Genomic DNA, 72,089 nt, shown 5'->3' on the forward strand with positions numbered 1-72,089 from the left:
AAATGTTCTTTCTCTCTGGCGACTGATATGCATGTAGATCAGGCTATTTGTTTGTTATTTCGAAGGCATGTATGATAAAGCAAATTCTTCGTGTCTTTTCTAAATTGTTTGATGTGAAGATGGGGATCGGGACTACATGTATCTTTATAACGTCTACCTACAAATAAAGTTGGAACTTTAACTAGAAAATACATGTACAGTGTATTTTGAAAATAAAGTTATAATTTATCGAATTAATTTCAGCATAAATTTGATCTGAATGCCCCAAAATCAGAATGAAATAAATACACCTAACTGAATACCTGGTAGCTTTTTTAACATGATTTACTAAGATAATACCGAGCTCCTTGTGGGAGTTCGCTGTAATAATTTAGCTAGCCCAGTTTAGCTTATATATTGAGTGTGGCACTTTATCGCCAATACATTAAAAGTCTTACTGTACATAAATAAGTATGTGACGCACGGTCAAGCGGGTTATGGAAGGTTTATTTAACGGTCAAACGCATATACATATATATCCGGGCATACCGACATTGGGTAATTAATTTGTCGCTCGTTGTTCACTGCTTGTTGAGGCGACTCGGTCGTGCACCGTCGCGTGACCCCTGAGTGAGGCTTTTCCGGAAACATACACTGGCGAAGCTGGTCAGATTTTACTTTTGTTTGTGTACTTATGTAAAGACTTATGGAATTATAATTCATGTTTATTTTCATCAGGATTCTGGTAGGTAGAAAATTACACGAGAAACTGTATCATTCGCTGGTCAAATAATATTTTAAATGTTGTTGAAACAATTTCTGTTTGAATCTAGGCAGAATCCAATTTTTTTTAAAAGGTAAAAAATACTGTTCTGTATAGCTTTTAAGGTAATAAAATATCATAAGCAGATTTTATATATTTCTAGATGTTCCGTAATAATAAACGTACATTTACTTACATAAGATACTAACAAATTACATTATAAAAATTTGTAAAACGGTCTGTACAGCCTTAATGATTACTAAAACAAATATTTTTCACAAGTTCCTGCCCAACAAACCAGATTAAAAGTTTCACTCTGTTAACTCTGTTTAATTTATATTTACATATATATTGAAATTCCATGCAATAATTAACTTGAACAACTGGTAATTCTCAAAAATAAACAAATTTAACATGTAAGAAATGATTTTAATCCAAAATATCCCCGAATCTTAATTTCGTAAAATATTTGATTTTTAAAAATGAGAATTTTACTTAGGGTTAGGTTTTCGATTGAAATAAACCACATTACTTTGAGTATATTGTGTTGGAACAAAAAGGAGTTAGAATATTCCATACATAAGGTAGATATCATAAAGTATAATACTTCTGATCAATTGTATATTGTAATGCCTCGAAATGCTGTTTCAACACACTTTGTACATGTGAAGTATTGACTTTATCAACATGAGAAATGTATTCACACACCGTCTTGAAATAGTATCATGTTCTAAGCGAGATAACTCGTGTTTGTACACATGATAACTTGGTTGCAGGTGACAAGAGGAATGTTGAGTAGAGAACACGTTATTACTGCACTATAATCTGTGTTCCTTCGATCAATATATGGTGTAAAAATTGTCGAACTTTTTATTTATTTAAATCAAGATGCAAAATTATAGCGAGTACAGATTAGAAAAAAAAACCCATTTCTTATAATTACAATGATATAAGTACAAATTCGATGCTTGCTTGTAATTTATTTGTACTTAATTGTTTAATTTATTAAATGATTTTACCTAAACATTCCAATTTTTTTTAAAATTTCAGTTGAGGTTGAGCACTTTGACGTAGCATCGAAGTGTTGACTTGCAAGTAGCCAATATGCCTCCACCCAAAAAGCCTAAAAGTGGTCCCACATCAATAGAGCAATTCATGTCTACTGAGGAAATCCGAACACCAAGCGATGACGAGGATATGCGGGAGAGGACCGGATCCTGCTCATCAGACGTGTCCGTGATTTGCGAAAAAACGGAGAGTGACAAGGAATCGCAGATCTTCGAGGACGAGAAAAGTCCGTCTGGACTAAAACTGTTGAGAGACTTGATCACGAAGAAAGTGAACGATGAACAACGGGTTCCTGGGTCGTGTTCGAGTGGTAGAAGTTCATGTCAGAGTCTGTCTCCAAGCAACGAGTCGGAGGACGCTTCGCGTGAAAATTCTCGAGCTAGCACGACGGCCAGTCTCACGAGCGAGGAGCGAAAGAAACATCCCCCAAGCGCGTCCTCGCCAATTTCCCCAATGGCGGGAAGCGTGTTACCTCCTTTTGGAAACAGTGCAAATCCCCAAACTGCAGCTACATCGGTACGGGGAAGCGAGCGCTTAATTAACAGTATGGTGGCTTCGAGTTTCATGTCGGGAGCTTTTCCCACCAGCCCCACAACGACGTCCTACTCTGCCTATTTCCCCTCCTACTTGTACGGGCAATCCTTGCAAAGTTCATACTATCTCAACAACTTTGATTCGGAACCAAGAGATCTGTCTACCAAAATTCAGAAGGAAAATCAAAATCGCGAAAGACTTTTTGATCGAAGTTCCGTTGACTCACAAGTTCACAGGGATATTGAGCAGCGACTCTCCGCCCATTTTGGACTCGGGTCTTATGACTCCCTGACGGATCGTAAGGATTTGGATTCACGGAAGAATTTGGTTGGAATTCTGACGGAACCCAGATATAACCACTTACGGTTCCCAGTCAGTCCTGTGGACAGAGATGCTGCGTCGTTCCCGTTCTTTGTCAATGGATACGAGTCAAGGAGGTACGTTACAGCATGCTCACCTTAAATGTATTTATTACATTGGTACACTGATTGAGAGAAGAATATGTATTTTTAATGAATATGCATGAAGGAAGTTCTGTTTATTATTAAGATTGTCATTTTTAAATTGGAATTTCTAAATCTCTGTTTCCTTACACTAATTTATTCATCTTCGGTGATGATGTTAACACTTGCAATTTTGACCTATATGGGAATAACAAATTTTGCATTTAATTTTGATCATATATTCTGCTACTAGAAGTTATAGTTTGGAGTAGAAATATAAGATAACTTGATTCATCTGCAGTATTATAAAGGTTGAAGTTGTTAGATAAGTAGTTGGCCCACGTGGCGTAGTGGTTATAGCGCCTGCTCTACAGTCGCGAAGTAATGAGTTGATCCTTACGTCGCGGTTTCGAATCCCATTGTGGGAGACCGCGATCCTTCGCATGAGGCCATATGCTAGTATATAAACCGAGCCGAGGTCCCGTGTCGCAGTAGCTGCTGGCACGAAAAAAGTTCCCCCACTGCTGAATGGCTGTAAGTGCCGAGTAAGGGCAAGATTTGCAGTTCTCCACCTGCATGTGGTGGCGTCTCTATAGGAGTAAAAAATTATCGAGAGGGAGTCGCATGAACGTTAAAGCAATATGAGCTGCATCTTTGATGTAAGAATATTTTGTTGCAAAATTGTAAATAACTATTTCAAATGACAGAAAAAAAAACGCTAATAAACATTTGTTGTTCATATGTGCGATGGAAGTTCTATTTATAAGCTTCGAATGAATCAAAATTACATTATTGTCCTGTACAGTAATTATTTCTTATATAAAACTGTACATTGTACTGTATATAAAGTCTTTCTTCTGAGATCATAAAGGTTTAAGTTACACACAAAGTTATCATAATAACACTTTTTAACAGCAAAATAAAATTTTTACCAATGTAGCTCATATTGCTTTAAACAACTTACAAACAAACAAACAAACAAAAATCGCCATACAATCCAACATAAGAGATGAAAGAAGGAAAAGAAAGATAACTCTAATAATATACAGTATGTAGTATTTTCTTGACAGAACGATAAGATATAAGAGTTATCTATCTTGATCCTTGAAACCTTTTCATTTGGGACTTTGACGACCTTACACTTAATTTTTTCAGGAAAAGTAAATTATGAAAAAAAATGTAAATTAATAGATAAGATAAATGACTAAATATTGATTTCATCATTGATATGAATCAGTGTATAAATTCCGATCAAACTGTGCAAAGAAATATTAATATTCACATATAATACCCTGCCATGGTGCAGTATTTGGATAAATGCCGGTCTGACAAATCAAAATTTTATTGGTTTTGACGAATGCATGAAACATTGGAAATTAAATGTGTCAATTTCAAGACTTTTAAAATTCTTGGAGATTTTAATTTTGTTTTCCTGAAAATTATAAACATTCCTACATGTAACTAAAGACCTTTGGTAAAAAAAAATATGTTGCAATTCACTTTTTTTTTTAAAAAGCTTTTCCAATTACAAAATTTTATTTTAAAAGAGTTCAAGAATTTTAAATGCCCATGAAATCCATTATCTGTTTGGGGCTTAGCCTATCTAAACCCATGTCATGGTACTGCCCTGGACCCGCTTGGGGTTTGGTCGGCCCGAAACTCCATCGCCGTTCTAGCCCGCCCCCTCCTCCTGGAAAATTTGAACTGAAATTATCTGATTATGGGTGCTACAAAGAACAAGTTTTAATATTTTTATTAACCAGGTTAGATATAAGGATTTTATGCAGTACTATCTTATACGAGATGTACATTAAAAATGAAATTGGGAAAACGGTCATCATGTAGGCTTTGTACATATAACTAATCTATATGTATATAGAGCTCAGTTATATATTAAAGACTCTGGACCACATTTAATTTTATTAAATCTTTTTCTATTCTATATAAAGCTTTTATTAATTGTTTAAAATGAAGTATTTTCATTTTGATTAAAAAATATGTGTTTAAAAGCAGACGCGCTTTGGTCGACGAGACGTCCATTTAAACCGCTGGTTTATGAAGGCCACTGCGTGTATAATGTTTGACCATCGGTCGAAAAGTGCACATGTGTTATTCAGGTCATGCGGGCGGCTAGTCAGCGGTCAGCTAGGTGGCTGTGTATATCGATCAGACATTAGATGAACAAATGAGTGAATTATGGGCCGGGTAGGGCGAGGGAGAAAACCGCATTTGAACCCTCTCGAATAGTAGTCCTAGTAACCTCAGGAAAAAAGTACCTTTTGATGTAACCAACACAGCTCACCAATGTCGTATCTCAGGGATTTTTTACTGTTTCACGTTTCAATGTCTTTGTGTGTTTCAATGGTGCTATGGAGGCAAAATACCACGATCAACAATTTGAGGATGCTTTGAACGTTATACAAGACTTATCGGACCCCGGTGGCACTGTTTATAGGATACTCAGGGAATCGGCGGGGAACAGCGCGACTATGTCTGGGTACGTTCACCTGTTACCAGTCGGTAATAGGATTATTGTACAAGGCGCGGATCTAAGAATTTTGATGGAGTTAGGACTGAAGTTATATTACCTTAATTTATGGGATCAAAGTGAAATTGAATGAAAAAAGACGTGAATGTTTGCGTGTATGATTTTTTAGAGGTTGAAGCGAATAATACCGCGGTAGTGATGGGGTGTGTGTGTTGGGTGTGATATTAAGTTATTTATATATTATCAAAGCAGCAAAGTGCATTGTAAGCTATATGGACATAGCACTGAACCTATTTTAAACATGCATCAAAATTCCAATTTTAATTTAAAGATTAATTCAGTTCTTAAATTTTGTTACGTTTGCAACAACCTTGTAATTAAAGTTCCAATCTAAAACAGTTAAAAGCATGAAGCATAAAATGATTGTTAAGAATTGCCAAACAATATATAAAGAAAGTTCAGTTTCCTCCCCCTTAAAAACAGGAAAAGAAGTTCTATTAACTTTCACAAATCAGTTCTCTTTCTTTTCTGCCTTTCCTTTACATCATACTCAGCATAAGTGACAGAAACAGGTCTCTTAACATCAGGTGAATTAAAATCTAAATACTCCATGCTCTGGATTTAATTGTCAGGGATATAACATATTTTTTAAAGTAGGGGGTATTTGAGAAAAGAAAATGATAAAACTTGAGAAACAAAAATAAATAAATAATTTAATCAATAGAAAATAAATAAAATTAATTAAAAAAGGAAAATTGAAAAATGTCCAAACTTTAACGACCAATTTTTCATGGGTGGGGGGGGGGGGGCAAATTTTATTCATAAACTACTACTGAACCCTATATACTGCAATGAAAGATAAGGGTCAAACGGCCTTTCAATGAGCATTTCTGATTTGAAAGTTATATTTGGAAAGGGGGCGGGGCTGTTGCTACATGTCTGATTGTTTTTTTAAATGAATTAAAAAAAAAATACAATATTATCTTATATAATACGATCTGTGGGAAATTATAGAAAGGAATATCTTATGTGTATATGTGTTGGTGAATTATAAACCATGTATCGATCTTAAGCTTCATTTATATTCTGATAAAAGAGGTTACTCGATAACAGCTTAATGACATGAATGATTTTTTTTCCTTGAACAAAGAAATTGTAACATTGAAATGACTTTTTTCCAATTAAGTCCCAAGTTATGCTTTTTTTTTTTTTTTTTTTTTTTTTTATTATGAAATAGATTTCCTTTAAAAAATGAGTTGCTTCATTTTACATTTGCATAGCAAATGTTGTCATGGTAAATTAACTAGTATTTAATAATTTTAATTCAAAACTTTTTTTTTTGTATATATGTTTTTAAATTTTATTTAGTTTACCTTGGTGGCATTTGAAGATTATTAATATATTTAAATTATTAAATAATTTCAATTAAAAAAAATATTAAAATGATATAAAGAAAAAATACAAATTCAAAAGTTATAAGAAAGATATTGAGAAATTAACTGTGAAACAATTTGTTTTCTAAAAGTGAAAAAATGCCCATTACATGTATTTAAGCTCAAAAGTGGCTTTGAATTAAATCTTCACTTTAAAATTAAAAAAAAATTATCTGTAGAGATGTTTGATAATGGAAGGCTCAAAAAAGCATTTGATTGCACATGTAATATATGGCTTCCTTGTACAGGGGACAACTTCACAATAAGCTCCGATCAGTGGGAAAAACTCTCTCTCATCATCCAAAGGTCGAAATGACCCAGCGAAGAAAAGCAATTTTACAGAATTTGCATGCTACACATGCTCCACACTGGTCACTGACTGAATGACCCCATCCCGTAATCATCATCGCCATGGTAACACATTAAGAAATATGGCTCAAATTTTTCTATCAATTACAAACACAAAGCACAGTTGTTGCAAGGCTGAATTTGAACTGATTGGCTGTTCTGATGGGTTTTGACATCTCTTGCTGGTAGTTTATGAGCAGATTAAAGACTTTGATGACCCCAGGGTTGAAAACATGCGAGTCAAGTCAGAACACACTAAAGAGATTGAATGTCACTCATTATTACGATTTATGGCTGGGAAACCTACAGTGCATTTTTATTTAAATGGCTGCAATGTGTTAAATTGGGCATTCTTTGTGATTATGTTGATGTTACTGGGGTGCTAGTCCATTATCCTCCCTGTTGCATAATGATAGGGCTACCGTTTGAAGTAGGTGCAGTTGATGGATAAAACTGCCAAAAAGTTGCACAGAAGCCAGCATGACTTGATAAAAATACAAAAATATAATTGATGGCATGGAGGGGGATATGTTAGCATCAGAAGGCATATAGTGCAATTCTAAGATAAAAAGACAGACAGTGAGAAAGAGAGAGTGAGAATTTTAGAGAGATAATTTAGATGATACTAATTAACAGCCAATTAATTAAACTAATATTTTATGTGTAATTGCAGAGAGTCCATCGAAAAACTGGTTCCTAAGGAGGAGCATGGATCCCACCACTCTCCCAGCATGGTACCCCAGGGCAGTTTTCTGTCCATGCCCTACATGATGCATAATCAAGTCCCCTCCTCCACCACCCTGGAGTTCCGCGATCATGACGGGCGGATTCTCCCCCTATTAGACCCCTCTCTCTCATTCGCAGATGGAAGAAAACTAAAGCATAGTGCTGTTACAGGTACACACATAATTATAAAAATGGCTTATTTGGGTAATATTCAGATTTCTTTGTCTGTAAATTTAATCTTCATCACTTATAAACTATTAATTTTTGGTAGGTATATCAAAAAGAAAGCTTGATATTTAGTTACAGTGTCAAAAAGTTAACTCTAATTCATGAAATGACATGTATTTGACATATTGACTATGTTCAAGATTCATCATACCAATCATACCAATCAATTTCATGAAATACCAGAAGCATGTAGTTCCATCATGTTTTAGTTATAGACAAATGATCCAATTTGGTGACAATTCTAGTGTAGGTCTTCCAATTAGTTACAGCCCCTGCTATGTCTTACATAAGCGTTAATGTTGGTCTGAACCAATGTCTGACTGACTTTTAGTAATAATCAATAATTGTGGTCCCCACAGACATGAAGACTCTCCCAGGACCAGACTGACACATCAACTTGACCTACATATTATAGATTTATAGGCATGTTCAGTATTGGTAATTAAACAATATCTCAATTCATCGCTCACTGTGTTCCAATATCTAGGTCATGGACCAAACAAGCTATGCCAGGTGTGCAGTGATAATGCCTCGGGGTTCCACTATGGGGTGTGGTCCTGTGAGGGATGCAAAGCCTTCTTCAAAAGAAGCATACAAGGTAAGACTTACCTAAATGAAAATCAGAGATAATTAAGACAGTTATGCATAATTAAGTGTTTAAAATAATCAGATAAGTATAGTCAAAATTCATTATCTTGAACTTGATGGGACTGTCGAGACTCTGTCGAGATATCTGAGGACTCAAGATATCCAGGATCAAATACTCAAATTATGGCCTGGAACTGAAAAATCACTTCAAGATATCTGTGGTGTTTGAGATATCAAGGCTTTCAAATATCCAAGCTCAACTGTATGTGTGCATTAGGAGAAAAGTGATGCAGTGCACAATTTATTGTCCCTCATAATGCTATCAAAGATGCAGGTGCAGCCTTAAGAGATTGCAGGGAGCATACTTCTGGTGACTTGAATCCATTACTACTAATTCTAACACAAGCAGTTCCAGACAAACTGGTGTGCCCCTGTCACATGATGTACTTTTACAATTTTATGGCATTCATGACATTGATGTCTAAAATGTAAATAAGCAATCGTCCTTGACAACATCCAACCAGACAGATGCAAGCATTAATTGAATAGAAAATTCCCATACATTGTATGCGGTTTTTTTTGTAACACACAAAAAAAAATCATTTTCTCTTGAAAACACGTACAGCATAATAATTTTTTTCTTGAAATTCTTAACTTGAACCAATTAAACTTTGTCAATATTATTTTCTCATATCATTGCTTGTGATTTATTTGTTTAATCCTATAATAATCAACACACATTGTGTCCCTTGTGAATGTAAATTGTAGGAGAAATTGATTTTGCACCCTATATTGAAGCCAATAGATTGAACATGATTATCTAAATTTCATGTGGATAAAGTAATTTTTTTTCTATAAATGCAATCAGTCTGTTCTATTTTAATAAAACCTGTCTACACACTGTTGTTGGGTTTTACAATTTGTGGTTTTCCAGCTTTAAACAGACATCAGCATGGTGCAAGTCAATGTCCTCTTTAAATTAAAAAATTTGCAAAGATGTTAGAGACTCAGGTGCATACGAATTAGGAAAGGAAATTTGTGGCGGGGGTGGGTGGGGGGTCTAATTGTCTGATAGTTATAAGCTCCAGGATACATGCATATACAGTTGTCAGATTTTATCATCATATTTATTAAATAATTTATTTGATAATTATTTTCTAGCCGTTGTCCTAGATATATTACAATTCACATTTTTCAGTTTAAAAATTAATGGAACTTTGACATTCAAATACCAACCACGCTCATCATGATCTTGATATTAATTTCAATAATTTGTTTTTTATTATAGCTTTTTATAATCTGAATGCATAAAAAAGTGGATGTTAGATTTAATCATTTTTATATTTGATAAGAATTCTGGGTGAACAAGTACACAATTAATATTTCTTGGAGAGAGCGTACATCAAAGACATATATGATTTACCAGTCCGCATATATAAAGACCATTCCATTTTTAGCCAGGGCTTAAGTGATTGGGCAACATACTTCCACGCTTTGTAATCCAGGTCATTTGGGACAATAAATTGTACAGAGCTTGTGATTTATCTGATAGTGTAAAAAAAAGTCTTTCCATTATTTTTTGCCAATAATGGATTTTGTAGCTTGTAAAATGGTGCAGGCTTTTATGATAATCTTAAAGGATATGGGCTTACAAACAGTAAAATATAGGGCAATGTGTTGTGTAATTTGTAATTGATGTGCCTTTCTGAGATAAACTGTGACAGACAGGGCCATAATAGACTCTCTTTGTTGCACTGCACTTGACTGCCCTGCGGCCGCCCAAACCAAGTTACTAATTTGGAGCTTATTTTTGCACTGTGCTGTATTTTCAAAACTATAAGCCACGGAAGTGAAGATTGTGTTTGTTTATTCATTCAGGATCTGCATTTCCTGTTTTAGATGTAAACAAAATATTTCACGGTGTACAGGATTTAGATATGTATTGTTTTCTGTAACCCTAAAGGTATGCATACAAATTCAATGTTCATTCTGACTTTTTTCTGTACTGCAGATCTTCACTTTTAAAATCTTATTTGCATTGAACTTTTAAAATTATTCCAATTAATTTAATGTTATGTAAGTAACATATATGAACATGATGAACTCAAGGTATTTATCCCATGTCTATAGGTTTCTAGGTGTTATTTTTGTAACATGCATGTTACTGTGTCCTTCAATTCAATTGACTTTAAAAAAAATATGAGAAAACATTTTTAAATTTTCTTTTTTTTTGAAAGATAAGGGAGGAAAAAAAGTGAATTGCACAAGTGACCTAGATAGATAAAGGTCAAAGACCCAGGATATGTGATTCTTTACATGAATTCGACCCACAAATGTTTTTTTAGTTCGCATTTATAGTTTGATCATCACAATTAGTTGTAGTTCAGATTGGAATATTGAAAGTGCAGTTTTTAGGAAGGAGTGGCAATAGGAAATGAGAATTAACTTTTAACATATCCCAGGACAACTGCGTGAGACAGGCGAAATTATCCGCAAGAGGGTTATTGATTCGTGTGATAATTTTAGACTGATTTAGGTCTTCCTCCACAATATTGATAAAATTATTAAAAATTCAGGTTTGTGTAATGCTTTCTCCGCAGAATGGACTGAAAGTTGTATTACAAGGGAGTGCTTAGTTTTCACATGAGTGTGGATTAATTTTTTTTTTATTATTTCTTTTCATGTAAATGTGACAGAAATTAATATGTAACAGTCTGGGTACATGGTAATTATAACATTTACATCAATAAGATGGTGCAAGGACATTAACGAACAAATTGCACTTAATGCAGTATTATTCTACTCTGTGAACCTAGACTGCACCGAAAAGCTACTGGTTCAAATTATTCAACATTTAACTGTTGACCTCAGGGGTCAAGTTATGGATATAATCACAAAGGCATTCATCTCCATACCACCCTCGGTCTTTTGAACTCTGGGTGCAGTTTGTTAGTGATGCACTAGGGAGCTGATACAAAGAGACTTTTCTCTAGTGCTAGGCACCTTATTTATGTGCATCAAGAATAACAGGTGAATTTTCACCTAGAAAGTGCAGTCAACAATTTACTGATTTGTCAGTGTTTCAATTAAATACAAGAATTTGACTCTGTATTTTTTGATCATCTTTTTACAAGATTCTTTGTCTAATGAAATATTCATGTATGACAGATCTCGATTGAGTCAGACATCAAGATTGCTTCATTATTAATTTGTAATTTGTGATATATTTTGCGTATTTTTCTTCAGGGCCAGTCGATTATGTATGCCCAGCTACCAATACCTGCACTATAGACAAACATCGTCGAAAATCCTGTCAGGCATGCAGATTACGCAAGTGCTATGAAGTGGGAATGAATAAAGGTAAGTTTATAGAGAAAAATCTTAAATTTGGAATTTGTTCTTTTTTAGGCTATTAATTATTTTTTGTGTCAGAGTATATGAGGTATGCAGGGGAAGGTTTACAAGTTTTGATAGCAGTTTCTGCCTCTTTGAATCTCACTGTGAAGGGTACCCCCAGTCCTGGGGGCCAGGGAATTTCCTTGCCTATAATGTCGACATAATCCCTTGGTTATTCTGGTATTCTCCCTAAACCTCCTAATAAGAGAGGAACCCCAAACCCCATTTTACTTTTTAATGTCCCCTGCTATTCAAATGCATAGAGTCCAACCCTGCAAAGTAAAAACAAATATTCACTGAGAACAAACACTTAGTTACAAACCAATATTTGATGTATTTCATTTCGCTCTTTAATTAATAATAACTACAAGTGCCTTTTTCTTAGAATGTCATTACAGAGGCTTTTTGATTTGTTGCATGCAAGGTGGCTTATTACAATGTACTAATTTTCTTTTCCTTCTAAGAATAGCTGCCAGTCTGTGGTCATTGCAAATGAGAAATCATGAATTAAGTGTTCTAAATCTGGTTTATATGAATAGTGAGTCTAGCCAAAGGCCAGACATTAGTAAAATCAATGACCAAATTGTCTCCTTTGCAACACCAAGTAATGTAATACTTGATTAGTTGAAAGGAAAGTGCTCTATTATAGAGGTCCTGGACTGATCTAGCAGTTCTACTGATTCATAATTACTGGTTATTGAATGCTGATTGATGTACCTATATCAATGTAATTCACTTGGAGTTTATTTTTTCTTCTAACAAGTTTTTGTATTGGTTTTGGATCTCTTTCTACCACAGATTGCCTGAAAAAGAAATTTTCACCACATTTTATTAAAAGACAAACAACCTGACAGCTAGTTTATAGTTTTCAGAAAATATCATATAAAAAAATCTTAAAATTTCAAAATAACAGTTTTAGGAACAATTAATTTGCCAAAAAAAAAAAAGATAATTGCATAAAGGTAAAATTGCAGGTCATTGATTTTCAATAAATGCTTTGGTTAAAAAAATTTATAGTCCCGTCCAATAATTACAGAATCTCTTGTCTAATGGGAATTGGTGTTTTAATAAGCATTTATCCTGTTGGATGGCTAATAATGTGTGATTAACATTTATTGTTGTATCAGTGGGACTGGATTGACAAGATAGATCATATTCCTGTAGGAAGATGTGGGTTGCTAATGTGTTTCATAATTATAAACAACTGGGTCAAGGTCACATGTGTCTCAAAAAAATCTGTAATGCGCGTCTTGTTGTCTCAGCTTTTTCAAAAACTTTTACTTTTTTCCTCTAAAGTCCTAGAAATTAATTAATAGCCCCGGTATCTATGGCTAAGCAATAAAGAGATCATTAAGCTGTATAAGAAAATATATTTATGCCTTTTTTGATTATTGGGGTACCAAAGACAAGAGGTAATAAATTTTGAGTTGATGATGATTGATTGAACTTTTCTGTAAGACCATTAAAAATTTAATTTTTGTAGAACATGCTAAATGACTTTTTTTTATTACAACTCGTGATGAAAAACATTTTTTTGGTACTTAGGAAGGGAGGAAGGGAATTAGGGCTCAATTTTTGTGCAATAAACTTTCCAAGTATGTTATTCTGGATCTAATAATTATAAAATATCAAATAAACATTGAACTTGGTTTAAATATGTGGCATATTCAACTGGGATAACAAATGTGCTCATCCGAATGATATATTAGGTCAGATCTGATATGTAGATCAATTTAAGGCTATCAAAAAAAGGATCTGTACTTTTAGAGGCAAAACATCACATTTCTGAATTAATAGCTCAGTAAGTCCCATATTAATTATTTTACATGAGACATGAAAGGAAAACTTTTTTGGTTTGCATCCTGGATCTAGTTCATAACTTCAAAGAGAAAAATCTACATGACTTATATAATATTATAGTATTTTACCCTTGGTAATACTCATAATGCGTTTAACTGTGTTGTATATAAAAGTGATGTGTACTCAGTGTCAAGTTTCCGCATGCTGAGTATTCAGCTGTGCAAAATTTCGAAAAAAAAATATATATATAAAAAAAAAGTTGGTCAATAGTCAGGTTTACAAAGTACAAAGCCATCACAGATTTGCGGAACAGATAACTCAGTTGTAAGGTGAGAAATGTCAACACCACTTTTTTTTGGTGCAAAGTCTGCAAATTTGCATTGATGCAACTCCCCGAGTGGTTTAAAACTGGCAAGCAATCTGTTCTGTTATATAGTGTAAAAGTGTGTTAAAAGTGACTTCATTAGGAATAGTTGACGATGGTTTTGGGAAACTAAGAGACAGGTTTCCATTGCAGCCTGGTGTGAACTTTGTTTCCTTATAGATGTATACAATTCATATATACATTTGAAGGATCTTCTGATAACTGTTTATCATGTTCTTTTTTGTACATGTAATATGATTTGATATTTCCTTCCAATATTTTGAAAGTTAACCTTTTGTCAACGAAAAAAGATTTTTTTAAAAATGTCAGCAATTGATCATATTCAGTTTTTTTTTAAAGATTAAATGGAAATCCCTAATTAACTTTTGTTTGAAACAAAGTTATATAACTTCAAAAATTTTTGCATTAATATTGATTTGCACTGATATAGTAGGCAGAGTTATAAGATCTAACTAAATATTATCTTTACAGGGAGTCAGAGAAAGGAGAGGAAAGGTAGCATTTCTATGTCCAAACCAACGGCCACCAAACGGAGTCGTGCAGACTCGTCCGACAACACGGTCAATTCTACCAGCGGCAGCCCCAACCCAGCAAAGGTAAGAGCTACCTTGGAGGTTTGAAGGCTTATCTGATCAGATCAAAGATAGTAATTTCAAATACATTTTATAACCAAAGTATTGTTTAAATAAGATAAGTCAACCTTTTCTTCAGTATAGGGAAATGTAATTATACATGAAGCTCATTTATGATAAAAATTTCGATCCTTATCAATTTTACAAAATAAGTGAAAAGTTTTCAAGTTAAATAACTAATTTATTTTGGAAATTTAATAAGAAATCATCTCTGCAGATATATGCAGAAATGAAGTGCTTCCATGTTTTTGTTTTTTAAAATTTTTGACAAGGCTAAAACTTTCCTTAGGAACAGTTCTATTTTCTTTTTAACAGTCAGCTAGGAAGTCCCAGACTGTGATCATACTTCAGGCCTTGAACAAGGCGGCGCTGCCAGTCCTGGAGAGCCACCACAACCATGGTCAGCCGCCCACCAAGGTCCACCTCCTCAACTCACTGGTCAAGCTGGCAGAGAGGGAGTTAGTGCACCTTATCAACTGGGCCAAAAATGTCCCTGGTAAGAACTGCTTCTTTTTTAACTGGGCTAAAAATATCCCATCTTTCAACTGGGAGAAAATACACCAAATTTTTAAGCAGGCAACTAGTACTTGAAATTCTTTTCAACTTGGCTAAAGATGTCCCTAATTAATGAGCAGCACATCTTTTCAACTGGGCCAAAAAGTCTAAAGTAAGCAGTAAACATCCTTTCAAATGGACTAAAAAAAATGTCCCTTATAAGTGAGCAGTACATCTTTTCAACTGGGCTAAAAATGTCTACAGTAAGCTGTAAACACCCTTTCAACTGGGCTAGAAAATGTCCCTGGCCATGCAGTGGTAAGCAGTATATTTTCTCAACTGGGCTGCAAATGTCCTAGATAACCGGACTGTGAAATGCATTCAGAGTGATTCAGCTGATAGGTGCTTTGCACTGTAATACTGAAGTCCCTAAATAACTTATGTAAATGTTCATTAGGGCCCCGCAAGGATTTGCGGGTGCCCTATAGTAATCACTCTGTCTGTCCGTCTGTCTGTCTGTCTGTCTGTCTGTCCGTCTGTCCGTCTGTCACTCTTCCGTCCACAAATTTTCTGTTTTTTTCTAATAACTTTTTTTATGGTTGCCCAATCAAGTTCAAATTTGGAATGGTAGTTCAAGGCAAAAATACATATTTTGATGCTAAGTTTAGTTCTCTATGTCTTCTGGTTTGGAGTAGAAACTATGCATAAGAATGAATGGGCAACTTTTTTATGGTTGCTCAATCAAGTACAAATTTGGTATGGTAGTTCAGTAGGCAGAAATACATATTTTGGAGCTAAGTTTGTTTCTCTATGTCACCTAGTTTAGAGCTGGGGTGGTGGGGTAGATTCCTTAACTTTATATAAGAATGCATTGGCAAAGAGAGATAACTGCTGAAGATGTTCCCATTGTAAACTGAATGCTGCTATGAGTCCCTTGGGATTAATTAGCTTTCCTCCTGAAGAAAATCCAGAGCATTATCTTTATCTGTCACATTGAGATGAATTACCACCTCTGTCTGCAAATGAAGTTTGTTTTGAAGTTAAGTCAATTTGGAATGCTATGAACACTCTGAAATGTGGATTTAAATATAAATTTTCATAATTTATTTTTGCTTAATAGTTATGATTTTATTGAATTCTAAAAACAAGAAATAGATTAAAGAAGATTTTTTGATTTACTTTTTTTCACTTTATGTAAATTCAAGAATATTATTAATTTTTAAGGTAGTTGTATAAAAACCCCATTCTATCATTAATACTGAAAAAAGTTCTTATTGTAACTTTAGAAGAAAATGATGAGAGAGGTACAATTAATCCCTTGGGATTAATTATCTAGCCTGCTGCAAAAAATTGAGTAGGCTTTTCTTTATCTGTCACTTTAAGATTAATGAAAACCTTTGTCTGCAACTGCTGTTTGTTCAAAGTTAAGGTCAAGCCTTCATGATATTTGCATTCATTGAAGGCTGGATTTTATATAACACAAGCTTCATAATTGTTTAAATATACATTCAATGTTAAGTCGTTCTTTACTGCCTAATGTAAGTACAAGAATATTATTTTCAGATTTTTGAATGTTCAGGAATTATCTTGAAATTTTAAGAATACAGTTGCTGTTGCTTATTCTTCGTACATTTTTTAATCATTCCGTAGGCTGCACCCTTTTAATTTTACCCCATGGCGGGGCCCTTGCTGACTGGTCAGTTTTCTAGTTTATGTAAGCTTGGTGGCAAAATTTATATCTAGAGAAAATCTGATAGAAAATGAGTTCAGAAATATTCATCAGTTAGTCAGCTAAATCTTAATGTAGATCTGATTTTAATTGCATCAATGCATATTGTACTAGGAGTCAAAAAAGTAGAAGAATGACCAATATATTAATATTAGGTGAAAATATTATTTTATGTTAAGTGTTGATTCAAAAGCTAATGCTATTTTACAAAAGACAAGTAATTCATGCATTATTTCATACTGATGTGAAATTTGGAGAATAAATCTCTCTGGCTTACTATGTAATCTTGCAATATGTTTTCCCCTGTTAATTGCCGCAATTTAAAAACCCTATCTGAATTCAGTAAACTGAAATTTCACCAAAGTAATTGTTTTTAAAAAGGAGCATGATTCGACCTGCATAGGAGTTTTATGGCATTGTTTATCTCAACCTTAAAATGTTACTGAAATCATGCAATTTTAATATCGACAGAAATTCAAACAATAAAAAGTGTAAATTGGTTTATCAAACAAAACTCCTGTTTGTATTAAAACAGAGATGATAAAAGAATATTGATGCAGAGTTTCATAAAATTGTATTTTAATGATACAAAAACAGTGTTGAAAAAGGGGAGAAAATAATTTGGATCAAAGTTGAAGAGAGTCAAAACATTAAGTTTTGCATAACTTAACATGAAAATTGTGTGTGGAGAAAATAAACAGAAAGCGGTCACAATCCTCAGGGTACATAATAAATTCAAACAGCTGAACACGATATATGCTGGTAATGGCTTTTTTTTTTCTTTCCAAGAATCGCACATCTCTCAAATCTTGTGTGATCTACAACTAGGATTTTATATATAAAAATTGTCTGATAATCATCAAACACCTAATGAAAGTGAACCAGAAACAATTTTAGCGTATTATGCCCTCAATCGGGAATTCAGCTGTGTCAAAATTGCAGTTAAATATGCATTTAGATCAAGGTGGAGTCTGGGTTAAAAAAAGGAAAGAGGAACATAAACACAGTGATATTTGTTTGTCTTTGGCTTTCTAGATATAGATCGATTGTCTTTAGGTCGTTAGATATAGACTATACTCCCAATCATTGACATCCCGCCAAAGGCGATTAATTTGCAATATATTGCGTAACATCTTGGGGAAAATATACAGGGAAAACTAATCACCATTAAGTTGAATTGAGCATCAAAGTTTCATAAGTGTTGCAGACATCTTTTGTTCTATACGTACCATCAATATGATAGATGGTTTAATTTATAATGGAATGGAAGACGTTCACTGAAAATAGTCAATATAATTAAGCTCAGTGGAGAGAGAGAGGAAAAAAATACATGTTCACAATGAAATTGTTACCCATCTAGCAAATGATTAATTACAACAGGCAATCTAAAACACTTCAAATTGACACAAATAGTATCAGAGCTACGTATCAGGAAATTCTAGCTGATTTTAATCAGCGATTATGATGACACTGGTGTATAAATGAGAAGGCCTTATTTGTGAACTAATTTGATAAGTTGTTGCATTGTAGTCATGCACTGGTGCTTGATATAATGTTAGAAAACTCCCAGTAGTCATGAAAGATGCAAAGACAATCGTTAAAATGTTTATTATGTAACATCTCTTTTGTACCTTATCAAGTTTACACTTGACTTCCGATAAGGGATGTTTTAAGACTAAAAGATATTTGGCATTTCCATTATAATCACAAGGGAGTTAAATTAAAAAAAAGTAGATCAGAGATGCCATAAAATTATTCTTCAGTGAAAGGAAGTCACTGCATTTAAAACTCGGTCACTAATTCGTTTTTTTATGAAATGACTACAGATTCTGCAATTTTATTAAGTATGCATGCTGATTCATCACTTTGTGTTAATTAAGTTATATATGAAGAATAAAATAAAATCAATATACTTTAAATTTTATAAGTCAGTTAACAGATTCATACATGTACACTAAAAGCAACAATAAACAGTAAAATAAAAAAAAAATAGTATAACCAGAATTAATTGCTTACAGGAAGTCAAGAACCATGGTCCTAAGTGCAGGAAAATCAAATATTAATGACAAGTTGTTTCCATTGCAGTTTGTGATTTGTTAATTATGATGTGACCATTAGGATGACCACAGTTTTGTTATTTCTTTTTCTAGGTTACACAGATCTATCTTTGAGTGACCAGGTCCATTTGATTGAATGCTGTTGGATGGAACTCCTCCTATTGAACTGTGCATTTAGATCTATTGAACATGGGGGCAAAAGTCTGGCCTTTGCCCCTGACCTTGTGCTAGACAGGTAATGACACCATTTTTGTCAATATGCTATCAGTCTTTCTCATCAAGTAAGTGGGTGTGGGTGGTGTTTATTTTTCTTTTTCTGAGAAGTCAATTGGAAGGAAAATGGAGTTCTGAACTAATAGTTTCTTTCTTTCATTATTACTTCTTGTGTTATTTTCATACTTGTTGCACAATAATGCATGACTTCTTGTCATGTTTTTGGCCTATTTACTGTATATTAAAAACATATTTTTTCAACATCTAATATGGTATATTTAAATGTCAGAATGGGTTTAGATTAGCATTTGACATGAAAATAAACCCCATTTCTGCACATAATTGGCTGAAGAAGAAATTTGACTTTGGGTTCATGTACAAATGTTGATGTTATCATGTTAACCAATATTTTATAAATTATGAATAGGTCATCTTGGAGTACCATAGAAATGGCGGAGATCTTTGAACAAGTGGCAGCGGTTTCTGAACAGATGATGCAAAACCACCTACACAAAGATGAACTTCTCCTGTTACAGGCCATGGTTCTTGTTAACGCAGGTAATTAAAAAATAACTTCATTAACAACCTAATATAACCCACTTCTTAATGACTGGATGCCTTTACAGCCAAAAATGAAAACGTCTAGGTCAAGTTAGTATTAGACCCAATATTATTAAAATTAGATGTTCCGAATCGACTACAGCTTTGAAAGGCAGTAGTGAATTCGGAACATCTACCCTGGTAATTTTAATTAGATTGAATTAGACCAAATATGTTCACTGTAAGCAGTAAAACACTAAACCATGTTGGCTATACATTTTTATGGGTATGCTGGTATTTAATTGACTGGATGCTCTCTTAAAATTGTGTAAAAGCAGAAATTTTATGTGAATAAGGCCATTCATAGACTAGAGTAGTAGATGTGAAAAGGTCAGTACGTTTATATTTGACTTCTTCACAGTTGTAAATTCATCCCATTCAAAAAAATAAAGGATGTAATTGAAGTCAAAGGTTTCCTGGACTTCTGATGTTAGTTAAGTACAAATGTCTAATAAGAATTACACTTAAACCTAAATTAGCTGTTAAAAGTAATGGTTCTTGATTACAAGTATCATGGAGAAGTCCCATCTGTTAAAATAATTTGATAAAGAACTGTAAACTTTATCTGAAAATCAATGAATTGAAATTTTTTACGCCCACACATTTCATGCATGTGGTTACTGCTGATGAATGTATAATTCTATACCGAACATGTTTGACAAAACTGCTGGAAAAAGTTGGAAACAGATACGAGGAAATTCAGAGAATTGTGTGCTAATCCAGATAAACAGCATGAGGTCATGTAACAGCTTGTTTATTATCAAAGATAAAATGAAATAACCAGCAAGTTTGTTGACTCCTATGCAGCAGATGTTTACAAAAGTTACAATTTTTATTCTTCTCAGTCCCAGTATCAATCAATATATTAGCTGTCATTGAAATATGAAAATCAATGGCTGTATTTGATTTTTCAGCTCATTAACGCTCATTTAAATTGCTGTCATTTTGCCAAAGATGTGTAATTAGTAAACAAGCTTTTAAGACTTGTAAATGCCATATCTGTACCCACCAGCTTGCAAAGTATACTAGGTTTCATATTAAAAATTGTCTTATTTTGTAAGGTTTTCTGATAGACGTACCCATTAGTGTTTTGAAGAGAGATTAGAAATTTATTATATTTATATACATGTATAAGTATTTTGTCTTTGTTGACATTACCGTAATTTCAATTTTCTTTAAAGCTTTATACATGTGTAGCAAATACATGTATATTTTTTCTTGGCTATCAAGCTTTGAAGGTGTAAGTAATATACATTGTATATTAAGGATGTGTTTGACATAAAGATGACTGACTGTGATAATATTATACATTGTAGAAGTACGCCGACTGGCCAGCTGTAACCAGATTTACAATATGCAACAGGCTCTGCTTGATGCCATAGTGGACACTGCACAGAAATATCACCCAGACAATGTACGACATGTACCCTCTGTTCTCTTATTATTGACACATATACGGCAGGCAGGGGAGCGGGGGATCGCATACTTTCAGAGACTCAAGTCCGAGGGAATTGTAACTTTTTGTGATTTGTTGAAAGAAATGTTAGATGCACAGGACTTCTTGGAGAAGAAATCTTCAAATGAAGGAGATTGAAAAAGTATATATATATGTTTTGTCTCAGTCACCATGGTGATCCTGTAACTATAGTGATATACCTAACTTTTTGGCAGATGCAATTTTGAATATTTATGTAGAGAGAGGAGGAGAAAATAAGATTGAAAAAAATTATGCACAGACTTAAGAAACGATACATAAGAAAAACCTTATGAGGTTTGTATATGGATGCTACAAAATGAATTTATTGTGTAATTAATGAGCTCCAATTGTTGTCACTGTGTTACTGTATCAATTATGAATGTTTATCCCATTTTTTTGGACACATTTTCCCCTCTCTTGTTACTAAGATTCAGAATGGTTTCTACACGTCTGTCATTGTCAGGTATTAGATGTTTGAGCAGCTATCCGGTCTGTTGAGGATGTTTTACATTATATTATACCAGCTCACATACTGCTTGTGAAGATATATACATAGGTGTACATGTATGTTGCTCTTTGAACAAAGAAGTATTATGTTAAACTATTGCGAGTTCTTGTTTCGATCATAACACGAGTGAGACACCATATTGTTAATGTTTGCATTTTATCATTTTCATCGTATCAACCTAAACATTACATGTATATATATTATGTGCATCCATTTTTTTTTTTAATTAGAACTTCAGCAAGTGGATTTTATGTTAACTAGTTGTCTTTTTTTTTTTTTTTTAAAAAGCTGGAAATAGAAGTCCAGCTCTAAACTTTTTTTTTTCTTAGATTGTACATTATGTATCAAGGGAAGAACAAATTGTTATTTATCAACAGTGCTTTCTGTAGCAGCTTAAAGCTGCAAGTGAAAAAGAAATTCAAATGTCAAACGGGGGACATTTTGGAGAGATGGAACAATTACCTTTACACACAAAATACATGTACTTGTCGATTTTTTACGACATCCTTATAGAGAGTTTGTGATTGTTGTGTAGAGTTGTCTTCTTCCGTTAAGCTATATCTGCTTTATGTATAATAACCTTTTTGTACATAGTACACATGTATGTGTTCACCTGGCTACATTTAAAATGGAGAAAAAAGCACTGAGTAGTAGTAGCTATAAAAAAAAAATATTTTGAAGTGAAATTACTTTAATGTCATTCATTAAGTGAGTGTGCAAAAAATTTTTGATTGATTCTCGGATCAAGAGATCAAATTTTTTGTGGTAAAAATTTTCTTGTTAATTTCAAAAATGTTTACCCTGTTCCCCAAATGATTTTTAAGAGCAACTGAATGAAGTGGGGGAAAAAAAGTTTTCTTCCTCACATTTTCATCAAGCAATGAAATAAATGTGGAATATATGATGCTAGTTTTAGTATTTTCAAATTTTACTGATAGTGCTGAATTTAACTGATTTTATATGTATATGTTTATGTTTTGACAAAAGTGCTAGTTTAAGTTTTGAAAGCATTTCGTGATTTTTATTGAAAGAATTTTTAATAGGTGTATGAAACCAAGGCTATATATATATTTAAAAGAATGTTTGCTTACTTGTCCTTTCCTGACAAAAGATAAATAAAATGTGTTGGTAGGAAGGGAAATTAATTTTTTCAATTGTTTACATTAGTATTATAATGATCAAGTGCATGCAAAAAAGCTGTTTAAAGGATAAGAAAATTTTAGAATGATAAAAAAAAAAAAGTTGCCTGGAGGTTAAATAAAGGTTTCATTCAGGCCAATTTAGTCATTTGATCTGAAGAGGGCAAATTTTAACAGACAATTTCTAAAATTCTTCACAATTTTGGAAATTAATTCACATTATATATAACATGTAAAATTCCATAGATTTTAATATTTTACTGGAAATTTTATAACTGACATGTGCACAAACTTAATAATATAATTAAAACATTTTTTTTATTATCAAAATAATCCATATTGCACAATGTCATAAAATAATTTATCAGAGAATAGTTATGTATTTTTTGAATGCCTTGTCTTGAATCATTGTAACTCTTATTAGTGTTTACCTTGGTCCAAGCACATTTCTGCCTTTTAGATATTCTGTATAAGCTATATCTGTCTGTACAAAATGTTCACCATGTTTTGTTTTGCTTTTTTGTTCTGTTATATGCATTTAGATAGGGCAAAAATAGAGGGGTTCTGTAAGATAAAATGGTATTGGTTTGCATGAGAAAGCCACTGGAAGAATTGCATTGTAGATAAAAATTTTTTTTGGAAATTGGGAAAATGTTAACAACAAAATGAGAATGATGAAATTATATTGTAAATGTGGTCAATGCAAAAGATATCATCAATTCTTTGATTTAAATTTTTTTTTTTTGCTTGCAGCACATAAATTTTCATTGTAATCATATTCACCTGTGCTGGTGTAAATTTATCCTTATATATTTACCACATAAATGCAAGAGCAAAATGAATAGTACAGTTTCTCCCAGAGACATTTTTTGCCCTCAGTTAGACAAGGAGGTCATGACCTTTTTGATTTGATCAGCAATTCTCCCAAGTTTTCTGTGTGCTGGCCTGTATCCCCCTTTCTCAACATTGGTGCAGATTATATTATTATTATTATTATATACTATGTTGTTTGTTAATAAGGTTGTCAGAAAACCTTACTTTGTATTGTTATATAGGTCAAAGGGTGTCGGAAGTGGCATAAATGTCACGTCTGCAACCTGTCAATTTCATATTGTAGTTTAATATGTATTTTAATAAAAACAGTTTCAATTATAATAATTAATCTTTGTTATTTTTATCATTCGTGCATTCAGAGCAATTGAAGACTACCTCTGTAGGTACTATGATGATCAGTAAAAATTTTTAAAAATTATTTCAAAAGAAGGATAACTCAAAGTAAAAGTCGCTATCAATAAAATAAATGCAGAAGTTGATCATCAGTACGTTTGGAAAAATTATAAGCAAACACAATCCAAGATTATCAACTATAGACCTGACAAATTGAGGTTTACGGAAAGGGGTGGTGGTATTAAAAATAATCTTGGTCTCCTGTCTATTTGAATATGCAATTTTGTCCAGGCTATAATTTGTTAATGGAGAATCATCGGACGCTCAGGCCAGGAGTATAATGGGTAACTAACAGGATTATTCACATTTCTGCTCTCTATGGGAGAAGTTTTAGTCCATTAAAAATGCATTAAATTTTGGAACAATCTATTTGGACAATTGAATAAATGCAGCAGGGGTATAATTTTGTGAGCTCACTAATAGTACCTTTGACGAAACTGTTTCTCTTTGTGGTAATTTTTTTTAAATCCGACTAAAACTACATGTATATGCAGAGTAGCCTTTTAAAAGAATTTTTCAGAACTTTTGATTTTAATTAGAACAGCGATGAAAACGCCGTTCATCGAGACCAGAAACCGATAAAAAAAAAAATATACATGTATAATCTTAGTTTAGTCTACTGAAGTCTTGTGTGCCAAATTATATTGAAATCAAACTAATGGATTTCACAGAACTTTCTGTTTTTATTAACCATGGCTACAGCATTCATCTTAATCAAATGCGATAAATAAATTAAAGACTAGTATCTATTCTTAGTGTTGTGTACTTGTGTGGCCAGTTATATTACATGTAATTGACATCAGACTTTTAGAGAAGTAACATTTTGAAAAAATGCACGACCGATATCTTACAATTGCATAAGCTCTTCTAGTCTCTGACCAATAGAACTAAAAAGAAAACACCTACCACCACAAAACAAAGAAGAAGAGCAAAAAAGAAACAAAATAATTGAAGATCTAGCAGCAGAAAGGTAGCATTTATCAATTCAAAGATACTGTAAAATCACATATTTTCGTGGGGTCAAATTTTCGAGATTTGAGGAAAAAATATTGGTTAGTGGGGATTTGAATTCATGGTTGGAAAATGTTTAGTAGCAATGCATATGAAATTTTACATTTCGTGGTGGTCGTAAAGAACTACGCACGCTAGCTCTTGATTCCCGCCTACATTTTAAAACCATTTAATTTAATATTGATGACAATTTGGCCATACAATTTTTGTTTAATACAAAGATCAGTCCAATGATAATTGATCAATTATTTAATACCAGTGCTAAACAGTAAACTATCCTTAATTCCAGCTCTTGAAATGAGGGGGGTAGACGATATTTTCCACTGAAATTGGGCTTAAAAAAGCATCACCATATTCTTAAATAGTCTTGAAATATTTTCATATGATTTGTGCATACAAAATTAGGCCTGTATATTAGTAAATACAAAGTTCCAGTTGTAAAGCACTTGGAAAATGCTGAAAAAATAAGCATTTTTGTCGTTTTTTGTCTATAAACATGCCTCCCCCCCGTGAAACACAAAAGGCTTGGGTGTGAATTTGTGAAATTCAGTCCATATTACCCGTAAAAAGGAATTTTTGTGTCACGTGGGGTAAAGATGTTTTAAAGATATTTTCAGTTGATTTCTTTAGTAAAAAAAACGAGTTTTACCCAAATTTTAATAATCTCTAGTTGTTTTCCCAAATAAGCAATGTTTAATGAAAATCCATAATTATAAATACCAATAGAAATATAAAAAATCATTCGAATATCCTAACTTTTGAAAATTGACTTGGAGGTAGGCGGGACACTAATACTATCGTTCGCAGTTCTTCGTGTTTTTCTCCATACCTCGAAAACAACGAAAATTAACCCCCCCCCCCCACCCCCGAAAAGTGATTTCACAGTAACAGAAAAGACTTCTTTGTTCTATTAGAGCCGGCCGTTCACGAAACTGGAACTTTTAAGTACATATTACATACATCAACTCAGTCTTGGCATGAAAACATTAATTTCTTTCTTTACCCCAATTCCCATTACTCACATCCCCTTTTTTCATCCCTACTTTTTTTTTCTTGCTTGTCAATTTTTGTTTTGGTAATTAAAAATAATTTTTTTCTTGCCCCCCCCCCCCCCCACCCCCTTTTAGAAAATGTTATGATCCGTTAAAATTCCACTAACGTAGTAGAATCGCCCACCACGTTCGCAATAGTGCTCCCCGATTCTTTTCTGTCGGAGATTTTCTTAACTGTGTAACAAGGTTAATTAGACGACAATTTGTAGAAATTGATTAATGTTTGCACGCAGAAGGAGCGCTAGATGTGGATTTTCATCTCTCTCCGTCAGCAAAATCCGCGTCTTCTGGGACTACTGATGACGTCAGGAAACAATTCTATATTTAGAGTAAAAGAGGACACCGAACTTCCACAAAAACAGGGTATTTTGCTGATGCTGAGTAAAAATCTGTCATTGACAATGAACAATCTACGCATAACTTATTTCCGAGGCGGAATATTTTTAACATCTTTTTATTATCGACCAAGAGCCTTCCAGGGATATATGTGTTACATAAATGTGAAGAAACAGGATGTTGATTGTGAAAGATCCCGAGAAAAAACCCCCAGAAATTGGGCCTACTTACAAATTTTGTTCAAAATATTTTTCCAGTTGCATTTAAAATAAATATATTTTTAAACGTAATAAATATTGTTTGTTCACTATCAAGTGCTATACGTACATGCATGAACTTTTTTTTTCTCTAAATAAAAACAAGTTGTCGTTAACAAAATTTTCACATTCAGTACAATTAAATGGATCACATCTTCTATTATACCATAATTGAATTTATTGCAAAAATAATTCGTTCCTACAAATAATAGAATATGCACAAACTTCAGTCATCAATTTATGATCAAGTTGATATATGGACTTTGTAATTACTAATCAAATCTCCTAAAATCAAAATTCTGTACATTATTCTCAAGACTACGATAAGGTACTGCCTAAATTTCAACCATATGCAATTTTTTGTCAAGGAAGTTGTTTTTTTTTCTGGATGCCCCTCCCTCCCCCACTTTCAAAAACGATATTCATACGTACATGAAGCTGTATAAAAATCTAATTTCTGTTTTTAATCATATTATATCAGATTTCCTGTCTCGCATAACTTAAAATTAATGTACGATTAAAAGTTGTCATCATTCTACTTTTCTCTCCAGTAATATCTTTTATTTGTTAGTCTGTGAAACCAAGAACTACCCACGTTGGTCTACGATACTTTATCGCAGATAAATACTGCAACAAAAGGCTTTACAATGCTAGTATAGGTTTAATTACGTATGCTGCACAAAACCTGTCACCATTTGAGCATTATGTACTTCCATTTTTAATAAAGAAAATTTTTTATTGAACGGGAGGGGTTCATAGTGGCTGCGTGATCTAAGGGGTTGCAGATCAAATTCTGATAATGACAATGTAAATTTTTAAAGAAATGTCGAAGAGGATAAGATGGGGTTTCACGTGAAAAATTAATGATAATAAAAACTGAGGCTTTTCTTTGCACACATTATCTATACATGGTGCAAATTTAAAATGATCATTGCATACCAGAGTTCATTGTATAATAAAATCAGAGAAAATGTTCCATTCTTTCTTTTCAAAACTTGACAAAGAAAATGTGCAGCTAAAGTCCAAAACAAGCCATTGCATCAAGAGAGAAATGTCTGCAAGGTTGATGTTAGGGCAAATCACTCCATTGTATAATAGGTGATAATCATCAAATAAATTAAATGAATATTGCTAAACTTTAAATGTGAAATGTTGTTTTTAGTCAATCTTATTTTCCTGCCCACCTTTGGTTAATTATAGTTTTGCTACAGTTGCAGAGTTAGGAAATCCACTTTCATATATCCACAACAGATCTCGCAATGTCACAGTTTTAGTTCAGGTGAGCTTAAAAACAAACAAACAAAACACTCGCACGTTAACATGAATGTTTTAAAAGTCATGAAAGTTAAAATGTGTATTCGTATTTTGTCAGAGAACATTTAGAATACAACAAACTAGAGACATCTGAAGAATATATAGAATATTGGGAATACTTAGTATACTGGTTTTCCAAAGAAAAAAAAGAACACGCATCAATTTGCTTTGAACAGATTTTTATTGTAGAATTCTTTGGCTATAATATTGCTAAAAGACAACAGCATATAACACATAATATAACACACACATCATTTTACTCATACACAGGTTTAATATAGCTACAACACATCCATCTATCACATATGTTTTTGGAAGACCCCAGGAAAAAATTCAATAATTTAAAATTATATAGATAAAGGTGATATCACTCACATAAATGATGCATTTTATCCTAACACTAGTACTCAAAAACACACAAAATTAACATACATTTACTTATATTTTTTAGTTTTGTGGGGAGATCAGAATCACTGTGTTTTTTTTAACAAAATCAAAAATAAAACAATTTCTTCTGTCACACCTTTGTATAAATTCTACTACAAGTAGCAGTCTTCTAAATTGTACGAGTTTCTGTGTGAAGAGTATTTACCCAAGTAATGTATACAGAAATTCTTATTCCTGAACTGAACACATTTCACCTGGTATCCTCCTTTGGCAGAGTCCACTGTTGAGACTGGATGAATCCATCACAATCTGATAACACCAGCCCTATATCAGCTTTATGACTGTCAATACACTGTTTAGATGGCTCATGAACAATCATGTTGTTCTGCCTAAACCAAAGCTGAAAATACAAAACAAATCTCGTTTTAAATTTCCTTTTCTTACACTTGTACATCTATTAAACTCATAAAAAATCAAAATATAAAATAGCCCCACAATTATTAATATTTAATAAATCATATTTAAAACAAATTGAAAGCATTTGCCTTTGACACTTTCCTAAGCATGATTTACTGTATAATGATAACTTTATGCACCTTGAAATGTTCTGTAATTGAGCCATAAAAGATCCAGTGAATACTTATTATTTATTAGCATTTATATGTATTTTAGATAGGGATTTGAAGAAATTGAATATGCAACAGTCACTAGTCAATTACTTAAAGAAATTATATTGCATAGTTAAAAAAAAGTATACAATGATATAACTAGCATATTCTATTACTGTAAATTACCTGAGAACTTGCACCGTTACAATACTGCATCAGAACATAACCATGCGTCTCCTTTACATCAGCCGTCAAGCACATTCCATTGTTCTTTATCATTCCTTTCTTTTTCCAAGTCCATTCCTGCGAAATTTGCAAGATTTTAATTGGCATTCATTGGTAATTAATTTTGATATTGTTTTCAAATACTAGTAACAATATTTAAAGAGTTTTCTCCCTTTGAAACACACTATCAACATACTGTGAAATCACTAATTTTTGTGGGGGTTTACTTTTCATTGTTTTCGAGGTAAGCTAGGAGATAACCATGAATTCATGACCGCCACAAAACGTAAAATTTAATCTAATGCATTACTACTCAACACTTCTCAAACCACAAAATCTAATCCCCAAATATCAATATTTTTTCTCAAACCTTAAAAATTTGCCCCCACAAAAATGTATTGTGCATTGTGGAAATATCATTAAATGAAGTTTTTCCCCTACCTGAGAACTTTTTTCCTCGGAACACTCACTGAGACTGGCCATTACCGGGACATGCCCCCGGGCAATGTCCATACACATCCCTGACCCCTGTCTGATCCTCCCGTAGACAAAGTCCTCGTCTGACGGCGGCCTCAGCTGAGGGAGAACGTGGTCCAGGTACCACTTAAATGGCCGACACTTTAACTGCTTACGCAACTTCCTCCTTTCCGCTACACTAAAGATTAATTTTTCTGGGTTTAAATAATCCTTGTTAAATTAGTATTGGTAGTTTTCTTATAGAAAACATTCAATGAGTATCCTTTTTATTAATATTAAAAGTCTTTTTATTTTGGCAACAACCTCTGAAAGTTTTGTCCCTTACACCCCTTGATGTCAGTGGACAAATGCACTACAAACAGCATTGTCTCTCTTGTAAGAAACAGTGTCTGGATAAATTTAATACTCATGGATGAAATTGTTTGCCACTGTGATTATATAGTGATAGGGCCAAAAAAAAAATAATAAAGAACTTCTTTAATACCATTAGCCTCGGCTGGTGAATTATCTGGTTGCATCAATATATACCGTATAACTGGTTTTTAATGCGGGTGCAAATTTTTGCGATTTGATCCTGAAATAGGTATGTTTATTTTTTGCGATTTTAATTTTTGCGATTTCACTTTGACAATTAAGTCTATTTTTATTGAATTTTATTAGTAGACATTTAAACAATAAAGTCTATTTTTATTTTTTATTGAACAAACCAAAGCAATTTAAGATACAGGTGACTCTCGATGGCTTGAACTCCGATCTCTCGAAGTGAACCTCCGGTCCCGTTTTTTTCCTCTATATAACTAAGCAAATTTACTCCTGATCTCTCGAACTTCTATCTCTCGAAATTCTCTATCTCTCGGACCAAAACCTGGGTCCCGTTACACATATTTCATTGAATTTTACTCTCTGTCTCTCGAAGTTTTGATTGCGCTTGTATACACGCCAATCAACCGTAAAATAGATGCAGTCTGGACTCACCTGGAAACAGTGAAGGCCTTGGGCTGTTAATTGGGTGTTTACATAGATGACACTACACCTGTGGGTCGTCCTTGTGTTGTTATAATTAATAGGTTATTATTTACAGGGTAAATTAGAAACAAAGTCACAGTTATTTTGAATTGAAACCGAGACGATAATTCTTTGAAATTAATTTATAGAAGTTCCAGTTCCCATAGACTATGAACTTTCATTTATGATTATAAAGAGTTTATATTATCCCAGTAGGGGAAATATTACACAAGAAATTCTTTTCTCAAGGACAGAATACCGATTCAGAAAAATCTGGTAAACACTGGCGAAGGACCCGATCAAGCCACGGAATAGCCAAACCGACAAATGCTATTCGGGTTTCATATAAATAAATCATGAAATACAATGTAGGAACAAATAAATATTGAATCTTTAGGAATTCGTTTTATCTATTCGAAAAACAATCGTTGTTGTTGATATCAATTAAATTACCTGTAAAATACGATTGAAAACGTGCAATGGCATTATTTATATATACTTCCGGTATCTGTAAAAGTAGAACTTCGATGATCGCAACTGAAAATTCCAGATTTTATTTACGTATTTTTTGCGATTCAATTTTTTGTGATTAAGACTTGATCGCAGAATTTCGCAAAAAATAGCACCCCGTAGAAAAATCCAGTTATACGGTATATAGATATGCATCAGCATAAACATCCAATATCTTCACGTATATTCATAGTGTCTACCTTTTAGGAAGATTCTGAAGACAACAGAGGTAAGAAATACCTGTATGTACCTGCCATGAGAGGTCATTCTGGCCGAGGGACGACTGGCATAGAAATATCTCTTGTACCCATCTAACCACACCTCTGCCACTCTCCGCAGATCTCTGAAAATAAACAAAAAAAACGTCAAAAAATGGTGCTGAATTAAGGAGAAAAAGCGCCTCTTCTGTTTCGATCTTTATAAACTTTTTGTCTAGGAACTGTTGAAGTTAAATGATCTATGCAATTTTTCAGTTATAAACAATTTTTTATATAATAATGGAATATTCTCTCACAGCGAAACCTGTTTAATATGACATGCAATGGAAAACATTTTGTAATGGAATGGACAGGGTGTTGAATTACATAGTGTAATGAAATAGGAAGTGTAAAGAACTAGAAACATACAAGAGCTGTTTGTAAAACACTTATGCCCCCTCCCCCAAATTGGAATTTTTCCAAGTCCAAGGGGCATAACTCTATCAAAAATGGCACAATCGTACCCAAAACAGAACTTGATCTAGATATTCATATGATTAATCTGTATACTCAATTTCATTTCAATATGTGCAACCTCTGCAAGAAAATGAACGGAAACTGCAAATAAATGGAATTTTTCTAAGTACAAGGGGCATAACTCTGACAACAATGGTGCGATCATACCCAAAACAGAACTTGACCTAGATATTCAGCTGATAAATCTGTATACCAAATTTCATTTCAGCATGTGCAACCTCTGTGAAGAAAATGAATGGAAACTGCAAATAAGTGGAATTTTTCTAAGTCCAAGGGGCATAACTCTATCAAAAATGGCGCGATCTTACCCAAAACACAAATTGGCCTAGATATTCACCTGATGTATCTGTATACCAAATTTCATTTCAGTATGTGCAACGGTTGTGAAGAAAATGAACAGAAACTAAATGGACTGACGGACCGACAGACCGACCGACAGACAGCAGCAAAGCAATATGCCCTCCCTTCTTCGAAGGGGGGCATAATAAAATAGGATTGAAAATTATAAAGGTTGCAATTCACAGTGAAATGGATTATACAGGTGTCAGATTAGACAGTTTTTACTGTATTTATTCAGTCAGTTTACCTGACAACAGAGAGGGACTTGCTGTTCTGAGTCACTGCTCTCTTCTTTTTCCTGATAATACCCACGTGACTACAGGGAATGATTTCTACCGTACCTCCACACAACCAGGATTTCAAAGACAGCTCTAAAAATAACAACTCTATCATTAAAAGTGTGCATAAAAGAGGGAGGTTTTGTTCCTAGGGAAAATCACTACATGTATATGTACATTACAGTGTTGCGCTATAATCAAGTTGCAAGATTTATAAGTAAATCCAAATTAAAATCAACATTTTAACCAACTTATATTGGAGACCCATCATTTTACAGTTGATAGTTTGAACAACACAATTTATAATTATCTTCCATCATATAGCATCAAACCTAAGCTGGCTGTTGCAATATTTTCCAGATCTGGATCAATTTGACCCAGTTTCAAGAAGTGTTTCCTTTCTATGGCTATAATCTTCCCTTCAATGAGAGGTGATCTGAAAAAATGAAGAAAAAAAATTATCCCATACTTCAATCAATAAAGGTTTCTTTACAATTAAAAAAAAAGTATGAAATTTATAATTCTAGGTCATTAATTTGTCAAATATTAAACAAATGTATGCATGCCAAGTTAAATCGTAATTTTTGAAAGCAGTACTGACATCTTTAGTACTATTCACATCAACATTCAAGTTTTAAAATTTCAAATGTCTTTTCTTTCAGGAATTCTTGGTTTGAAAATTGAAATGAAATACAAAAAACAGTTTTTCTCAATCTCTCCATTCTGAAGTCAGAAAACGGAAAATGAGAATAAAAACTACATACATAATCATATATACTCACAGAATAGGTTTGTTTGACTCTGCTGCTGTCAACTGCTGCCACTTCACAGATAAACTCCAATCAAAAACTGACAAATTATATAATACATACAATGTTTATTTCACAAAATAAATTGTAACCGCATGTTTAATGAAACAATATTATGCTTACATGTATATATTAAGTTAACTAATGAACCAGTTCAAGTTGTAATCACTAAATCCAAAGATTGTTGAATCAATTAAATCATTAATTTCTTATTTGTTTATTATAATGATGCTATTTCATTAAAAGCGTATTTTTGATTCGTGTATAATTAGGGATGGGTATCGCCAAAAATTTCGCATCGCGATATATCACGATTTTTTCCCACAATATCATGATAATATCATGATATTTTTAAAAGCAGTTTTTACCATGATTTTAAATGAAAAGTCATTATTTTTCTAAAAAAATATGCGAGAAAAACAACATTTTACTATCTTGAAATTTTTATGTTTATAAAATCAATTATGTTTGGACGGTAAGATGCCGTTCTTTTCAATTTTAACAACAATTTTTATACTTTCCGTAATTGTAATTTGAAAGATTTAACGAATAAATGAATAATTTCTGGACTTTATAATAAGTACCTAAAGACCGGTATTTAGGTCTCCGTATCACGATACGTATCACGCAACAAAAAATCGCGATATACCGGTATACCGATAAAATCACACATCCCTATGTATAATTTACCTGCTTTTTGATTGGTATTAGTAGATTCAGACTCAAAAGTTTCAAAATGTATAAAATCTACTACTGGACTAACAATGAGATTAGGTCTCTGAAAAGAAAAGCTAAAATCATTATTAAGAAATCACTAGATTTAGGAGATCATGGTAATTTTTTTTTTTTTTTGACAAAGAGACTCCCTTGAAATCCTTAAAAAAAAATATAAATCAAAATTTTAATCACACAACGGCTCAACTTTTCTTAACTCTTTACAACTTACTGAGCTGTGATGCAACATACACTAAATGTTCACCTCACAGGAATATAACTTTACCTTTTCCCCGCAAGCACTTTAAAGCATGGTAGGTAGAAGTTTCTCTAACAGTTAGCAGAAATAATTATGACTTAATATTTTAATATGTTTATAACTTTTCTTATTTTATGAGATTTTAGCAAGTATAAAATAGAAAAAAATTTGCATTTAAATAGAAGATTAAATTTACTTTTGAAAGTGCATGAAAAATGTGTGACTGCGCGGAAATAGTATATGCGTGATTGTGCATTAGAAATAGGAAATGGTAAATGTGTTAAAATGAGTGACTGCGGGGAAGGGAGTTAATCCATGAAATAAAATCCCAATGAATCAATACTTTTTTCCTATGACCATATCTAAATTCAGAGAAGATTTCAGATCTTACAGAGTATACAGACCCTGTGGATTCTCTCCAGTAGAGGTTCCAGCCACCCAGCAGTTACCTCCCCTGGGGCGGTCATGAGGACAAGGACCTCCCCTGAGGACTTAGCCACTCCCAGTAACAAGCCTGCTACCAACCCTAAAAAAAGTTTTAGTTTATATGCAATGAAACCTTGATACAGTGAAACTTGGCTGAACACCACTAGTTCCATAGAAACTGGACAGGTAAGACAATGTTCCAAATTAGACATCATTATAAAAATTAGCTGAATTTACTAAAAGGGACTACAAATAACATCTTATTAAACATATAAAATTTCAGAATGGATTACATTTGGATAACAGACAAGTTGTACTGTATTTCAAACCTGATGGAATTTGAGATATAGCATCTTCGCTAGCCAAGGGTTTCTGATACGCTCCTCTCCTCATAAACCCTTGGCCTACGGTGTTCATAAAAATCGGGATTTTTTTCCAGAGTTCTGATTGGATTTCAGTACACCCAGGTCGACCAATCAATTGTTTTTTGTAAATGACGATATTTGCGTTCGGGATACATCTTCACTCTTTAATCTCGGAAATGAAAAACGCAAGTAAACAACGATCCGTAAGATAACATTCAATTCCATGAATAGCCATGGTGTCATCCAATATCTTATAAATATGTGATTAAGAATTTATATTGAAGCTTCAGATTTGTTCTATAAATAATGAATAAACATAACTCAATTATTGCTTCTTAATTATTATTGAAAAAACTTTGATTTAATTTTTTTTAACACATGTCTTTATTTCTGGCGATGACGCAATCTGTGCGTACCTGATAGATTCGAGATCACGTGACGGAAAACAATCCCGTCTTTTGACTTCACGGTAGGCCAAGGGTTTATGAGGAGAGTAGCGTATCAGAAACCCTTGGCTAGCGAAGATGGAGATATAGGAGAGAATCAAGATTGAAATGTTTGAGGTTAAAATAGTTAAACAATTTATTTTTAAAAGTTGAGTTTAAAATTGAGTTTGAACTTTAAAATCTCTTCAACATTTTCATGCTATTGGAGACTTCCAAGATACTGAAACTCAATTGTTTGTGCAGGTGGGGCTGAATTTCAAACTGAATGGAAATGAATATTTTTACAGCTCTCAAATTATTTTTATGATTACATTTTAAAATATTAACTAGTGTTGGCAAATCGGACGATTTTTAGTAACCGGTTACTCGCTTCATCTTCCGATCGAGTACCCGGTTACTCGGATGATTTTTAGTAAAAGTATCCACATCTTTTATTCATCTTATGCTTTACTTATCGTTAGTAGTAATTCACAAATATACTGTATTTGGACATTATATTTACAAAACACACATGCGATATTGTGAACGAATTTAGATTTTAGATTAAAGAAAATAAGAAATTTGACACACGAAGAAGACAAATAAAAACATCGTCAATCACCGTCTCACTAATTGCTTTCCTGATGCTTTCCTTTTCAGCCCCCGAAATGTCGCTATCAAGGAGAATAATAATTACATACTCCGTAATTATTAGTTAATTTTCGTTAAGATTTTGAATCAACTGTTCTTTCTTACAGTTACAATCCAAGCTTAATTTGTCTGAGGCGGCATCTCGTTAAGTTCAATTATCAAATGAGGTAATCATAACTCAGGCCTTCAAAAGTTGTATACCCCCAAGCAATCAAAGCTATTAACTATATAAACTGTGAAAACTAATCAAAAAGTCTAACGGTATCTAAATTTAGGGAAATGTGTAAGTATATACATTTATAAACTAGAAAACAATCATTTTATATGCATTTACTATGTAATTTTTTTTATGCGAGTAACCGGATAGCAGTTTTACTAACCGATACTCGCATCGTTCGACGGTTAACCGGTTAACCGGGTACTCGTTGCCAACACTAATATTAACATACAACTTATTTTCAATTGTTAAGAATTTTTGAATTCAATGGAATGCAAAAATATATTAGCAGAAAATAATTGATCTTACTTTACCTTTTACTCCTGGCTGTGTATGGAAATACACGTTTGGAATTGCCGAGAGAGATCTGTGATACACATCTAAATAGGTAAAAGTCATCCCTAAATTTAATCTAATTAAGATGTGCATGCAGTTTAATTTTTAAATTGTTAGGCTAAGTTCAATGTGATCATAAAACAAAAATCACCCCCTCCTCCCACAAAATTGTCAAAAAATGTAAAGAGATTAAATCACTTGAATCTGAGGAACAAGTACTGGTACTAGCTGATGTGCTGAAAATGAATCACTGAAATATAAAATATTCTTCCTCTGTCTGGTCTTAATCTAAAAACAGTCTTAATAAATGTATAATGGTATAGTACTTTTTTATGTTTAAAAAAGATGTTCACATACCTGTTTCATCTTCACTGGAATCAATTAATATAATCTCTTTGATCAGACTTGGTGATGAACATCTGAGAATGCTGTAATGGGCAAGGCAAACATATATTCTGATTACCAAACTGACTATGGACTACTGTAAACCAATTAATATTCACAACATCTTGATTTGACAGTTCAAAATCAATTCTGTGAAGCTTAATTTTTGCAACTTAAGAAACATATATTGTCTACAAATATACTGCAAAATAAATGGTTCATGGTAATTAATATTTAATTAGTGAATTATCTAAAGAAGGTTGCAACACTCACAGACATTTATTGCACAGAAATTACATACTCTCTGAGTAACAATTTCATATGGACATACATATTTACATACCTCATGACCATCCTGAGTACCACAGAGGGGGCCTCATTCTGTAGAGTGATAATAATGGAGGCAGATGGTAGACTCTTGCTGGGTTTCCTCAGGTGTCTACAACTGAAAAAGGGAAAAATCCTTTGCATTTGCTATCAATAAACAGATATCCCATAGTTTAACAAAAGAGAAGCATGAAAACTTCAGACTCAAAAACTTAAGACTCCTCCATTAGCTGCATGAATTAACATCATTTGTGAGTTTGTGTGAGCATAATTTTGTGGATAATTTGTATATACTGAAGATTCAATAAATCAATATATTTACAGGAATAAAGTTTAATGGGTAATTTATCTAGTAACATATTGACCCCCCAGGAAATCAATTTTAAAAAAGGTCCCTCACAAACAGAACACCAATGTCAGATTTGAATTAATTTCATTCTGTTCCTAATTACTTAATATATTAGTTTTGCATTTTCTCCCTATCTATTTAAATTTGTAAGGAAGGCAAAGGAGGAGGATTAGCCATTGAGAAGATTGACAGCTAAATTTCAGACAGAATTTTCAATAAAACAGATGGCAGAAAATCTCTACCTTTGTGGTCTCCTTTCAGGAATGGTTCTGTTCCATGGAATATGGAGACTCTTATTAGCATTGTAACCATAATTCTGCCCTCCTTCTTCTTTAAATGCCCTAAGAAAATCATCTGGGTTGAAATTCTTCAGTGGGATTGTATGAATCTGAAAAAAATTGATGATTTGCAACATTCTTCTAAATCTTTTTTACTGACCAATAATTACAATCTCTAAATTTTATTTATGTTAATTAAAATAACCATATTATAATGTCAGAATAGTTAATGGTTATACATATGTATTAGAAACCATTATCTTGAACACAAATATCTCAAATAGCATGACACAGTTGGAACTCCAGACCAAACAATATTTTTGGTTTATATGTTTATGTTTTTACCTTGAGAAACGTCAACCTCAGGAATATTGAAGTTTTTTTCTTTGGTCGCACGGGTTCGAGTGAAAGAGATTTGACTGTAATTCGATCGCATTTAAAAATAACTTTGTAATGAAACTAAAAAAATTGTGAGACTGATGGTCAACCTACAAATTTTAAAGAAATACCTCTCCATAGTCATCGATCTCCGTAATAATGTGCAATCCGGCGTGCGCATCAAAGAAACTGTGGAACACAACACCAATAATGTAAAATACACTGGTAAAGACGAATGCAACGGAAAGGAAAAATAACAAACGCCGAATTTTGCGCATTATTTTCCTGTTATCATCTTGGTCTAAGGGGCGTCATCAGCATCTTCAGCTGATGTGATAACAAGGGTTTCAGGTTTCACTCTTCGCGGCTTTGCGACTTCGCAACGTGTTATGATGTTGTGTCAACATCATGTGGCTAGACTGGTTCTAAATCGCATTATAATGGTGAATGGTAATTTTAGAGGTATTCCGACTGAGGTCGAGAACCAGTTTTCATACGGTTCCTAAATTTTCTTTTCCATAGGTTCCTGAATGTCATTTCGGCTTCCAATTTTTAGTCAATAGCCCTAGGGAAAGAAAGAAGAAAAATGTTTTGTACGAACTTCATAATTATTTTTGCAATGGAGTTACATGTGGTTGAAACATGGACAAGAAATTAGGAACAGAATGAAATTAATTCAAATCTGACATTGGTGTTCTGTTTGTGAGGGACCTTTTTTAAAATTGATTTCCTGGGGGGTCAATATGTTACTAGATAAATTACCCATTAAACTTTATTCCTGTAAATATATTGATTTATTGAATCTTCAGTATATACAAATTATCCACAAAATTATGATCACACAAACTCACAAATGATGTTAATTCATGCAGCTAACATGGCTAATGAAGGATTCTTAAGTTTTTGAGTCTGAAGTTTTCGAGCTTCTCTTTTGTCAAACTTTCAGTGGGATATCTATGTGTTTATTGATAGCAAATGCAAAGGATTTTTCCCTTTTTCAGTTGTAGATACTTGAGGAAACCCAGCAAGAGTCTACCATCTGCCTCCATTATTATCACTCTACAGAATGAAGCCCCTTCTGTGGCACTGAGGATGGTCATAACCCAGAATGCCCTGCGCCAAACAAATATGGCTGCGCCCATGGACGAAGACGATGATGATCATGTGCAATGGAAAAAACTGTTTTTTCAAAACCAAAGTATACTTAATCATCTCATGCGACAAAGACCATTGGTTAATACCACTGAACAGCCTGTTTCTAAGAAACGCAAGGCATGTATTACCATTCTGACATAAAACAATAATTTCAGCAGTAGTTGTGCAGCTTAAAAATTTCACAATTAAAATAGAATGGCAATATTCAAAACAATATTATAATAAAATCAGATTAAAAACTCTGTTATTGAGAGATCTAACACTGCAAGATATTAGATAATATGATGTAGTTTACATGGATAATTGTGTTTTCAGGTCGCAAATGAGCCTGATGAACTAACGTCGGACAATGATGATGAAGAAACTCTTGATGACCTGATATCCAAAGTGCAAAAGGATAAAGACGAGGACAAGGATGAAGAGGATTTCTTAGAATCATTAGAAGAGTTTATGGTAAAAGATGACAAAACAGGACCAGCTCTAAGTGCTGAGTTAGCAAAAGTTATCAACACAAATTTCCAAGTAAGACCATCTGAAGACAAGGCAAAAAATTTGTGTGAAAAACACAACAGACCCGAAAACTGCTCTAACATGACGGTGCCCCGTATCAACGAAGAAATATGGCCATCGTTAAAGAAAAAGGCGCAGTCAATAGATTTTAAGATTCAAAAATCCCAAACAATTGTGTTAAAAGCTTTGAGCCCCGCTTGCAGACTGTTAGACAAATTGATTTCGGCAAGAAAATCAAAAACATCGGAAGTCACAGATATGAAGGAATGCCTTGAACTAGCACAAGATACAGTAAAATTGTTGCAATTAGCTTTTACAGATTTATCTCACAAACGGAGATATTTAATCCGGCCAGAATTGAAACAGAGTTATAAACCTCTGTGCAATGATTCGAACAAGGTCACAGAATTCCTCTTCGGGGACAATGTAGACGAAAAAATCAAGAAAATTGATACCTCGAAGAAAGTGAGCAAAAAACTCCAAGGATACAGTTTTCAAGGGTCATCTGCAGGAAAAAATCAGGGAAGCCATCAGAAATCTTATGGATCTGGCTACAGATTTAGTGGAAAACCCCAGACACATGGCACCTACTCCCATTCCTACAAATATGACCAAAACAACAATGGGTCTTTTTTAGGGAAAGGCAGGGGCAGGAGACCACCTCAAACCCAACAGAAGAAGTAGACAATTCTACTCAACCAACAATCACAGACATAGCTCATCTTGACCATTCTGTAAGTACAGTTAATAGTGAGGAAAAATGCAACATTCTTGAAAAATTTCATAATACACCTGAAAATTTCTATGGTGGAAAAATTTGTTATTTTGACAAATGGAAGGAGTTAACATCAGATAGGAAAATTCTTAAAACTGTACTAGGATATCAACTTGACTTAATACAGTCTCCTTTGCAAGATAGGGTTCCTCATCAAATAAGGTTCTCTCCAGAAGAAATGATAGTCATTGATACAGAAATTCAAAAACTCCTTGACAAAAAAGTGATTGAAAAGACAGAAAGAATGGAAAATGACTTCATTTCAAACATTTTTACTAGGAAAAAACATGATGGAACTTTTAGATTAATTCTAAATTTACAAGATTTGAACAAGGATGTTGAATATCACCACTTCAAAATGGAAACAATAAAAAGTGCTTTGTGTCTAGTAAAACAAGATTGTTGGTTGGCCTCGGTAGACTTAAAAGATGCCTACTATTCTGTACCAATATATTCCGCAGACAGAAAATTCTTAAAATTCATATGGAGAAATCAGTGTTTTCAATACACTTCTTTACCTAATGGATTATCTTCTGCCCCACGTGTGTTTACAAAACTTTTAAAACCAGTTTTTAGTACATTGAGAAAACAAGGATTTGAAAGTGTACCATATATAGATGACATTTTATTGTTAGGTGATAGTTTTGAACATTGTGCTCAAAATATAGGAAGTACATCAACATTACTTGACAATTTAGGATTTACTATTCATCCTACCAAATCTGTTGTTGAGCCTGTGCAAGAAATAGCATTTTTAGGATTTCTCATAAATTCTAAGAAAATGATCGTTTCTTTATTGCAAGACAAAGCAAAAGATATAAAGGATCTAGGGTCTAAATTAATTATCAAACATGAAATCCAGATAAGAGAGTTGGCGCAGCTTATTGGGAAAATGGTTGCGGCTTCACCAGCTGTCCAACATGCACCTCTACGATACAGAAATCTTGAAATTTTCAAAGATAATATGTTACGACAAAATAGAGGAGATTTTGACAAAAAGATTCTTTTGACCGTTGAATCTATTAAGGACATTTCATGGTGGTGTGATAATATTTGCACAAGTTCAAAGGCCATCCTAATTCCTACTGTAGACATTATTTTAGAAACAGATAGTTCTCAAAAAGGATGGGGAGGTTGTGAAATCAAGTCTGGCAAGAAGACTGGTGGAAATTGGTCATATGAAGAAAAGCTTTATCACATTAACTATCTAGAACTTAAAGCGGTGTTTCTGAGCATTAAGACATTTTGTAGCACATCAGAAAACACACATATACAAGTTAGATTGGACAACATGGTGGCTATGCATTATATAAACAACATGGGGGGCAGAATTCCTGAACTCAATTTGTTAGCTAGGGATATCTGGTTTTGGTGTATAGCAAGAAACATTTGGATAAGCGCCTCTCATATTCCTGGCATTGACAGTGTAGAAGCAGATAGACTGTCACGCACTATTAATGATGATTTAGAGTGGAAACTGAACGAGACTGTTTTTGACAGTATATGTCAAATATTTAACTTAAAAAATGGAATTGACTTGTTTGCATCCAGATTAAATCATCAACTTGATAGATATGTGTCTTTTCTCCCAGACCCCGAAGCTATTGGTGTTGATGCATTTTCTTTTCCTTGGAAAAATGACAAATTTTATATTTTTCCTCCTTTCAGTATGCTGGGGAAAGTATTGCAGAAAATTCAGCAGGACAAAACAAATGCAGTAGTAATAGCACCACTGTGGCCCACACAAGCGTGGTTTCCAACACTTCTGAAAATGATTTATCTGCAACCTTACCTTCTGAACAACAAAAACATCCTTACAATGCCAACAGATCCGAACAGACAACACAGGATTCCAAAGCTGAAGATGGGATGTTTTCCGTTGTCCGGAAACTTCTTCAGGACAGAGGAATATCGGAAAACCTTGCCGTGGTCATTTTCAACTCCTGGAGGAAATCTTCTCAAAGACAATACTGGAGTTATATCAAACGATGGTTGCAATTTTGTGATTCATGGAAAATTGATTCATTTAATCCAACTGTAAATAATTTTCTTTGTTTTTTACAAACTTTGTTTGACCAAAAATTGTCATATAGTGCAATCAATACAGCAAGATCTGCTGTCTCATCATTACTTTCACTGTGTGGTAAAGAAAATTTTGGATCTCATACTCTAATTAAAAGATATTTAAAAGGTGTTTTTGTCAAACGACCAACATTACCAAAGTATACCTGCACATGGGATGTGTCAATAGTTATAAATTATTTGAAAACATTATTTCCACTTTCAGAATTGTCTTTGAAACTTCTGTCATGTAAAACTCTCATGTTATTAGCTTTATTGACTGGTCAAAGAGGTCAAACATTACATTTGTTAACTGTTGATGATGTAGTTGTAGGAAATGATCATGTAGAAATTAGATATAGTTCTTTGTTAAAAACTTCCAAACCAGGAAAGCATGTAAATAATGTTAAGTTTCCAATGTATGTAGAAAAGGAACTGTGTATTGTGAGGACACTATGTGACTATTTAGAAAGAACAAAATTTATAAGACAAGATAAGAAATTGTTTATCAGTACTATGAAACCTCATAAGGGTGTTAGCAGAGATACCATAAGTAGATGGATACGTGATACAATGGAAATGTCGGGGATAGACATATCTAAGTTTTGCCCACATTCAACACGGGCAGCTGCTACTAGTGCCGCTCATAAAGCAGGAGTACCAATAGACATTATCATGGAGAAAGCTGGCTGGTCGAACGCTAGTACTTTTCGAAGGTTTTATAACAAACCGATACAGACATCTGCACAGTTTAATGAAAGTATTTTAAAAAGTGTTACTTGATTAAATTCGATTTGAAAAATGTAAATAAATGGAATGTTCTTTAGTTCTACTCTTATTTTATTTATTTATGCATAGACAAATACATCAGCTCTGAAATCTCATATGATCCCTCAGTACTTTGATTTGATAGAATTCTTAAATTAAACGAATATAACTTGTTAGATGAAGTTTGATTGTAATTCTATCAAATCAAATAGTTCTGAGGGATCAGATGCCCGCCACAATTTTAATATATTATCATTAGTAAATAATAAACCCACCCTTGGGCATTTAGGTTTTCAGTAGATGTAATTGTCTATGGTATCTGAAGTCTGATTGGTTGAATGGAATCACGTGACCTAAGTCATCTCATCTGATCCCTCAGAACTATTTGATTTGATAGAATTACAATCAAACTTCATCTAACAAGTTATATTCGTTTAATTTAAGAATTATAATGGTGAATGGTAATTTTGGAGGTATTCCGACTGAGGTCGAGAACCAGTTTTCATACGGTTCCTAAATTTTCTTTTCCATAGGTTCCTGAATGTCATTTCGGCTTCCAATTTTTAGTCAATAGCCCTAGGGAAAGAAAGAAGAAAAATGTTTTGTACGAACTTCATAATTATTTTTGCAATGGAGTTACATGTGGTTGAAACATGGACAAGAATTTAAACATGTTAAATACATTACAATTTAAAACAGGTACTGCAGTTAGCAGAAAACTCCCCCCTTTTTAACCCTTGATATAAAACAGCAATTGTCTGCTTATCTATGATTTCAGTTTGAGGGATATTTAATACACACGAAGAAAGAATTGATAACTAATAAGTTTTGCTAAGACTTTTTTTTTTAATTTGAGCCCCCCCCCCCCCCCCCGGGTACCTGTAAAGTGCGAAACGAAATAGAAACGAAACGAAACGAAACGAAACGAACTGAAACGAAACGAAATCTTCCGAAACGAAACGAAATCTACCGAAACGAAACCTACCGAAACGAAATCAAAACGAAACGAAATCGAAACGAAACCTGCCGAAACGAAACGAAAAAAAAAAAACATTCGGAATGTTTTTCAAATCAAGGTATACCGGTATACATCAGGTTATATATAATGTGTATCTGCATGTGATCTATTTTTACTTCATATGAAATTTGTATACTTAGTTCAAGCACTTGTTAGCACAGGCAATTGTTTCGTATAAGGAGTAGCCTACTTGTTTTTAACACTAGGTACCTAACTCAATTTTAGGCACCCCCGCTTCAAGCTCATACTTAAATTGACATCGTTCACTTCGAGAGACTTTTTTCTTGTCAATTAAATCGTTTTGAACGTTTTTAGTCGAGTCTCGACACCTCGGAATGAAATACTCGTAAGTCTCTGGTTTTGAACATTTACAATGTAACACATATAATCATTTTGATAGATATGATGTATCTAGATAAAGAAGGGATGAAAAATAAGACATAAAAATTAGAAAATACTGCACATATTTAAATTATACATGCACAGTATACTCGCGCATATTTGCAGCTGGCAGCAGCTCATACATATAAATACATCATTAGATAAGGGAGCATAATTGATCGGTATTTAAATTTTATATTAACAAGTGCTTGAACTATATATAAAGGACAAGATAGGGTAACAGTCGAATCTGGTCCCTTTTTTGATGTAAAAATCAAAACAATGATAAAATTGTGGTAGTTTGTAGTTTAGTAGTTAAAATGATGCTTACTTTAAAACAAGCACTAATTTAGCTTCAAAGCTTACATGGATGCCAACAAAGATGGTGCAGAAGTTGGACATTTGCTCAATTCTGGTGGAATTTCATAATATTTGAAATACTTTTCTCTTCGGAAAACATAGAGCACAAGCTTGCCTGTCTGAGATTTTTACATATAACCTGATATTATAGTGTATAAAATATATAAATTTGGTAGATAGGCAAGCTTGTGCTCTATGTTTTCCGAAACAAAATGTGTTGTAAAATCGATGAAAATTTGCATAAAAATGAGAAAATTCGAAAATAGACCTATTCCCTGACCTCACTGTGACCTCTGTATATTCTAAATCTTAGAACCAATACTCATTTTGTGGAAGGGGTGACAGCAAGTTTTTATGGATAAACTGTTGGATCATTTTGAAAGACTCCCAAAATCGGGGGCCAAATACTGGTCTTACCCTATCTTGTCCTTTATTTGAAGTAGAAGAAGTCCACATGCAGTTACACATATATAATTATTTACATGTACCTTGATTTGAAAAACATTTTTATAGTTTTGTTTCGTTTCGTTGGGTTTCGTTTTGATTTCGTTTCGTTTCGGTAGGTTTCGTTTCGTTTCGGTAAATTTCGTTTCGTTTCGGCAGATTTCGTTTCGTTTCGTTTCGTTTCTGTTTCGTTTCGTTTCTGTTTCGTTTCGCACTTTACAGGTACCCCCCCCCCTCCCTTTGTGACTGAAATCCACCAACTTCACTTGCTGTTTCTAATCTCTTAAGGTCATACACAACGTAGTTTGAACTTTATTGGGTTCTTCCCTGGAGTTGAAGACTTCCACTTAATAAAGAACTTGTGTGCAGTACTTTTTACCGGCCGCCAGGAGGCGGTCGGTTATATGATATGAAAGTTTTAAGTCACCGTGCGTTTCTGCGGAGTTAGAACAATTTGAATAAAAAATATTTAACATTCATGTAATAGAATATTAAGAAAGAGTGTCTAAATGTAAAATAAAAACGCATAATAATCATAAAATTAAAATTTTATGAATAATGGGTTAAATGTTTCATCCAATCCTGATTGACAAACTCCGACGTAACTGAAGTGCGGAGAAATAAGCACACATGTTGAGCATAGTCTAAAGCAAGGACCGCGTTATATACATGTCTAAACAAACTTTACTTTCTCTACTTCAACAGGATTTGTTGTATATATAATTTAAATTAACGTGTAAATATAAATATACATTGTACTTTTAATACGGAAATTTTTCAAAAATATGACTTAATCTTAATTTATTATCAGACAGAATATTAGGAGATTTTTCTCCAACAGACAAGGATAAAGCGCGTTTTACAACATGCCAAACCTTTTCCGTCCACATGTCACACCAAAACAAGATAGAGAAGAAATGTAGTGGCGGATCTAGAGGGAGTTGGGGGTTTCAACATCCTCTGAGCGAGCGAGGAGCCCCGCATAGTTGAAAACTTGTTACGTTTTATTTAATGTTAAACTATCTCTAGTTAGATAAGTTTAAACGTTAGTTTTAATGGTTAAGTGTTAAAACTACTTAAACATCAAACTTCCGCGAGAGTTCGTTTATAAACTTACTGAGTGCGGGGACACAGAGGGCTATGAGTAAGTTGCTTAAATACATTTTATTTGTAGCAATGTACATGTATTATGTACTGAAGAAAATCCTGGGATGTCGCATTCAAATGTTTAATGTCACAGGGATATATATTAATTAACAGATAAATAGAAGAATTCAGTTTCTAATTTATTGTAAGAAAGAATTAATTGGTTTGCGGCCGATTTTTGACGCTTGCGTCAATATGTTTCTTGTAATGTCTATATATGGATTTGTACACTTCTTCTAAAACAAATTTTGATGGAAAAAAATCTTTAAATTATGTTGTGTAATTTTTGTATATTCTTCTTTGAATAATGCAAAAATTGTCAGAATTTGATATCCTCCAAAAACCCCTGGTAATGCATACTGATTTTTTGTCTATGAACATCTGATGCCACTAATCTTAAATTAAGAATATCTTTAAAAAATATTATTAGTAGGTAAGGTACCTTGCGTATGTCCTTAATATCCGTGGGTCAGTTTTTCTTCGCGTGAACTTGATTTTTATATCTATAGTATGTGAGTTTTATTTTAATGAAGAGGAAGGGAAATTCTTAAAACTGATGTGCCCTGATTTCATAATTAGTTATACAGTGGAACTTAACTGTTTAATTCAAATGTTGTATATTCCGAAATCTCGCCTAATACGGTTAGACAAGTTTCCCTGTAAATTCTAAAATTGTATAAAAATGTTTAAATTTCGAGCATCGTATTTATAAAACCCTTATTAAAAGTATGGTGAAGGGTTTTTGGTTAAAAATGAATATTTACCGATATTGTGGCTATGAATTCGTCCACTACGAAACACAGAGCTTAGGCGAGGACAATTTGGTTCTGGAAGGAGGGGGGGGGGGTAATTGTTTTGCATTTTATTATATTATAATTATTTATACGATGGTCAAGGGTATTTTATTAATTGTTCATTTATCGTGATCATTCCTTGTAAAACAGTTTTAAAGGCAAATAAAAATGATAACTCAAAATAAATAGATAAAAAAAATTAAAATCCTAAAAAAACCAAAGAAAACGTCCAATCTACAAAGTGGGGATGGAGTGGGTGTTCGAATGGGTCACAGTCAGAGGATCAGATTATCTATTTTCTGTCAGAAGAGGTTATTTTATTTAATTTCAGTATTTTCGAGCAAAGAAAAAAATTTGCAGCCTCTCCACCTGAGTCTCCGTATTCAGCTAAAAGTTCTCGAGAGGGACGTTTTAAAACAACATACAAACAAACAGCGTTATTCGCCCCCTTAACGACCCTCTACATTTATATTATCAGCTTATACTTTGATCCATCACAGTTAATCATGTTAATATACCACTGTTAAGTAAATTCATAGTTGTAGTACTTTTGGGAGAATAAATTTACCTGAATTCAAGAAGAACAAAAATAAATTGTTGTAATCGTTCATTCTTGATGATCGCAATAGCATGGGGATCGAATTCAGTAGTAACCGGAGATCATTCGGAAAATCTTTGACTTCTACCTTTTATCATTCTTGAAAGCGAAAGCAGCAAGCATGCCGTTTGTGTCGGGAATTGACCACAAATATATTGCAATTGGTGCTTTAGCATGCACTACAAGTGTTGCAGTTTTCTCGACGTATAAATGGCTAAGTGAAAGAAGAAGAAGACTCAAAGGTTCTGTTTATGAATCACAGAAATTACTGAATGAATACCTCGTTTTCCACTACGGAGCCAAGGAAGAAGTTCTGAAATATGACTTTGGACCAAAAGGAGCCCTTGACTTTCCTAAAAGATGTGCCGACATGTGTTTAAAACATTGCAAAGGATTTGGCAAGGTATACGGATAAGGCTTACTAATTTTCTGTACATATCAATTCACCATTTTCACATTGTAATTTATTTATTTGCGTTGACATGTTAGAGCTTGACCGTATTTGTATTTTTTTTTACAATGACACGGACCAGTGCATTGAATTAAAAACTTTATACCAGGGATTAACATGTTTGATTCATTGTAGATGAAATATGTTACATTTTAAGTTTATAAACGAACATCATGAATTTACTATAAGCAAATTGTCTATATGTGTTTTAAAGGTACAGTGAAGTCGCCAATTACGGGTCACGTCAGGCACAGGCACCTGAAGTATGGATAATACCCCCCTTTTTTTTATGAAAAAAAATGTAAGAGTGTATAATACCTCGAAAATATAAAATTTCCCCTTCAAACACATCTATATGTCGTTATATGCAACCAGATTTTCTTTTTTCTCACGTTTAAAGAATGACCCTTTTCGGTATAATAAAAATACACAAGGTAAGAAACAAAAGTTGTAAACAAACGGGGGTTCCCCACTTCGAGACAGATTTCCAAGGTAATAACAATGTTACCTATCATAATTTTGCAAGCACTCTGTCTGGGAGATGTTCTTTTACTAGTGTCTTAAATCTAAACCCCGCTTTTAGCGTTTATATGCCGTAATCAAACGATTTATTAATCGGATACATGGATTTTCTCCATTGACAGCTTTGGAGGAGGTTTTGGAGTTGCTTTTCTGTTTCGCCTTATCTGATTGGTTAATTGTGATACAGTTTAAATATCTAACCAATCAGATAAGGCGAAACAGAAAAGCAGCCCCAAAACCTCCTCCAACGCTGCCAATGGAGAAAATTTTATGTATCCGATTAATGAATCGTCCGATTACGGCATATTAACCATCAATGGCGGGGTTTAGGTTAAATAGTTTTGTAGAAAAACATCTTCCAGACAGAGTGCTTTCAAAATTATGATAGGTAACACTAATTATTACCTTGGTAATCTGTCTCGAAGCAGGGGTCCCCCATTTGTTTACAACTTTTGTTTCTTACCTTGTGTATTTTTATTATACCGAATAGGGCCATTCTTTAAACGTGAGAAAAAGTACAATCTGCTTGCAAATATTGACATATAGATGTGTTTGAAGGGGAAATTTTATATTTTCGAGGTATTATACACTCTTACATTTTTTTTTCATTGAAAAAAAAAGGGGGGGGTGTATTATCCATACTTCAGGTGCCTGTGGTCAGGGTGTTTCGTTGATATTTTGCAAATCTGTTCAATTCATATTTTATGCAATATATGTATTGAAAGAACAAATAGTGAGTCATTCAAACACCTTTTTGTTTTCAAAGTAGCTACAAGGGAACAATATTTACAGGGGTATTTCAGCAAGGCCTAGCTTCCCCAGTTACGAATCATTTTCGCCATTTCCGGGTCATGTGACTTCACGGTCGTGTAATATTCACGGAACGTTTCGGAACACGATTTTTATGATGTGGAAACATAAAACAATTAATGCAGCTTGGAAAAAAAGTAAAACAACCACAGAAATATGTTGAATTTTTTTTAAACAATTACAACAAAACAAATTGCAGTATGCAGAATTAAAAAAAAATGTATTAGGATTAAAAATAATACAATTATAAATTTATTTATTTAAAAAGTGCATTAGAAGGGTTAACTCGATTTTAACTTTTAGAAAAATATTTTCCAGTTAGAATACTTTTGATAATCAAGGTTAATACATGGTTGTCGATTGGTTTTGTACATAGAATTTTGACGTGTTCATGCCACGAGATTGCATGACCCACAAATGGAGAAACTACTCCTATTTGATTTAATAATCATTATAATTTTATTTGAGAAGCGATCATTATGATTGATTTCTGAGTTAAAACTTAATGCATTTGCAATACTTTGGAGCTCTTATTATTTATCTGGAACTTTTATATCAGCCTTTCTACAGCGAACAAAAGCGAAAGTAGCCTGTCACCGCAGCAGAAACATCCAAGTCTTTAATGAGTGCGTTTCAGAATTTCGATTGTCGGATGCTCTCTTAAAGTTGATATTCAAAATTTTGTAAGTAATTACATACAGAAAGACCAGTTCTTCATAACCAGCGTATTCATTAAGTTTTTTGCGCTTAAATTTTAACAATATGGCATAAAATACACACGAGTGACCCGGAATAGGAGACGACCTGGAATTGGCGACTCCACTGTACTTGGACACAGATTTGAAGTTCATATTTTCTTTATAATATTACGACTTATATATTTTAATAGCATTTCACACAAAAATTAATTAAAAATCTTATTTCATTTAACAGTTATTAAAACTTTAAATTTTTTGGCGGGTTTGATTGACACATCTTTGCACTTTCACAAATTTAACTTTATTTTTAATCCTTAGGAAAATTGGCAATCTTGTTGTGTATTAATGAAAAATATTAATACTATAATCCAGAGAATTCAGAATAGACATGTTCAAAAGCAAAACAAACACACAATTTATTGTCAGTCCGTGCAGTTGTGGTGAATAGACTTTGGCGATTGAACGCACCCGGTGAATTGTAAACACCAAACAATAACAGAGCTCTTGCCCTGTTTACAAAAACTGTGTACATAACATGAGTGTGATCGATTTGGAAAACTCTGTACACAACGGAATGACGATATTTGTAAAGGAGTTTTGCTTTCTAACATTTCTACTCTGAATAAAATTAATTTTCTGAATTTAGGTTTTAATATTTCTCATTCATACACAACAAGATTGTCACTTTTCCTAAGGATTAAGAATAAAGTTAAAATCTGTGAAAGTGCAAGGATGAGTCAATCAAACCCACCAAAAAATTTAAAGTTTAAATAACTTTTGAATGAAGTAAGATTTTTAATTAATTTTTGTGTGAAATGCTATTAAAATATATAATTCGTGATATTATACAGAAAATATTAACTTCAAATCTGTGTCCAAGTACCTTTAAAACTAGTTTTTTGAAACTCACCAAAGGAAATCCTTTCACTTATCATATGCATATTAATGTATAATACAGAGTAAGACTCTAAGGCGAGCTCTGGACATTGGATGTGCAGTCGGCCGATCTTCATTTGAGCTGGCACATGAATTCCAAGAGGTGATAGGGATTGACTACAGTCAGTCGTTTGTAGATGCTTGTGAGCACATGAGGGACCTGGGAGAGAAAGTGTACTTTATACAAGATGAAGGGGATCTAGTCACTCCTCTTGTAGCCAGAGTGCCACAGGACATTGTAAGAATATACATGTATTGTCATTTCATTAACTTTCAATGTTCTGTTCATGCAACTTAATTCTACTTCCTTGTCATAGTTAAAATGGAGATATTTTACATTGAATGAGATTAAGAATGCATGTTTCACAGATGATTCATTTGCAAAGTACATTTACATAAGATTGACCTCAGTATGGGGTACTTACATTTATAGAGTCTCATTTTATGCTGTTGTACATGAAAACATGGTGCAGCAGAAAACAGACTCATTTCTTTAAATGTAATATTTATCTTAAACAATTTGATTATTAGAAAATGGCAAGTCCCTGCAAAGTTTTTGTCATCATCACTTATAAAATCATGGATTTGTGACTCAAACTTTTATTAAACTGACATTATTTATCTAACCTAGAAATTTACCAAAAATTCTTTTTCACTTTTTGGAAGGAAAAAGCAAGATGTACCTTTGAGCAAGGAGATGCTTGTGACCTTCGACACGACCTGGGGTCATTTGGGTGTGTTCTGGCTGCCAATCTGATTTGTCGTTTACACTCGCCCTTTGACTTCTTGCGACGTCTAACAGAACTGGTGGCACCAGGGGGAATACTTGTCATTACCTCTCCTTACACGTGGCTTGAAGAATTCACAGATAAAGTAAGTGATGTGTCAAATTCGAAGCTTTGTTGTTTAAAAAATCCTTAATATGTTGATGAATTTTTCCAGATGTATTTTTATAAAGACAAGATCTAGTAATTGAACATAGAGGTATTGAGCTTTAAAACCCAGGTCAATTATGAAATCATGACTTCAATGTAAAGTTAAAAATGCAGTTAATTAAATTAACAAAATTTTGCAAATATTTTTATCTGATGACACATTCAAAATGTTATCATGATTTTAAAATTAGATTATTTATGAAAAAGGTATAAAAAATGGTCATGATCATTTTACATTGAATTCCTTAAAGCAGTTGATATGTACTGAATTGTTTGTATAGTAGATAGTATATTAAAGATTTCTTTTCTAGTCGTATTTGATAACTGTGCATTAAATTAATAAAACAATCAATATTTTGCAGGAAAATTGGATGGGAGGGTACAAAAAGAATGGGCAGGTAGTGACAGGATTCTCTACCCTTAAAAAAGAACTGGGACCAAATTTTAATTTGGTGGAGTCATGTGACATGCCTTTCTTCATCCGTGAAACTGCCAGGAAAAATCAGTGGACCGTAGCACACTGCACTGTGTGGTCTAGGAAAATGAACTAAATCAAAAATGTCCTGATCGAACTTTGTGTGATAGACAAGTGCTTTAATATCTTTGTTTACAATCATTCCCTTTTTTTCTCTCAGTATTTTATTTACTTATAAGTCCTCAGATGTGCAATTTTCAATCAGCTTTATTTTTAAAATCAAAATAATAAATCAATGTGATAAATGTCAATTTTAGATAATTTTTTTGTGTATGAAAATAATATTTGTATTGTTTTTATGTTAGGCTGTTTATGGCAAGGTAAAGTCCTTTCTGAATCCATCTTTACAAGCATATATACACGCATTGGTGATGTACTTACCATATGAAGTAAATGTATTTATATTGAACTTTGGTAGAGTATCACAGATATTGAAATCTCAAATTCCATTGATATGTGTAAGCAACATGGAAGTCCCAGATGCATTTTCTTTTTGTATTTTAATTATCCTCTGTACCTTAAATTCTCTGATATCTGGAAAAAGTTTCTCTTGGTTCAATCAAGATTGACTGTTTGTTAAATTAATTGCATTTTTACATATTTTGATTAAAAATTATAAATTACAACATCAAGAATAACATTTCAGAATGAGCTGGCAGCATCTGACAATTTTTTGACCTTTCTCTGTAATTTCATTAAGATATATATTATATTTTATGTATTTCTATTGAGAAAAAGAATAAATTTATGCCTTAAATTCAAACTTTTTAATTCTATGAAGTGTGAGGTGTGTATTTGTTTGAGGTCCATTTTTAGGGTCACCTGAGTCACTCAGTAGACATATTGCTACCAGTTTTTAAGCGGTTAGCTTCGCTAGCCGCTATATGGCATGTGTCGGCAACCGGAAACCTCCATAAGGCGCTACCTATCGGCTTCGCTTTATCGCTCGAAACCTTATCCTTCTGCAACCAAAACCGGAAACTTCCACAAGGACCTACCTATCGACAACGGTAACTTCAGCAAATGATTTGTATACTGTCGGCGTAATACGCCCCCTGGTTGGAGATTGACAATATGCTGTGAAGTCTGACTAAAGCCAGCCCCTACTATATCACTTCGTACTAACGAAGTATTATGCTGTGTATGAAGAGTGGCTATTATAACGATTATATCGAATTCTTATTAGTATATTTACCAAAGCATTGACAATACTTACAACACTTACTTTTAAGAACTGAGAATTTGGTCCTAATTACATGTGTATCGCGCGATCGCGATTTCTGGCAACTGTTAGTTTATTTTTGAAAGTTTATTATACAGCAGGTTGGAGGTTATTACAGACTGCAAAAACATCAGCAAATCTCTCGATCGAGTTTGATTTTCCTTGCCAAAGTATTAAGAAACACCATTTATTAAGTTAATTCCTGAAAAGCGCTTTTATAAAAACACCGAACGCATCTGTAAGTTTTACACTTTTTGTAACGTTTTATGGAAACAATAGGGTTACCTCCACTAGAAACGTTTGTTTTTCTTCTCTTTTCTTCTCTGTTTAATAAACAGATTATAAAAGCTCTGCTCCCAGGGATAAATTCTCTACTCCGTCTTTGATAATTTATAACAATCGATCATAAGGGATTACTTACTATTAGTTTTGTAAAAAATAATGGAGCACTTAAAGTAGTAAAATCAATTTTGAAAAAAAAATGGAGAAATATATATTAATTTTAATCAGCATTGTGATCCTCTTCTAAAAATCAAACCGATATTATTTTCACAGAAGAATGAGGTATGAAAAATTTTGGCAATTAGCAAAAATTTAAAATATATACTTAATGCTTATTTATAAGTTTTGAAAATTTGATCAATTCCTAGGGAACGTATTATTAGCTGTGAAAATACTTTTAAAATTTGAATTTGTCCAATTTGTCGATTATTGTTTTAAACGTTTGAGAAGAATAAAATTAAAATATTGAGAACAATATTGCATGAAGAGTATATGATAAAAACACCTTATATGTCCTTATCTATATATTGTGCCTTATATTGTGCAAGACTTCTTTCAAATGATTCTCATATACCATTTACTTTATTCGAACATTTACTTGTTTGAAAAGTCAATAAAATATATTTCATAAAGCTTGATAATCTTGTTTACTCGCCAGTCTTCCCGTAGAAGTAGTAGTTTACAATATTACTAAAGGAAGTATTCAGTATCTGTATCAAAATACAGAATGATCAATGATCGATTTTAGAAGAAAAGCTGACTCCTGAAAGCTCAAGAGGTGGGATCCGTTGCCTAGAAAAAGTAAGCATCCCTCGTTGACAGGTTAATTATATTGCCGCGATGAGCTTACACAACTGAATCTCTCTGATATCAATTCATTTACAAAGTCTCTCCTCAGCCATCCTTTTTTCTCTGACTAGCCAGGTGTAGATCTACACTACTCCAAATCCATTAATCTAAAGAATTTAACTTGTCATTTTTTTGTTATAGTAGCCTTTACAATTACCTAATTTCAGATTCAATAGAGAATAAAATACGATGAAATTTTCAACATCAACATAATTTTTTTTTATCCAGAGAACAATTGGATGCCATCAAGAGAGAATTTTTAAAAATGCACTTCCTGTCTTTCAAACTGAAGAAATCTCCTGTTTAAATTTTGAAACATGCATTTCAATCTTATTAAGATTTATTTAAATGTTCCAAATCCGCTACCGCTTCTGAAACATCTAACATCCCATTCGGGGTCACATCAGAGCGACCTTTCAATTATGAATACATGTACAAGTAAACACAAACACTTTGGCCATGTAGATTCAAGCCTCGGTAAATTAATTCCACGGCTACATATCATCATTATTGATACTGTCTTTCGTTGAATTAAAGTAATTTTGGAATAAATTTCATGTATCTTCTGCAGTCTGGCATCTAAACGTGAATAATGCAAACGAAAGAGCACAAACTATACAAGATACCCCACACGTCATACATAACACAAATTTTGCAATGTATATCTTTTTACTACAAAACTCCTCGGGTGTTTTGGTTGGGTGGTGAAAACAAGAAACCCATCTGAACTATTAGCCAGGATTTCGGAGGAACCATTTTCTTTGCCTAATCGAAGATTCACTCTTATATGACCCCAAATAGGATGTTGTTAGATGTTTGAGAAGCAGTAGCGGATTCGGAACATCTAATTTTAATTAGATTGCATCCATCTGTGACATCACTTTGGAATGTTATTGGTTTTACTATTGAGTAAAGTATTACAAAAACAGAATGTCTGGGTTTTTCTTCTCTGATGACATTGGACAAAGATATGCATACTTAAATATCATCATTTTATGCACTTTTTCGGTACATATTAGATGAAAGCATGCTAACCGCTTTTCAGTACTTTCAGTACTTTGATTGTCTATTGTTGTCCATCACTTGTAAACTATTGAACATTTTCTTCTTTAGAACCACTGAACAAATTTCAACAGGTTCTGGCATATAGCACCCAAGGGAAGCAGATAGTTTTATAAAATTCATAACCTCTGCAGACACCCCTCCCAAGGGCATCAGTGGTTGGGCTAAAACCATCAAAAGTAATGCAATCTTTAATTTAAAAATATTTTAGGAATGAGTTCTCGCGCTTCATGAAATATGTCTACATGACAAGTCTCTGTGTTGTTTACTTAAGGAATGAATGAAATAGCAACACAAGTTATACTGTATAACCTGGGTTGGGGCACTTTACCCTTTATAAACTATGAGGCAGTTCAAAAAAATATTTTAGGAATGAGTTCTCGCGCTTCATGAAATATGTCTACATGACAAGTCTCTGTGTTGTTTACTTAAGGAATGAATGAAATAGCAACACAAGTTATACTGTATAACCTGGGTTGGGGCACTTTACCCTTTATAAACTATGAGGCAGTTCAAAAAAATGTAAACTGTTCACCCAGATTATACCAGTATAACTTGGGTTGCTATATGATACATTCTTTATTTAATTTTCAATCATTATGTATAGAAAACAGGACTATTTCTCCCTTAGAAACACCTTCAAATTGTTCATATTTTAAACATAAATCAAGCGGATTGATACGTTTTTGACGTAAGGCATTGTGACGTAGCCAATCCAGGTTATACAATATAGATTAATAAAGGACACAACTGGGAGCTCAGAGTCAATCTAGACAAGAAAATAGTTCTCCCTAACATTGTGGAAACCAACCTAAGACCAGACACAGTTTTAGTGTTCCAACAGTCAAAGACTTTGGTCGCAATAGACCTGACTGTGCCATGAGAAGAAAATTGTGAGGAGACACATGAGAGGAAGAGCCTGAAGTATGCAGACCTCATGGCAGACTGCAGGGATAGAGGCTGGAGTGTCTGTCTGTTTCCAATAGAGGTCGACTTCAGAGGTTTCCCACTGCAATCAGTGTGGAAGCTGCTGACACAATAAGGTGTATCAGGAAGAGTAAGCAAGACAGCAGCAAACAGACTGGGAGAAGCAGCAGGAAAGTAATCCTGCTGGATATGGCACCTCCAAGATGTTCTGTGCTGGAAGTCGGGATCCATCGAGTAGTGGATTGGCCATCACTGCTGACCCACCAACTGGAGCATGTCATGGTTAAGGGCTGAAACATCCAATGAAGGTTGGACACCATCTGACCACAATCGGAGCCGACAGGCGAGCACCAGGGGTGGAAGTTACAGATAGCGACAGACATGCTTAAGAGTGCCAAGCTGACAGTTAGCAGAAAACCATGACTGCCAGGAAAGACTGGATGGAGACTGGGGAAGACTGGTGACGACTGGTGACACTTGAGAGACAAGTGACTGCCAGGAATAGTCTGAATACTGTACATAGGGGCAGTTTCCTTTTGTAAGTCCCTGTGAGGGGACACCGAAATTTAGCTACGACTAAGATGCCAGCATGATCCTTGAGTCAACAATGCAGGGGAATGCAGAGAGGAAGATAAAGGTACTTACCAACATGGTGCATAATATTGAGGAAAAGCGGTTTGGGACGGTGGAAGGAAAGGCAAGAAATGAGAGTAAAGAGCAGACCCTGAAAAGGCGGGAGCGAAGAATTAGCCGGTTCACTGTCGATGACTACACCATAAGAGTAGAGAAAGGGATAGTCACAGGATGTACAATCTCTCATATCCTGTTCGTAATGGGTATGGGTACGGTGATCAAGACTTCAGAGAAAGAAACCAAGGATGGACTCGGGGATTTATCAGCCACTAATCAGAGGCTTTATAGATGATCTCACTGTGACAACAACGACCCATATATAGGTGAGATTGGTCCTATCGCATTTAAATAAAGTGTTTCGTGGACATGCATGAAGTTCAAGGCAAAGAAATCCAGATGTCTCGTTTTGAGGAAGGGGTGTATCAACAGGCAAGTCAAGATGTAAAAATACTTAGGAAACCCGATTTTAATCGGGTTTCCAAAAAAAGTGCTTGGAGAAGTGGTTCAATGAATCTCTCACAGACAAGGATATCATCGAGGACACAAAAAAGAAGCTCCTTGCTTGGTTAAAAAGGATCGATGGAAGCAAAGTACCACGAAAATACCGTATAGCGGGTTTTCTTGGCGGGTGTAAAATTTGGTGTTTTGCCTGCTGAAAGGTATGCCAATAATTTTGGCGTAATTTATTTTAGCGGACACAGGGATTCATCTCTTTGCTGATGAACACTAAGAAGACTAAGTTAACTGTTAACTGACTATTTTAGCGATTAAAATTTAGCGGGCTGCCATCAAAACGCCAAAATAATAAAAAATTAGCACCCTGCTAAAAGAACCCGGTATAAGGCATGGATCTACATGTACCAGCATGGGATCCTACCAGTGGCTGCTCCTCATTTACGAAATTGCAAATACTGCAGTCGAAGCCATGGAAAGGAAAATTAGTGGGTATCTGAGGAGGTGGCTAGGAGTTCCTCCATCATTTTCATCGATTGGACTCTGCATTAACTCACCCCAGTTACGCATACCAGTTTCCTTTGTGGTGGAAGAATTCAAGGTAGTAAAATGCCGCTTGGTAATGACGTTACGTGACTCAGCTGATACATGTAACAGGGTCGCAGAAGCAGGGGTCCAAATAAGGATAGGAAGAAAGTGGACAGCAAAAACATCAGTGGATCAAGAAGAGAGTATGCCATATTTACGAGAAATCATTGGAAACACAAGCACAGGGCGACAGGGTGTAGGAATGTCACACTTCCAGCCGTGGTTAAAAGCATCAGTATCAGAGAGGCGCACCCTGGTTCAGACTGAATTACGGTGCACTTACTAAGATCAACGGAAAGCAAAATCAACAGAACTTGGAAAATAGGGGGACTAAATGAAGTGGGACGTTCTGAAGCGGGGATTAACCTGGATAGAACTGTGGAGGAAGGACCAGTTTAGAATCTCGTTCCGGCTGAGGTCAGTGTATGACACACTCCCATCTCCTGTAAACTTGCGGGCTAAGCGAAGTCCTTAGCTGTGAAAAGAAAGGGACAATGGCGCATATTCTATCAGGATGCAAGTAACGATGACCAAGGGAAGATATAGATGGCGACCTGACACTCTGCGGGAGTTGGCTGATGCGCTGGAGGTGGAGAGAAGAAGGAAACGAACAGCAGACAAAAAACATAGACGGATACAGCTTGTGAGACAGAGTGAAGCAATTGCTGACACAACAGCAGCAAGGCGGACATCAGTGTTGGATAGAGGGCACGACTAGGAGCTCAGAGTCGATCTAGACAGGATGCTAGTTTTCCCTAACATCTTGAAAACCACCCTAAGACCAGACACAGTTTTAGTGTCCCAGCAGTCGAAGACGTTGGTCGCAATAGACCTGACTGTGCTATGGGAAGAAAATTGTGAGGAGGAACATGAGAGGAAGAGTCTTAAGTATGCAGACCTCATGGCAGACTGCAGGGAAAGAGGCTGGAGTGTCTGTCTGTTTCCAATAGAGGTCAGCTGCAGATGTTTCCCAGTGCAATCAGTATGGAGCTGCTCATACGATAAGGTGTATCAGAAGGAGCAAGCAAGACAGCAGCAAGGAGACTGGGAGACGCGGCAGAAAAGTCATCCTGCTTGATATGGCACCGCCGAGACGATCTGTGCTGGAAGTCGGGATCCATCGAGTAGTGGATTAGTCACCACTGCTGACCCATCAACTGGATGATGTCATGGTTAAGGGTCGGAACATCCAGTGAAGGTTGGGCACCATACGACGTCGATTGGAACCGACAGGCGAACAATAGGGGCGGAAGTTACAGAGAGCGACAGACATGCTTAAGAGTGTCAAGCTGAAAGTTAGCAGAAAACCATCTTCTGCAAGCGAATACAATTTTTTATCCAATTAGATGACACTTTACAACCAAAATTAAGTATGAAGCTTATTGTAACCTATGTTAAACGATATACTAGTAACATAAGAGTTTACGCTTTATAAACCGCGAACCGGTTTATTACATGTAACAGCTGCCCCAAGTTATGTTATATCGTATAACTTAGGTTCCAATAAGTTTCATTCTTAATAATTTAATTTCAGTGTACTAGTATACAATAAAAGACACTTTTCCTCCAAAATGGATTCAAATTGAACATATTTTTAAAAGTAACATGAAGTTACATGAGTAACACATCTTTTATCCAATCAAATGACGTGTTACAACTAAAGTTAAATTATTCGAATATTACCTGGTTTGGGTCAATTTACGCACTATCATTCGCGAAACGGATTTAAAAAAGAGTAAACTGACCCAAACCAGGTTATACACGAATAATTTGGCCAAGTATTAGAGTAATTTCTTATGATTTAGTTTTAAAATCTTGATATTAAACATCTGTAGGTGTAAAATCTCGTTGCTTTTCATTAGTTCAAATTTGCCGCTCAATAATACATCCATAGTAACGGAAGCGATGGAAAGAAGGGGAGGTAAATCTGATACTTAGGCCCAACAGCCATGTTGTTTGTTTACATACATGTGGTAAGATCGAGTTCTGTTTAAAGTTTAAGGGGGGACCTATGTCGTTCTACGTCAAAGCAGCGTTATGTGACATCACAATAGCAACGTTTGTTTTTACCTGTTGACTTTTGCAACTGTGATATAGACATAACATTGTTAATAATCAATAATGTACACAATTTACAAAAAGAAATTATATTTATCATTAATAATAGTTTTATTTGATTTATGGAGTTTGTTCATATTAGAATTCTCTTCCTTTGGTTGATAATTCATAGCAATTTCAGTTGTGAAGAAATACCTAGATGATATGCTGATATAATTTAATTTCACTTGTATCAAGCAATTTCATTGGCTGAATCATTCAGAGGAACATATAATAAATCTCCAACATGCTCAGCGAGGATAATGCCAGCAATCCAAAAAGGTTTTAGGGATTCATCAAAAGCAAGAGAATGGAAACATCTGGAGTGGCGCCATTACAACAAACAAGAGAAGTGGAAAACAACAAGAGGGGATAACTCAGAAGAAATGTACAGAAACATATAACTCGTAAATCTCCAACATGCTCAGCGAGGATAATGCCAGCAATCCAAAAAGGTTTTAGTGACACCACGACCGAAGCCAATATTTTGAACGAACAGTTTACTTCAGTATTTACGCAAGAAGATAACTCCAACTTACCTGAGAAATCCAACAGCCCTTACTCACCTATTCCAGACATCAGAGTGCACCAGGCCGGTGTCCTGAAGCTCCTATAGAACATCAACCCACACAAGGCCACCGGTCCAGACAACATCCCAGGGAAATTGCTGAAAGAACTAGCAAATGAAATATCACAGATACTTACCACTATATTCAATACTTTCATACAACAAGAAAAGATACCTGTTCAATGGAAAGAGGCCCTCATAACACCATTATTTAAAAAAGGAGACAAAGGGAAGGCTTCAAACTATAGACCAGTCTCCCTAACATCTATTTGTTGTAAATTAATGGAGCATATATTACACAGCAATATCATCACACACCTTGAATCAAATGGAATATTATCGGATTACCAACACGGATTTCGCAAAGAAAGATCTTGTGAATCCCAGCTCATCATAACACTCCAAGAGCTAGCCGATGGATTGAATAGAGGAGACCAAATGGACTGTGTCCTTCTTGATTTCTCCAAAGCATTTGATAATGTGCCCCATCAAAGACTCCTGAGCAAGTGCTACTATTATGGTATAAGAGGCAGGACTTTAGAGTGGATCAACAGTTTTCTTAATGGTCGTACTCAGAAGGTCGTCTTAGAAGGGAAATCATCAAGAACATCAAACGTCACATCAGGGGTCCCACAGGGAATAGTGCTTGGCCCACTTCTCTTCCTAATTTACATCAACGATCTTCCAGAAAGAGTAACATCAACAACACGTCTTTTTGCGGATGACTGCTTACTTTACAGAAAGATCAGTAAAGAAGAAGACACCAATTACATCCAACAAGACCTTGATAGACTGCAGTCATGGGAAAACGATTGGTTAATGTCATTCAACCCAGATAAATGTGAAGTGCTGCGTGTGACCAACAAAAGGAAACCTATAATAAGAAACCACACCATCCATGGAAAAAATCTAAGTACAGTAAAATCAGCAAAATATCTAGGCCTCAACATCAGTAGCAACTTATCATGGAATCAACACATTGGAACAACTACAAAGAAAGCAAACAACATCACTGCTTTTCTGAGACGCAACATCAGCACATGCCCTAGCACTATCAAGGCGCAGTGTTACACCACCTTAGTAAGACCAATAGTGGAGTATGCTTCCATCATATGGGACCCAGTAACTCAGAAAAACATCTATGAACTGGAAATGGTACAAAGGCGAGCAGCACGCTTCGTTACTGGGAACTATAGAACAACTAGCAGAGTGACTAGGATGCTCGAAGATCTACAGTGGCCAACACTACAAGAGCGCAGACATAAAGCAAAGGTCATCATGCTTTATCGTATTGTTCACCATCTTATTGCAATACCAACGCAAAACTACCTTGTACCAGGGGAACTAACTTAACAACACGGGGCCATAACATCAGGTTCTTGCTCCCTTACTCCAGAATTCAGGGTCATCAGCAGTCCTTCTTTCCATCAGCAATAACACTACGGAACAACCTACCATCTATTGCAGTCAGCGCCTGTAGCCTGGAGAGCTTCAAGGACTGCATTGGAGCAATTAGAATGACGTAGCTCCGACAGTTTTAATTGTAAATATCGCCAGAATGGTTTTTATGAACTGTAAATAGATCGTTGTTTCCCCAAGGGCAAGCGCACCAATCACGACAATACACCAGAAGGTGGTTTGTGGCTTACAAGGAAGAAAAAGAAGAAGAAGAATTCAAACTTATGTTATACGACATAGCAAAACTTGGGGCAGTTTACGCTTTTTTATAAACCGCTTCGCGGTTTATAAAGCGTAAACTGCCCCAAGTTATGTTATATCGTACAACATAAGTTGAAATTAGCTTCATTCCTTAAATAAAAGTGAAAAAAGATAAGATAAAATACAGCAAAGAAAGCGGCTTAAATCAGGGAAATATGTTTAATTTTGTGTTTACCATTGATTGTATTTTCTGGATAAAACTAAGAAAAAAATCAAGAAATGTACTTGTGCGTATATTTGCTTTTTGATTTATAAAACATATAGATTTTATTGTATAAAGTCATTCCTAGGTCCTAATAGGTGTTGGTTGTTGACGGGGAAATGGGGGAGGGAGGAAAGAGAAAAAGAATGATTGGAATGAAGAAGAAAAGAATTAATCTGTTTAAATTGTTTCTAATTAAAACAAAATACTTGTTTTTCGCAAAATAGTTTTATATTCAGATGTTTGTCAATGTTTACTTACCTTTTTTAGTACAGAAAGGTCAATATTTATGACACAAGAGTACGAAAATAAAAGAAAATGTCATATTTCTCGTTTATTTTATCATAAAGGTATATTTTTTTCTTTGTTAAAATACAGAGATGAATCATTTCTTTCAAAAAATATGAATTACAACAATTTCACACAAAGACTTTTTAAGATATTAACTATTATGCATGTCGAAATTGTAAAAAATACGAATAGAAAAACGGCGTGATACTTACATTGTGCTCCATTATAATTTTTCATGCGAGATGAATTACAATGAATTTACCTTCATTTTAAAGATACAAGTCATATAGATTAAATACCTGTTGATTTTGAATGTGATATGACATTTTTGGTTCTTTTTAGCGCATATTTAGGATAGAACAATAATGTCTGAAAATAATCTATTTTTAGCATTTCACACTGTTTTAGCACGAGCTCCTGTGTAAAAATAAGCATATAAAGACTTTTTGGACATAGGTCCCTCCTTAAGGTACGTTTATAAAATCTGGAATTTTCTATGAATCCAGAGGACTGGAAATGAGAGGATTGCATGGATACAGATGATTCAGCTGGTTGTCAGATGGTTGGTGGGCTTGTCCCCATACCAAACCAAGTTATACAGATATAATTTGCGTTCCTTTTTGGACATTAGCCAATCAGAGGCTAGAATGCAAATAGAATTGCATGTAAATTATTCTTCAATGCCAAGCTTTCATCAGGACAAGAATACAGCACTAGGTGGTTGTTATTATAATTTAGTCTCTTTAAATGATGATTGGAAGGGATGTGTGCATAAATACTAGACCAGACATACCATTATTTTATTTATAAATATATTGATTGGATGAGGTTTGTTCATAAATACTTAATGAGACAATTTACTATATTGTCATGAACTTTATCCATTATAATCTTTATACCAGTCGATGTGTTATAAACGAAAAAAAAAACCTGCCGACATAAATCAATCTACCAATGATGCAGGGGGTTACCTTCTACATTTTATTTCTGTATTTTGTGTTTCGACCATCCATGAGCACGAAAGATATAGAAGTCCCGGAGTTACTTGAACAAATTTTGACACTGTGTGGAACTGGACATTTTTGTTATCTAAATAAAACACTTTTTCCATGGGAAGTCAAGGATTCAGCACTGTACCCGCGTTGCCCGCCATGTTTTTGCGATCAGGAGTGTTACGTCAGAGGTGACTGTTGCCCGGATGTATTCTTCTCTCCTCCAGTACCGACCTGTAAGAACGTCACGATTGTCAATGCGTCGTCAAACTACATTGAAAGAAAACAAAGAACATCATATTTAATGATCGACTCTTGTCCACACAACACAGAGAGTAATGATCTAAAAAGATGCGAAAATGTCACAAATGACGTCAATAAACTGAAATACCCACCAGTTACAAGTTACAATACTTCTCGAACGTATTACAACCGGTTTTGTGCAATTTGCAACGATGATTTAAATTTTTTCACCTGGCCTATTGATATAGTCTGTGAACATTTTTTGGACTTCAATTTTATTTCAACTTTTGAAGACGTCATCAAAAATGCAATGGCGCGAAAATGTGTGTTACAGTCATATCCCCCAAATGAAAATACATCTTACAACTGTTACAAAGAAAACAAGCAGGGGTAATAAAACAGGGACATGGAAACATAATATCAAGAGTGTTGAAAATGGATGTGATGCCGATTATTTTAATAATGATACATTGTTCAAAAATATATTTTGTAAAATGTGCAATCCAACATTCACTGCTGTCAACATAATATCTCGATGCAACGTGAGTGGAATATGGGACGAGTTTAACCGTACAGTAAATAACGCATGCTTATATTATCGAGACAACTCTGGAACTTTGCCATATAAGAACTTATTTTGCTATTTGTGTAATCGTCCGAATTCATCAAAATTTCCATTTTTCGATGTAAGTTTGGACATGAATACTGAGCTTTTATTTCGTAATGGATCCTCCATACCTATATTTTACTTTCATGTTGATGTACAGAAATTTTCAGAGGAATATTTTCTTTTAATTGAACAAAAAGTTTTTGAACAGTACGGAGAAATCAAAATGATAAATCAATCACGTGATCTAGTTTTGATGAAACATAATTACAGTGATTTAACAAACCTTGTGCATAAGTTGTATTCAATGGACTTTGTATCTGGCACGTGTGGAGAATACAAAATTCCAACACAGTTCAATTTCGGCTCTTACTGCTCATGTGACGCATCTTGCATTTTCCGCCTTGGAGCCACGTATTGTTGTAAAGATCTGTTTCTGATGTATCCTACAACTTGCTTAAAAGAAAGAATATTTTCGAAATCTGATCCAAATAGAAAAATTAACGAAAGTTTAGTGACAAATGGGTGTTATGGTATAGATCGTTATCCCGAATTTATAGGTCAAGGGTGTAGGAAACCACCGGGAGATGCATTTTCTATTCACCCAGTCACGGATGTGTCTACAGGCATTCCATATTTAAATATGTATTGTTTACTGTGTAATGTTGATCGACGAGAAAAACTCTACAAACCCTGGACAATGAAGTCGCATTGTTTTTTCATATATCGAACACACAAACTTCTTGCATTATAGCAGTTTTATCAAATCTTTACGTGAAGGTGATTGCAATATGACATTTTATCCGCCAACAAACAGTCAAAAATGTGTCGGACCCAAGGTAGATACAGTCGAGAAATGCAACAAAACGGGACACTGGTCAATGATAGACCCAAGTGTAAGGTGGGCATGCGAGGAAATTCCATATACACGAAATCACGAATGGAAAGCGTATAATGAGTTCGGAGGGGATATATATAAAAACGTTTACTGTGCTATGTGCAACCCAAATAGAGCTATGGAGATAACTTTTGATAAGTGTCCAAAAGCAACTGATTTAGTTGATGACTGCGATTTTTTTCCCAAAGATGTATTTCTATGCCCCTTACAAGAATATCTATTGTACATTATGCAATGGCATCGGCATCTCAAAGGAAAGGGATTTAGGTGGGGGAAGAGGAGAGGAGGAAGAGAATTTGGTATCAAATTCCCTTGTTTGGTACCCTTTGCTTCGGAGTTTGTTTTCCGTCAGTGGTTATTATGAAGAGTTGGATTTTGATGCGATTCTTGGTCATCGGTGTTCAAATGACCAAATTTACGACTCTTACCTTGTAAGTTACCGGTATTTCATCATCGAATTTTTCTTCGAAGATTTATAATATTATATAATATAAAAATATTTAGGATGGATAGCGACTTGAAAAGCAATTTGAAATACCCAGTGTCATAATAATATGAATAATTGAACTTATAACATCTTAATTATTTTTTCAGGGAATCTGTAGGAATATAACATGCTTTCCGGGAAAGTATTTAATTCGTGGAAAATTTGCACCCCGCTTTTTTCAATTTCCAAAAATCTTCGATATAATTTGGATATAATTTTCAAGGGATTTTCTAAATACGAGATATCAGAGGAAAAAATTCAAGATATAATCACAGATTTGATACCAATCAACATTAAGAAAACCGTTAAGCTAACACAACATTTGTTATTTAACATTTTCCGTTTCGAATATGTACAGGAGGACTACGGAAGATTCCACGGCTGGATTCACTCTACGATATTCATCAATGAATCTGTTCATCGATTGAAAACGGAAAGATGGCTAATACGATTTACTGAAACTAATTTGGAGTATAACTGCAATGATACCTTTATTTTGTTGGATTTCAAGAACAAATATTTTTCTTTAGGGAACTACAACATCAACAGAACGAAACTAGACCCAGAAAAATATCCATCTTCACATTCGGCTAATGGTTCCTCATGGAATCATATATTACGATATCGTGCAGTTTATATCACAAACGTATTGATGTGCAAACAGGTGGAATTCAAATTAGAGGAGTATGAATTTGATAGCATTCAAAATGTGGTGTTTTTGAAGAGTTACGATATTTCTCTACCTGCTGTAATTGCCGATATATCGAAGAATGGGGCGATCAGAGTTTGTGTTGATGCCTTGCCGTCCAATATCAATACTGGAAACAGTTCTAGAAGAATTTTACTTACACTTTCTGTTGCATTTTCTATATTATCGTGTGTTTGTTTGTTGATCACTTTTCTCACGTACTGCTTCTTCGGGGAACTAAGATCCCTTGCAGGGAAAACAATAATGGTCCTCGTTTCTACCATCTTTGTCCTTAATATTGTATCTCTGGTGAGTTACGGAGAAAACAAAAATAACAGAAAATGTGTTGCTGTTGGTATTCTCCTTCATTACTTCTGGCTCTCGTCTTTTACAAGCATGAACATCTGTTGTTTTCATATGTATAGGGTTTTCCACGACGGAATACCTCTGCAAATATACAGTGATAAGTTCCTGTTTATAAAGTATTGTGTTTATATCTTTCTCTTGCCACTTTTTATTGTTTTAGGGTATTTGATTGCAATGTTTTCAATTCAGGGCAATGTTGGTTATGGAAAGCAGAATTGTTTCATAGATAGAAAGATGTCCTTGATTTTTACTTTTCTTATTCCGATTGGTTTTCTCTGCGTCAGTAATGTCTTTTTCTTCCAGACAATACGTACAATTAAACTTTCTCCCACAGTTTCCAACAATCAACCCGAACGGAATGATTTTTTAATATGTGTTCGCTTATTTCCTATAACAGGGGTTATCTGGCTTTTGCAGATTTTAGATGGTCTTTTACCGCCAAGTTATTTCACGTACATTATTTCCGTCATAAACACATCACAAGGCGTCTTCATATTCTTGGGTTTTGTTTTCAATAAGAGAACGATTCTAATGTACAAAAAGATATTTAGGAAAAAGAAGGAAATAACTAAAGGAACAAATCTTAAAAGTACTTGTGAAACGCACAAAATGTTGAAAAGTGAGAGCAGTTGTTAAACTTTTGACATCAAATTATAAAACGGTAAAACATACATTTAAATTTAATTACAATGTGCTTATTTATTTGCTCTTAAAAACGTTTACATTAAATTAAGTGTTTTATTTATTTACACTTAAAAACTTATAATTTTTTGTGTCCATAATAAACTTATAGTAAAGAAGCAGACTGTAAATAATTGAATAAAAAGGTGTTATATGCACTTTATAACAATGTGCTGACTGTCTCACAAAAAGGACTTTTATTTTCTAAATTTTTGATAATTCTGCTTTTTGCTTCACAGAATCGGGGATGGTTTGCCTCGCAGGATTGAAACGACCAATGCATGAGAAATTCACCCGTTTTAGAGATAAGACGTTAAGAGATTATGTTATTAAACTTCCAAATTCAGTTATGTTAATCTTAATATTTCTTGTCATATTAATTAAAACAATTATGTACAAAAAATGTTAATTTAGAGAGAAACAGTATATTAGCATTATTAAAAGTTCTTGAAAATATTATTTTAAGGTATTTTGGAAATATTTATTAAGCGCCCACTTGCAATTGGATCAAATGAGAAGAGAAAACACAAATCAAAAAGTGGAAGAAAAGCAGAATGTTTCCTTACCAATTCGGCTGCCATTGACATGTTGTCGTGTTTGATCCTGTGGTCTCCTTCTCGTTGTGTAGATCTGCTAATTGTACCATCTGGTCCTCTTTCTTGTGCTTATTTCAAAGATATGAACTGACACAGAAATAAAGGAGTTCAAAAAGAATTATATCACCCCCTGTTAGGGTGTTACGACAAAAACCAAACATTTTCTTTGCTTCCTTCTTGCCTAGCTAAGGGACAACCCTCTTTCCTTCAAGACAAAAGATAAAGAGTGCTGATATTTTTCCGGCCATCGTTCGTTTCCCTCCTATGTGCTCCTGTCAAAGATTTTGTGTGTTGTCTTTGAAAATTTCAAGGGATTTTCTCAATTTTTTGGCAGTTTTTCGAGCATTTATTTTGAAATAGAAAAGTGGTAAACAAACACACGAAAAGTGGCGATACGTTACTGAACTGGAGAGCAGCTCAGTTCGATTTAGATGTAGTATTCAGACTATAAATGAATACAGAAGAAAACTAAATGGAGATATCACCAGATTTTTTGTATACAATTGAAATGGGAGTTTTGTAGCGAAATTTTTATGGAGTCCTCCGATAGAGCAAAACATACGGACAAATAGCTGTTGCAAAAGCGAAGACGCTGTCACTGTAGACCGTCGATAAATAAGATTGTCTACTTACTTAGTTGTTGAAAGAATACTGTTAATAACTTACTAATAAATATTCAAAAGGATCCATGTATATGCGAGTTCCTCGACTGTTTATGGAGGAATAAAGGAAATCTCAAGTATGTGCACCAATGAAATTCCTTCTTCCTTATTCAACTTTTCTAAGCAAAGAGGAAACGTGACGCTGATTTAGAAACTTTGATGTTATCATCTTTGCGCCGTAAGGCAACACAACACGTAACATATTTAATCTCATAATTTGTTTATCTATGTATATATCCTTTGTGAAATTTGCAATGTATATTGATGAAAAATGTAGTAAAGAGTAGTGAAAATATTAGAACGCAGTGATGATTAGTTTTTACTCCAGACAAATTGTCCACGATTATACCGGACAACCCTCGTATTTGTATTTCTTGTATTCTTTTTCATCTTTGTGAGACGTACTTGGGCATATCAAGTACGATCCCAACGAGATTGTTCGTTAATCGGTTTTCCCATGTTCCCATGTTACAACAAACGAGGATAATTTCAAAAGATTTTTGAAATTCGTGGGCAACGTATTTCATGTTTCAATTAATTTGCTTTATATACTTATGGCACGCCAAATTCACAAAAATGAGATAATCATAGTTTCACAATTGATAAACTAGGTTTATCGACTGTAAACTATAGTTTACAAACCGTAAACTATAGTTAACGATTCGTTAAGTATAGTTTTCATCTGTAAAACTATATTTAGCGGTTGTTAACTATAGTTTACCAATGTTAACTTAAGTATATCTGTCTGTAATAAAGCGTTAACAATAGATTTTGTTGATAAACATAGATTCACGTTTGTAAACTATAGTTTACAATCGTAAACTATAGTTAAGAGTTGTTAATCATAGTTTCACAAATTGTGAAACTATATTTATCAGATCGTTAACTATAGTTAACGGTTTGTAAACTATAGTTTACAAATCGTGAAACTGTATTTATCAGATAATCTATGTTTTGCAATCGCAAATGATTGTTTTCGGTGTTAAGTATAGTTTACGGTTGTGAAACATTGATTATCGCGTTAACTATGGTTTACAGATGTGAAATATAGATTAGCGTTGTTAACTATAGTTTACGGTTTGTAAACTATAGTTTACAACCGACAAACCTAGTTATCGATTGTGAAACTATGATTATCTCATTTTTGTGAATTTGGCGTGCCATATATACTTCTATGGATCCTTTACAGTGTTGTATTATACTCAGGTGACCGTTAAGGCCCTTGGGCCTCTTGTATTATTGAACCCATATTAATGAATTGAATGTCTTGTTTTAGTAGACAAGGGAATAGGCTGCACTGTTGACCTGTGTCATTAAGCTTATTATAGAGTTAAGTACATCCACATAAGAGATCCCCTGCCTGGCAAATAAGAACGTAATCACCAAGTAGATCAAATGAATGTCCGTATTCATGAACTAGACCAGTCTCAGC

At 34.0% G+C, this 72,089-nt stretch overlaps 4 protein-coding genes across 4 annotated transcripts; 3 read left to right on the plus strand and 1 right to left on the minus strand.

The window, feature by feature from the left end:
• The first annotated feature begins 1,831 nt into the window (after positions 1 to 1,831).
• LOC134262934 (estrogen receptor beta-like) lies at positions 1,832 to 22,164 on the plus strand. Its single transcript, XM_062745256.1, has 9 exons — positions 1,832 to 2,781; positions 7,730 to 7,953; positions 8,498 to 8,608; positions 11,845 to 11,958; positions 14,651 to 14,775; positions 15,127 to 15,307; positions 19,186 to 19,327; positions 19,733 to 19,863; positions 21,222 to 22,164. The coding sequence occupies exons 1-9, from the start codon at positions 1,847 to 1,849 to the stop codon at positions 21,497 to 21,499; spliced, it is 2,241 nt and encodes a 746-aa protein (XP_062601240.1). The 5' UTR covers positions 1,832 to 1,846; the 3' UTR covers positions 21,500 to 22,164.
• Positions 22,165 to 28,388: 6,224 nt separating this feature from the next.
• Positions 28,389 to 39,222, minus strand: LOC134262943 (polypeptide N-acetylgalactosaminyltransferase 2-like). The gene is made up of 14 exons (XM_062745265.1): positions 38,839 to 39,222; positions 38,294 to 38,439; positions 37,719 to 37,820; positions 37,349 to 37,419; positions 36,970 to 37,035; positions 34,976 to 35,097; positions 34,289 to 34,376; positions 33,572 to 33,638; positions 33,122 to 33,225; positions 32,759 to 32,882; positions 31,689 to 31,781; positions 29,888 to 30,101; positions 29,408 to 29,524; positions 28,389 to 29,013 (listed from the first exon to the last, which is right to left on the minus strand). Exons 1-14 carry the CDS (start codon positions 38,983 to 38,985, stop codon positions 28,864 to 28,866), a joined length of 1,611 nt encoding a protein of 536 aa, XP_062601249.1. The 5' UTR covers positions 38,986 to 39,222; the 3' UTR covers positions 28,389 to 28,863.
• Positions 39,223 to 40,988: 1,766 nt separating this feature from the next.
• On the plus strand, positions 40,989 to 43,991 carry LOC134262915 (uncharacterized). Its single transcript, XM_062745238.1, has 2 exons — positions 40,989 to 41,106; positions 42,816 to 43,991. The coding sequence occupies exon 2, from the start codon at positions 43,017 to 43,019 to the stop codon at positions 43,989 to 43,991; it is 975 nt and encodes a 324-aa protein (XP_062601222.1). The 5' UTR covers positions 40,989 to 41,106; positions 42,816 to 43,016.
• A 4,802-nt stretch (positions 43,992 to 48,793) lies between these two features.
• On the plus strand, positions 48,794 to 54,307 carry LOC134262952 (uncharacterized). Its single transcript, XM_062745274.1, has 4 exons — positions 48,794 to 49,120; positions 52,157 to 52,372; positions 52,801 to 53,007; positions 53,432 to 54,307. Exons 1-4 carry the CDS (start codon positions 48,839 to 48,841, stop codon positions 53,618 to 53,620), a joined length of 894 nt encoding a protein of 297 aa, XP_062601258.1. The 5' UTR covers positions 48,794 to 48,838; the 3' UTR covers positions 53,621 to 54,307.
• Positions 54,308 to 72,089: the final 17,782 nt, after the last annotated feature.

This window comes from Saccostrea cucullata, unplaced genomic scaffold (assembly GCF_032062105.1).
Source record: "Saccostrea cucullata isolate Sc308-1 unplaced genomic scaffold, CSIRO_AGI_Scuc_v1 ctg733, whole genome shotgun sequence".
Taxonomy (NCBI): Eukaryota; Metazoa; Mollusca; class Bivalvia; order Ostreida; family Ostreidae; genus Saccostrea; species Saccostrea cuccullata.

Excerpts from the sequence above, each read along its gene's own strand:
- LOC134262934 (XM_062745256.1), top strand. The coding sequence starts at position 1,847 with ATGCCTCCACCCAAAAAGCCTAAAAGTGGTCCCACATCAATAGAGCAA. Across the intron at positions 7,954-8,497 it reads AAAGCATAGTGCTGTTACAG|GTCATGGACCAAACAAGCTA; the intron begins GTACACACATAA and ends TCCAATATCTAG. Across the intron at positions 15,308-19,185 it reads CTGGGCCAAAAATGTCCCTG|GTTACACAGATCTATCTTTG; the intron begins GTAAGAACTGCT and ends TTCTTTTTCTAG.
- LOC134262943 (XM_062745265.1), bottom strand. The coding sequence starts at position 38,985 with ATGCGCAAAATTCGGCGTTTGTTATTTTTCCTTTCCGTTGCATTCGTC. Across the intron at positions 37,821-38,293 it reads CCTGAAAGGAGACCACAAAG|TTGTAGACACCTGAGGAAAC; the intron begins GTAGAGATTTTC and ends TCCCTTTTTCAG. Across the intron at positions 34,377-34,975 it reads TACTGGAGAGAATCCACAGG|AGACCTAATCTCATTGTTAG; the intron begins GTCTGTATACTC and ends TTTTCTTTTCAG.
- LOC134262915 (XM_062745238.1), top strand. The coding sequence starts at position 43,017 with ATGTTTTCCGTTGTCCGGAAACTTCTTCAGGACAGAGGAATATCGGAA.
- LOC134262952 (XM_062745274.1), top strand. The coding sequence starts at position 48,839 with ATGCCGTTTGTGTCGGGAATTGACCACAAATATATTGCAATTGGTGCT. Across the intron at positions 49,121-52,156 it reads ATTGCAAAGGATTTGGCAAG|AGTAAGACTCTAAGGCGAGC; the intron begins GTATACGGATAA and ends TGTATAATACAG. Across the intron at positions 52,373-52,800 it reads CCAGAGTGCCACAGGACATT|GAAAAAGCAAGATGTACCTT; the intron begins GTAAGAATATAC and ends ACTTTTTGGAAG.